The 72,089-nt window shown below is 43.6% G+C and overlaps 1 protein-coding gene across 1 annotated transcript; it reads right to left on the bottom strand.

The window, feature by feature from the left end:
* Nucleotides 1-29,695: 29,695 nt before the first annotated feature.
* LOC106587181 (copine-7) lies at nucleotides 29,696-67,669 on the bottom strand. Its single transcript, XM_014175267.3, has 16 exons — nucleotides 67,567-67,669; nucleotides 65,102-65,743; nucleotides 55,677-55,859; nucleotides 55,340-55,414; nucleotides 50,526-50,600; nucleotides 47,256-47,339; nucleotides 47,071-47,160; nucleotides 46,819-46,917; nucleotides 46,527-46,613; nucleotides 45,658-45,717; nucleotides 44,423-44,556; nucleotides 36,976-37,030; nucleotides 35,683-35,734; nucleotides 35,227-35,360; nucleotides 30,935-31,171; nucleotides 29,696-30,330 (listed from the first exon to the last, which is right to left on the bottom strand). The coding sequence occupies exons 2-16, from the start codon at nucleotides 65,273-65,275 to the stop codon at nucleotides 30,157-30,159; spliced, it is 1,713 nt and encodes a 570-aa protein (XP_014030742.1). The 5' UTR covers nucleotides 65,276-65,743; nucleotides 67,567-67,669; the 3' UTR covers nucleotides 29,696-30,156.
* Between the last annotated feature and the right edge of the window lie 4,420 nt (nucleotides 67,670-72,089).

The following is a 72,089-nucleotide window of genomic DNA, read 5'->3' as shown; positions in this document are numbered from 1 at the left end:
AGACTGATGATGCACCTCTTCCCGAGCCCATGCAACTAGGCAGAGCTAGACTGTCTCCTCTGAACGGCTATACAGGCTTCACACTAAGAGTTTCCTGTATTGCGGGACTACTGGTCATTTCGTCTCCACCTGTCCACCAAAAGACCAGGGTCACCAGTAGGAGCGAGTAGTCTGGTGGGCCATACGGATAACTTTTTCTCTCCCCTTACTCGCATTCCTTTTCATGCCATGTTGCTGTGGAGGAACCAGTCAAAATCTCTCCGGGTACTCGTCGACTCTGGGGCTGATGAGAGCTTTATGGACGCTAACCTGGCTTCCGATCTGGATATCCCCACTCAGCCCCTCTCCATTCCTATGGACGTTAGAGCACTGGACGGGCGCTCTATTGGCCGGGGCACCCACAATACCATCCCCATCAACCTACTTGTGTCAGGGAACCACAGCGAGATGATCCAGTTCCTGCTCATTAAGTCTCCTCGGGTTCCCGTGGTGTTGGGGCTCTCCTGGCTCCAGCGACACAATCGCCTCATTGACTGGTCTGCCAGTGCCATCATGGGCTGGAGCCCGTTATACCACGCCCACTGCCTGAAGTCAGTGCAGCCTTTTCAGGGACGTCTTTCTGGGGCCTTGGAGGTTGCCCCGGACCTCTTCACCATTCCCATGGAGTACCAGGACCTCCGGGAGGTGTTCAGTAAGGCCCGGACCACTTCGCTGCCACCGCACCGACCCTTTGACTTTGGGATTGATCTTCTCCCAGGGACCACTCCGCCCCGGGGACGACTGTACTCTCTGTCAGGTCCAGAGACCAAGGCTATGGAGACCTACACTACCGTTCAAAAGTTTGGGGTCACTTCGAAATGTCCTTGTTTTTAAAGAAAACCACATTTTTGTCCTTTAAAATAACATCAAATTGATCAGAAATACAGTGTAGACATTGTTAATATTGTAAATGACTATTGTAGCTGGAAACGGCTGATTTGTTTATGGAATATCTACATAGGCGTTCAGAGGCCCATTATCAACAACCATCACTCATGTGTTCCAATGGCACATTGTGTTAGCTAATCCAAGTTTATCCTTTTAAAAGGATAATTGATCATTTGAAACCCCTTTTGCAATTATGTTAGCAAATCTGAAAACTGTTGTCCTGATTAAAGAAGCAATACAACTGTCCTTTAGACTAGTTGTGGGTTCGATTACAGGCTCAAAATGGTCAGAAACAAATAACTTTCTTCTGAAACTCATCAGTCTATTCTTGTTCTGAGAAAAGAAGGCTATTCCATGCAAGAAATTGCTAAGAAACTGAAGATCTCGTGCAACGCTGTGTATTACTCCCTTCAAAGAACAGCGCAAACTGGCCCTAACCAGAATAGAAAGAGGAGTGGGAGGCCCCGGTGCACAACTGAGCAAGAGGACAAGTACATTAGAGTGTCAACTGGAGGCTTCATTAAGTAGTACCTGCAAAACACCAGTCTCAACATCAACAGTGAAGAGGCAACTCAGGGATGCTGGCCTTCTAGAGTTGCAAATAAAAAGCCAAATCTCAAACTGGCCAATAAAAAGAAAAGATTAAGATGGGAAAAAGGACACAGACACTGGACAGAGGAAGATTGGAAAAAGTGTTATGGACAGACGAATCTAAGTTTGAGGTGTTCAGATCACAAAGAACATTTGTGAGACACAGAAAAAATGAAAAGATGCTGGAGGAGGGTTTGACGCCACCTGTCAAGCATGGTGGAGGCAATGTGATGGTCTGGGGGTGCTTTGGTGGTGGTAAAGTGGAAGATTTGTACAAGGTAAAATGGATCTTAAAGAAGGAAGGCTGTTATTCCATTTTGCAAAGGCATGCCATACCCTGTGGACGGCCCTTAATTGGAGCCAATTTCCTCCTACAACAGGACAATGACCCAAAGCACAGCTCCAAACTATGCAAGAACTATTTAGGGAAAAAGCAGTCAGCTGGTATTTTGCCTATAATGGAGTGGCCAGCACAGTCACCGGATCTCAACCCTATTGAGCTGTTGTGGGAGCAGCTTGACTGTATGGTACATTAAAAGTGCCCATCAAGCCAATCCAACTTGTGGGAGGTGCTTCAGGAAGCATGGGTTGAAATCGCTTCAGATTACCTCAACAAATTGACAACTAGAATGCCAAAGGTCTGCAAGGCTGTAATTGCTGCAAATGGAGGATTCTTTGACGAAAGCAAAGTTTAAAGGACACAATTATTATTTCAATTAAAAATAATTATTTATAACCTTGTCAACGTCTTGACTATATTTCCTATTCATTTTGCAACTCATTTCATGTATGTTGTCATGGAAAACAAGGACATTTCTAAGTGACCCCAAACTTTTGAACTGTTGTGTACATTGTGGACTCCCTAGCCACCGGGTTCATCCGTGCTTCTGCCTCCCCCGGGGTCAGGGACCATGGTCATCTTTGTGGAGAAGGACAAAACCCTGCGTCCGTGCATCGACTACCGAGGTCTCAATGACATCACGGTGAAGAACCGTTACCCGCTACCTCTCATCTCCTCGGCCTTCGAGCCTGTCCAGGGGGCCACCATGTTCTCCAAGCTGGATCTACGAAACAACTGCCACCTGGTGCAGATACGGGAGGGGGACGAGTGGAAGATGGCCTTCAACACGGCCAGTGGCCACTACGAATACCTGGTCATGCCCTTTGGCCTTACCAACACCCCTGGTGTGTTCCAGGCTCTAGTTAATGATGTTCTCCGTGACATGTTGAACCGGTTTGTCTTCGTCTACCTCGATGACATCCTTGTCTTCTCCCGCTCCACCCAAGAACATGTACTCCATGTCCGATAGGTTCTCCATCTTTTTGTAAAAGCTGAGAAGTGCGAATTCCATCACTCCACCATCCCCTTTCTGGGTTACATCATCATTGCAGGGAGCGTACAGATGGACCCTGGGAAGGTGAGAGAAGTGGTGGATTGGCCCCAGCCCCAGCCCATGTCCAGAATCCAGCTGCAGAGGTTCCTGGGCTTTGCCAACTTTTATCGTCGCTTTATTCGGAGCTACAGCACCCTGGCTTCCCCCCTGTCTGCACTCACCTCTCCCAATGTTCCGTTCACGTGGTCTCCGGCTGCTGATCAGGCGTTCCGGGATCTCAAACACCGCTTCACCACAGCTTCCATCTTGGTTCATCCTGACCCGTCCTGCCAGTTTGTGGTGGAGGCCGATGCTTCTGATGTTGGAGTGGGGGCTGTCCTGTCCCAGCGGTCTGCCCTGGACCTCAAGTTGCATGCCTGCTCCTACTTCTCCCACCGCCTCAATCCCACGGAGAGGAACTACGATGTGGGGAACTGTGAGATGCTCGGGGTGAAGATGGTGTTGGAGGAGTGGAGGCACTGGCTGAAGGGGGCGGAACATCCATTCATTGCATGGAACGACCACAAGAACTTGCTCTGTACCGCCAAGCGCCTCAATTCCAGGCAGGCTAGATGGGCCTTACTGTTCACCCGGTTCAACTTCTCCCTCTCCTACCAGCCGGGATCCAAGAACATCAAGCCAGATGTGCTGTCACGCCGCTGTAGCCCCACGACTACTTACCCAGAACCTGAGACCATCCTTCCCACCTCATGCCTGGTGACGACAATCAGCTAGGGAGTAGGGAAGCAGGTTCGGGAGGCACAGCGTTTCCAGCCGAACCCTGGGGGGTCTAGATAACCGGATGTTCGTGCCTGACGTGGTCCGCTCCGCGGTCCTGGAGTGGGCTCACTCCTCCAGACTTGCCTGCCACCCAGGCTCCCGTCAGACCCTGGCTTTTGTGCGACAATGCTTTTGGTGGCATACCATGGTCCCTGACGTCTCCGCATTCATCGCCATTTGCACAGTTTGTGTACAAAACAAGACACCTCGGAAAGCTCCGGCTGGTCTCCTCCAACCTCTGCCTGTCCCTCACCATCCCTGGTCTCACTTTTCCCTGGACTTTATCACAGGTCTTCCCCCCGTCTGATGGCAACACCGCCATCCTGACTGTGGTGGATCGCTTTTCCAAAGCCGCCCACTTCATTCCTCTCCCCAAGCTACCCACTGCTAAGGAGACGGCCCAGCTCATGGTGCAGCACATCTTTCAGATCCATGGATTTCCCGTGGACATGGTGTCCAACCGGGGTCCTCAGTTCTCGAAGGTGATCTGCACCCTCATTGGGTCATCAGCCAGCCTGTCCTCCAGGTTCCACCCCCAGTCCAACGGCCAGTCAGAGCGAGCCAACCAGGACCTGGTCTCCACCAACCCCACCACCTGGAGCCAGCAGCTTGTGTGGGTGGAATACACCTGCAACACCCTTCCCTGCTCTGCCACGGGCCTATCGCCATTTGAGTGTTCCCTGGGGTATTAACCCCTGCTCTTCCCCGAGCAGGAATAAGAGGTCGGCATACCTTCTGCCCAGATACCTGTTTGACCGCCGCTGTCGTCGTACCTGGAGGAGAGCCCGGTCGGCCCTCCTCAAGACCACCTCCAGGTATCGACGACAAGCGGATCGTCAGTGGACCCCAGCTCCCCGGTATCGTCTCAGGCAGAAGGTATGGCTATCCACCCAGGATCTGCCCCTCCAGGTGGAATCCCACAAACTCTTCCCCTGGTTTATCGGTCTGTTTCCCATCTCCAAAATTATTAGCCCCTCTGCTGTTCGTCTTCTGTTGCCCTGTACCCTTCGTATACATCCCACCTTTCATGTGTCCAGAGTCAAACCCATGTCTCACAGCCCTTTGTCTCCTGTTTCCACCCTGATCTGTTTCACCTGTCTTTGTGATTGTCTCCACCCCACTCCAGGTGTCGCCCATCTTCCCCATTATCCCCTGTGTGTTTATACCTGTGTTCTCCATTTGTCTGTTGCCAGTTCGTTTTGTTTGTAAAACCTACCAACGTTTGTTTCCCTGCTCCTGCCCGTTTTCCTGTTTTCTAGTCTTTCCCGGTTTTGACTGTTCTGCCTGCCGTTTTTGTACCTTACCACACCTAACTAGATTATTGACCCCTGCCTGTCCTGACTCTGAGACTGCCTGCTGTTCTGGTCCCTTTATGCCCTTACTGGATTATTGACCCCTGCCTGCCTTGACCTGTCGTTTGCCTGTCCCTGTTGTTAGGAATACACTTTTGTTTCTTCAACTCTGTCTGTATCTGGGTCATACCTCAAACGTGATAGCGCCATTTGCTTTCCAACCTGGGTTTTCCCATGATTGTATTTGAAATATTGAGAAAGTGTAAGGATTGACGGTGGAGACGAGAAGCAGGTACAGGGAGTGAACATTTAATAAACAATGGACATGAAACAGAACAGGAACAGCCTGGACAGGGGAAAAATAACGACATCAATGCTGACAGAGGGAACACACTGAGGAGCAAGCCTGACGGGCCGCCAAGGCATGGGCGCTGGACAAGCTGGCTGAGGCGTAGAAGCCCAACGAGCCGGCTGAGGTGTGAAAGCCTGATGATCCCGCTGAGACGTGCGAGCCTGACGAACCAGCTGAGTGGTGGGAGCCTGATGGGCCGGCTGAAGCATGATGTGGGGTGGGTGCCTGCCGAGCTTATCGAGGCAAGAAGACCTAAAGAGCCAGCTAAGGTGTGGAAGCCCGAAGAGCTAGCTGAGGCACCCGCTATTCCATAGGTGACGGCACCCGAACCTGACGTCACCAACCAAAACAAAACCCCAAAACTCCCTGATGCTTCCTTTAGTGATTGTCAGCATTCTGTAAGGATTGACACTGGAGACGAGAAGCAAGTACACGTTTAATAAACAACGGACATGAAACAGAACAGGAATAGCGTTTGGACGGGGGAAAAATAACGACATCAATGCTGACACAGGGAACAAACTGAGGAGCAGACAAATAGAGGGGATAATCAACAAAGTAATGGAGTCCAGGTGAGTCCAATATTGCGCAGCTGCGCATAATGATGGTGACAGGTGTGCGTAATGAAGGGCAGCCTGCCATCCTCGAGCTTCAGAGAGGGAGAGCGGGAGCAGGCGTGACAGAAAGGCCTGTTTTGGCTGCATGCTGTTCACTGACAGATTGCCACGCGTTCCCGACTGTAGGCTGTACCTTGTGATTAGGCTACAAACAAACCACAACTTTGCAATTTTTTTATATAAACTATTGATCCTCTGGGGCTAAATTATAGGCCTACTCCGTGGTGTAGCATTCTGAATGATGTACTGTAATTTCAGTGAATCTCACTCGAGTTATGTGAAAGATTCAGGTGCTCTTCTCTCTCTCACCACCGCAATGGCCACATGTTGGTCTCTAGGCTACAATGTTGCGCAAACCATAAACCCGGGCCGGTCCAACACAAATCTATTCTTAGAATATTGGGCACATTTTCACATTTAGTTTTTTAGGGGGCAGGAGTTTTACAGAGGAGGCAACTCAAATGAACATTGATCGCTTTTATTGGCATTTTTACATTGCAAACAGTGAACATTTTTGCTTCATGCCAGAAGTTACCAGATCTGGGAAAACAGGTTCCAGAACAAAACAGTCCTAAACTGAGAGGTTCTGGATCCTGTTCCAGCACTGGTGTTCCTGCTGAGTTCTGTGTGTAGTGGAATAAATTTGGTCTGTTAACAGGCCTGTAATTCCCAATCTCCCCATCAGCCCTGGGCACTCTGTGTTGTTTACTTTACTGTTTGTTTCCGTTTCACTTGAGACTGTGATTCAATATCCCTGTCATCCACGCATCTGCCTGTCTACACTGCTCACCGTTAAGTCCTCCTGGCCATTTGGTTGCTTTACTAACATTTTCAACTTATGCTTGTTTTACAAATAGGAAATTATGCCCTTGATTTTATGAGGAAAATGTCATTTTACTGACAGTTTTAACCTCACTGCTGGAGGGAGAACAGAATGTGCTGTGCGCTGGATAACAATACTACTTTCTCACTACCTATCTGTGATGGAGGGAACACACACACACACGCACAAACACAAACACGCTCATTCGCACACACGCACGCACAAACACAAACGCGTGTACACACAAGCACACATACATACACACATTGTCTGAGCTGACAATAGGACCTGTGAGAGCATCTGTTTTTTTGACCACAGTGAAAACTCTAAACTCCAGACCAATAACTGCCCATATAGTCAGAGACAGCAGCATTACGTAGGCCTACTCAGAGAGAGTACTGAATGGGCCATGGAGGTAGTCCATAGGGAGAGCTAAGAGACTGGGGAACCAGGGGAGACTGATTTGATCAGGCGGGGATGTTGGCAGGGAAATGAGAACTAGTCTAATCTGTGTGCAAACACCTGGCAGAAGTTGATAGTGGTTCTGTCATCCAAACTGTTTTAATCAAAATCCAACGAGCACATTATAGCCAGCAGTCTTCCAGCTACTCTCACTTAAGCCTACTTCCCTCATGGTCTGTTCCAAATGTTTCTTAATCTTTCACACTCTCACACGTTTTAAACAGGAAATAATTATCCGCACACTGAATTAAATACAGGATGGTTTGAATTATTACTTGTCAATGTGGTGTTGCTGAAACCGTTGCAGACTGTTGCATCTGCAGCACATTACTCACGTCTACTAATAGATATGCCAACTGCTGTCTATCAGGGTTGGGGAGTAACGTTTTGTTATTGTTTCATCTGTGGATTTGTCCTTTAAACAGCTGCATGTTGTCAAGATATCAAAGTGTCACCAACAAAAAGGTAAACAATAGGCCTATAGTAAATGCAGCATATGGCATTCATTTTTCACATGTAAATAGCACTTTTCAGTAGTGATCAAAGCATGCCATTCCATGAGCGCAGCATTTATTTTTCAAATCAATGAGCCCAATCATGACAACAAAATCATAAGTAACAGAGTAGGGCTGGCTAATAAGTCCTTAGTTTTTGGGTTATACTCATGTAAACAAATTTGGCTAATCTATACTTCCATATTTTCAAGTCCTATTCTTGAAGATCAACAGGTATAACATTTATTGGAATGACTGGAATACTGACTTTGGTTTTTAATGTAACGCTGGGGCGGCAGGTAGCCTAGTGGTTAGAGCGTTGGGCCAGTTTCCGAAAATTTGCTGGATCAAATCCCTGAGCTGCCAAGGTTAAAATCTGTTGTTTTGCCCTTGATTAAGTCAAGGGCACCGAAGACATGGATGTCGATTATGGCAGCCCCCCGCACCTCTCTGATTCAGAGGGGTTGGGTTAAATGCGGAAGACACATTTCAGTTGAATGCATTCAGTTGTACAACTGACTAGGTATCCCCCTTTCCCTTTCCCTAAAGATATCATTTAATCGTATTATTACATGTAGTAGAAAGCGATGGGTTAGAAAAAGCCTACATAACCAACCCATAAAGTAAAATGTAACATCCATATATGGCCAGCTATGTAAACTTTAACATTGACTTATCCTGCAATAGATGTCATTCAATTGGTGAGATACATTTTTGTCTTCTAATGCTTCTTAAGGGGAAAGTAATCTAAATGTAATCTGTAATCAGATTAGGTTACTGAGTTTGAGTAATCCAAAAGTTACATTACTGATTACAATTTTGGACAGGTAACAAGTAACTGAAATGGATTACATTTATAAAGTAACCCACCCAACCCTGCTGTCTATGAATATCAAATGATACTGCAGCTCTAGTGTAACGCAACCTCAGCTCATGGACCATGGGAGGGAAACTTTCACATAAACTATACGGAGGAGTCTTACTCCAGGGGAGCTGAAGTAGCGAACAAACATAAATAAGAACAAGTTTTCCTGTCGTTTTATAGATCTTCTGGTGGAACTGCAGTGTGATGGAGGTTGACTTGGATGCAGATCTTCAGACTGTAGTCTCAGTTAGGTGTAATCATTCTTTTCAGATTTTGGCTGAATTACAGAGAAATACGTCACGACAGGCAGTCTACACCATAGAGATACGTATGTATACGTATTCCATTAATTGGATGATGCTCCATTGTTGACGCCCACCCAGAATCTCTTGTCTATACTACAATGTAGGCTGTAATTAATGACCATTAATCCTCTACAGGTCCACTGTGGTGTGGAGGAGATCAGATGTGGACCCGGCTCTAACGCCTCTTCCTGCCTGTCTGCGTCATCACTGGTGTCCCTATCGGCCTGCTACATTGACCACAGGCCTGCAGATTGTTTCAAGGTTAGTGGACAAACAGCCTTGAAATTCCTGGCTTCTGTGAAAGTGAGGCAAAACCACAGCCAAATGGAGTTGTCTGGTAAGATATTCTACCATACATTCAGTTAGCTTTGTAATATTGTTCAGATATTTGCAAACATGTCAACAATAGTCTGAAACACAAAATCACAGAATGGGGAGGGGGGGCAATTATCAATGAGCAACAAATGAGAAGCAAAGCATTTACCTTTATTTTCGACACACACAAACACGTTCGTGCGCACATACCCACACGTGCATACATAGACACACAGGCAGAGAATTAGAGCGAATTATGGCTTTTATCATTGGTCATTGGATGGCTTTTCTACACTGTCAGTCTCTAAATACCTTCTGGGCTGCTGGGGGAATATTCAGCACAGGGGTAAAGCGAATGATTGTGACTCCAGTGGACTGGCCTGCAGGTCATACAGCTTCACCACAGTAACAAGACAAAACAAGTGATTTGGAGCAGGAGCATTGTGATTGCTCTGGCAGTAGAACATGATTTCTATGCCAGTGCTTATGTAGCCCAGTTACGTCCACGGTCTCAGTGAGTCGATTGCCTCCCTCCACAGCTCACTGCCTGGGCGTCAATCTTGAAAACAAGGGCCAGCTTGGGACTACGTTCTACACATAGCTTGGGCTTGAAGCCACTTTGTCACACAGAACACAACATAATAACAGTGTTAATTGTTTTGCAGGGTCAAATTGACTCCTGAATAGTTTGCTTGTGTCCCAGTACCTGAGGGCATGTCTGCCGTTTGACAGCAACCACTTGAGGACAATGCAATGATGCGTTAAAGGTGAATCCTGAATCTGATCTGTGTGTATAAGTGTCTGGGGTAAGTCATGAATACTGAACACAAGATAAAGGACCACTGTGTCATCAAAAACAACAATGTAGAACAGTGGCAGAAATACCGCATGTGAATAAACAACTAAAGAAATAAAACATTTATGCACTCAGTACTGTAAGTAACTCTGGATAAGAGCGTCTGCTTAATGACAACCAAAAAATAAACAAACCCGTACCAAGCATTAGAACGTAGTTCTGTTTAGTAGGTGAAGTGGTTAAAACAAGACAGAAAAAAGAGGAATGGTTCAGGGGTAACTGGAGAAGACAGTGTCATAACAAAAAAAGAAGTATTCTTTGGGACGTGAAGCCAGCAGGACTGTTATCTTGTGTGCTCAACTGTATACCTCTGTGCAGTTTGTGTTCTGACAGGTAGCCTGTGTGGCGGTCAAGGAAGGGGTCAGGAGTGACATGGAGGCAGCCAGCTGGGGACTGTTGGGCGATTGTCAAAATATCACAAAATGCTCATACTGTTGCTACCTCCCTCTGTGAATAATAAGGCTTTTCACTTTGGGAAGTTTCTCAAAGACTTTCTTTTTAGACAAAGAGATTTACCATTGAAAGATCTTTAGCACTGTTTTAAATGATATAACAAAGTAAATAGATGTAATATTACTTGATGTTATATTATTCATAACTCCTGTCAGGTGACAATTGAAAGACAGATTGGACACGTCAAGTGTACAGTAGGCACACAAAAGGTGTCCTTGCCTACTGCATGTTGCCATTTATTTGAATCTCTCTATTACTCATAAAAAAACAATAAAGGACATGCAGAATGATACCGTACATCATTTCAATGTAAACCATCATCAACAGTATAGACGGTAATCGGATTTGTGGGGAATGAATATAACACTTGAAAATGGTCTCAATATCAAACAATACAGGAATTGTAACTCCTACAGCATCTGCCTCTGAAATGCTAAGGAATAATTCCCCCTAGCTTCTGAGTGACGTTCTTGCTGTTTACTAAATTCTATTTGTACTTCTCTCCAGTCCACTCTGTCTCCTTTTATGAGAAGCCAGGCCAAGCTTGAGTGTTAAAAGGCAGTTTGATGTCACTCACGGTAGTGAGAATGGCAGCCCCTCAGGCTTATCGCAGCAAGGCTGCCTCCCTCTGGTTCCAACAGACCTCCACCCAAGCGTCTCATGATGTGCCTGACATTTTGGGATATTCGCCTGCCGCTTTTTCACTACCACAGGATCTGTTTTCTGTAATAACTATGACTATTCCCCACTCCTTCCCTTTGCCACAAAGCACATTTGACTCAAAGAAAAAGATCACATTGAATGCTGTCATTTGGACACAATGGATTACCTGCTGGGACTACCTACATTTGCTCAATACTCTCATCACTTGATCATGATAGGATTGTTCAACAAAAAATATGTAATACCTCTTCCCAACTAAGCATAGTGAAACCTTGGCTTATTCTGGGATGCATTACTACACGTACTGCAGCATATTGTAACCAACCAGAAATGCTAATTTAATGTGAGTGCAGTACCTTCATTTAAAATTCTGTCACAGGTCAGGATTGGCCTTCCTTTAGGTCACAGTAAGAGCTGATGGAGGGGGATGAGGCTAGTCTAAGGGCAGAGGTGAGACTGTAATTGGCTCAGGTTATATGGTCATTGATTAATGTTGTCTCTTCAGGGAGGGATCTGCTACTGGACAGGGCTTTTCTGCAATCCAAGGAGACGCACACTGACAATACTGGTCTACACATCACATGTAGCCTTCCACAGCATACTGTAAGTTAACCAATTCCAGCAGGACTATAACCATGCACTGTTTACTCAGCAGGTAGAACGTATATTGCGTAATCATTGTTAATAATTTAAATGTATGTAGTTCTGTTCTTGTCTATTGATTTCTGTATTATGTCATTCTGTATTATGCCATATTTCATGTTTTGTGTGGACCCCAGGAAGAGTAGCTGCTGCTTTTGCAGCAGCGAATAGGGATCCTAATAAAATACCAAAATACAAAACAGTGATGTGACAAGGTGAACATCCATGTATTGAAAACACGTAGCATTGTGCTGCAGTTGCAAATCAATGAATATCAGAGGCATGTTGTGAGTCAACTGAGAGAAAGATGTATCCTATATGTCCATCACACAAGCCAAGCCCAATTACTATAGTTCTAAAAATCAGATCAGTCCAATCATACATACATACAACAAGCCTACATGCATACTATACATACAGTTACTGTAGACTATAAATCCACCTTAAAGTGGCTTTCTTTTTCTGATTGTAAATTGCTTACCATGTAACAAACCTGCAGCAACAGCAACCTTGAATTACATTCATTTATTTGATTGAAAGGTGAGTTTTTCTCCTAATATTTACAACACTATGACAACTGTCTGTGCTGAGGGACCAATAAAAAGCTCAGAACATTGGTTCTCAAGTTACCTATGCGAATACTATTGTTTATTGTTGATTACAACAAATTATTTTTCCAATGCCTGCCCACGTTACGCATCCAGTAGTGTTAGTCATCTGGTGAGGGAATAGGACCAGGACAGACAAAATGAAGCCCATTTATAACCAACAGAGACAGAAAACCATTAGAGGGGAATCTCAATTGGTACCTCAATTAGATTATTTATTCACAAAAAGACAGAATGGCCGCGTTACAACACATTAGTACTTTCTTGTGACCGGTTCATCTCTCTCCCTTATGCACGGTGTGCTGTGGGAAAAGTATACTGTCACGACTTCCGCCGAAGTCGGCTCCTCTCCTTGTTCGGGCGGCGTTCGGCGATCGACGTCACCGGCTTTATAGCCATCGCCGCTCCATTTCTCATATGTCCATTTGTTTTGTCTTGTTCCATACACACCTGGTTTTCATTCCATAATCACACTGCATGTATTTAGTCCTCTGTTCCCCTCCATGTCTTTGTGTGTAATTGTTTCGTGTTACATGGTTATCGTTACGCGCCCGACTGGGTTTTTCATGTTTCCGTGTTTTTTGCACATGGGTTGTTTATTTTGTATTACAATGTCTTGTATTGGACATTTATCGCTTCTTACACTTTTGCTTTGTGGGCAAGAGGTTTTCAAGAAGCTGCGTTCTTCTGTTATTTTCTCTACTGCCATAATAAAGTGTGCGCTTGTTCAATACTCCCTGCTCTCCTGCACCTGACTTCTCCACCAGCAGCGCACAGCCCTGACATATACCCTCCATTTTTCTTCTCAATATCCACTATTTACAGCCACACGAATGCAATAGCTGTAAAGACTAGCCCAAAAAGTTTTTAAAATCCCTCTGTCTAACCCACGACCAGCCCTCAATCCCACCTAACTGCAGACCACAGAAAGGTCTATATTTGCTTCTGAACAAATATACTGAACAAAAATATGAATTCAACATGCAACAATTTCAACTACTTTTACTGAGTTACAGTTCATATAAAGAAATAATTTAATTAAAATAAATAAATTAGGCCCTAATCTATGGATTTCACATGACTGGGCAGAGGTGCAGCCATGAGAGGGCCTGGGAGGGCATAGGCCCACTCATTTGGGAGCCAGACCCACCCACTGGGGAGCCAGGCCCAGCCAATCAGAATGAGTTTTTCCCCACTAAAGGACTTTATTACAGACAGAAATACTCCTCAGTTTCATCAGCTGTCGGGGTGGCTGGTCTTAGACGATTCCATAGGTGAAGAAGCTGGATGTGGAGATCCTGGGCTGGCATGGTTACATGTGGTCTGCAGTTGTGAGTTGGACGTACTTCCAAATTCTCTAAAACGACACTGGAGGTGGCTTATGGTAGAGAAATGAACATTCAATTATCTGGCAACAGCTCTGGTGGACAGTCCTGCAGTCAGCATGCCAATTGCACACTCCTTCAAAACTTGAGACATCTGTGGCATTGTGTTTTGTGACAAAACTTCACATTTTAGAGTGACCTTTTATTGTCTCCAGCACAAGGTTCACCTGTGTAATGATCATTCTGTTTAATCATCTTCTTGATATGCCACACCTGTGTCAGAAGGTGGGTGTAGCTGGTGCATGAAGTCAGGCTCAGGAGAGCAAAATGAGTGAGCAACGTACTTTACTCAAAATAAAGGCACAAGGTAAACAAATACACTTGACCAACAATAAACGGTAATCAATTACGCACGGGTGAAAACAGCACCCGTCGAAAACCAGCCATAACGTACCAAATTAACATAGAAACAATCACACACAAAAACATGGGGGAAACAGAGGGTTAAATACATGAACATGTAATTGAGGAATGAAACCAGGTGTGTAGAAAACAAAGACAAAACAAATGGAAAATGAAAGGTGGATCGGCATTGGCTAGAAGACCGGTGACGTTGACCGCCGAATGCCGCCCGAACAAGGAGAGGGACCGACTTCGGCGGAAGTCGTGACAACCTGTCAGGTAGATGGATTATCTTGGCAAAGGAGAAATGCTCACTAACAGGGATGTAAACAAATTGTGCACAAAATGAAACATTTCAGAGATATTTTATTTCAGCTCATGAAACATGGGACCAGCACTTTACATGTTGTGTTTATATTTTTGTTCAGTACATAATAATAGAATTATATTTTTATTATATTATTATTATTATATATTATTCGTTATTATATTATTATATTATAATACATAATGAGTGCCAGTATTGAGCTGCCGGCAGGAATAAGATCGACGGAGAGAGGTCAGACAAGTGTACTGTATTTACAACATTATGAATTCAGGTTGTGCTTTACTGATTGGAATAGAACCAGTCTTTCTCTCTTTGAACACTGCTATCTAGTGATGGTCTATTAACCAACTTCCACAGCACTGTAGTCATTTCTATTGAAGCCATAGCTGGTTGGCTTGGTTAATAGGGCTAATTATATGTCCCGGGATTCAGCCCCCTGATTAAGAAATGAATACCCTGAACTTTTAAGATGGGAAATAAAATTAACCTTTCAAAGCGCTTATCTAAGACCCCACACTAATATGCCTTTCTATCTTTTCCAGGGCTTATTGCTGCTCTGGCATTTGAAAGGGAAGGTTAAGTCAGTTTAGAAGATAAAGCAACAAAGATGTGCCACCATTTTATTTTTTATGGGCAAATACGCCTGCTCCTGAAATGTCAAATGAGGTTGGTCTTTCAAATATGGATTTAAATTAGTTATAATATTGTGAGTTTACCTTATCAGATTATTTGTTAAACATCCCCAATGACGCAATAGCCAACAGAATACCATTTTCTGATAAGACAAGACATAACCCACAATATTGAAACATGATCCATATCTGAATAATTCCCCAACACATCAGAGATTACAGGAGGAGAATAAGTACACACTCCTGAGGGGCCCCCATGTTGATGGTCAGCATGGCGGATGTGTAGTTGCCTACCCTCAATGCCTGGGGCGGCCCGTCAGGAAGTCTAGGATCCAGAGGGAGGTGTTCAGTCCCAGGGACTATGGTGTTGGATGCTGACCTGTAGTCAATGAACAGCGTTCTTACATACAGAGCATTTGGAAAGTTTTCAGACTGCTTTACTTTTTCCACATTTTGTTACGTTACAGCCTTACTCTAAAATGTATTGAATAGTTTTTTTCCCTCATCAATCAATTTACACACAATACCCCATAATGAACAAAGCAAAAACAGTAAATAAAAAGTGTACTAACATATATAAAAACAATGAAAATATTACATGTACATAAGTATTCAGATCCTTTACTCAGTACTTTGTTGAAGCACCTTTGGCAGTGATTAGAACCTCAAGTGTTCTTGTGTATGATGCTACAAGCTTGGCACACCTGTATTTGGGGAGTTTCTCTCATTCATCTCTGCAGATCCTCTCAAGCTCTGTCAGGTTGGATAAGGAGTGTCACTGCACAGCTATTTTCAGGTCTCTCCAGAGATGTTCAATCAGGTTCAAGTCCAGGCTCTGGCTGGGCCACTCAAGGACATTCAGAGACTTGTCCCAAAGCCACTTCTGCATTGTCTTGGCTGTGTGCTTAGGGTTGTTGCCCTGTTGGAAGGTGAACCTTCGTACCAGCCTGAGGTCCTGAGCGCTCTGGAGCAGGTTTTCATCAAGGATCTCTCTGTACTTTGCTCCGTTAATCTTTCCCTTGATCCTGACTAATCTCCCAGTCCCTACCGCTGAAAAACATCCCCATAGCATGATGCTTCCACCACCATGCTTCACCGTGAGGATGGAGCCAAATTTCCTCCAGAGAGTTTAATCTTAGTTTCATCAGACCAGAGAATCTTGTTTCTCATGGTCAGAGAGTCTTTAGGTGCCTTTTAGCAAACTCCAAGCAGGCTGTCATGTGCCTTATACTGAGGAGTGGCTTCCGTCTAGCAACTCTACAATAAAGGCCTGATTGGTGGAGTGCTGCAGAGATGGTTGTCCTTCTGGAAGGTTCTCCCGTCTCCACAGAGGAACTCTAGAGCTTTGTCAGAGTGACCATTGGGTCCTTGGTCACCTCCCTGACCAAGACCCTTCTCCCCCAATTGCTCAGTTTGGCCGAGCGGCCAGCTATAGGAAGAGTCTTGGTGGTTCCAAACTTCTTCCATTTAAGAATGATGGAGGCCAGTGTGTTCTTGGGGACCTTCAATGCTGCAGAAATGTTTTGGTACCCTTCCCTAGATCTGAGCCTCGACACAATCCTGTCTCCGGAGCTCTACGCACAATTCCTTTGACCTCATGACTTGGTTTTTGCTCTGACATGCACTGTCAACTGTGGGACCTTATATAGACAGGTGTGTGCCTTTCCAAATCACGTCCAATCAATTTAATTTTAAGCTATAAAAATAAAGAGAGTCGCACACTCCATATATAAACTCCCAATAATTTACTGGGTAAACGTTTCGGCATCACTCTGCCTTCTTCAGGGTAGCACCTCTACATAAAAATGTTTTTTTTTCTGCGTGTGCGCCAGCTCATGTTTTTTATTCAATCAATTGAATTTACCACAGATGGACTCCAATCAAGTTGTAGAAATGGAAACAGAATGCACCTGAGCTCAATTTCGAGTCTCATAGCAAAGGGTCTGAATACTTATGTAAATAAGGTATTTCTGTTTTTGATTTTAAATAAATTAGCAAACATTTCTAAAAACCTGTTTACATTTTGTCATTATGTGGTATTGTGTGTGGATTGCCGAGGAAAATGTTTTATTTTATCCATTTTAGAATAAGGCTGTAACGTCACAAAATGTTGAAAAAGTCAAGGGGTCTGAATACTTTCCGAAGGCACTGAGGTATTCCTTTTGCCCAGATGGTTGAGGGAGGTGTAAAGTGCAATAGAGATTGTATCATCTGTAGATCTGTTGAGGCAGTATGTTAATTGGAGTGGGTCCAGGATGATATAATATATGCCGTTCAGCAGACACTTTTATACAAAGAGACTTACAGTCATGCGTCCGTACATTTTACTTATGGGTGGTCCCGGGAATCAAACACACTATCCTGGCGTTACAAGTGCCAAGCTCTACCAACTGAGCTACGAAGGATATGAGCCATGACCAGCCTTTCAAAGCCTTTCATGGCTATAGATGTGAATGCATCAGGGCCATAGTCATTTAGCCAGGTTGCCTTGGCAATCTTGGGCACGGGTCGTGGACTATGGTGGTCTGCTTGAAAAGAGAGTGAGTGAGAGAGAGAATTCAGACAGTATATTTTGACAATGCTTTATATTCCTGTGGGTCTATTTGCCTCAAGTAAAAATACAGATTTCAGACAGTATAGGTTGACAATAATCTATTCCTGTGGGTTTATTTGCCTCAACTAAAAGTCTATGTGGTCAGATAGGAGACAAACTGATGTATCTCTTGTCATCAGGGTTGTTCCCGCGGAGCTGTCTTCACTCTGTAAACTATACTCTCTCATCACTCTACTTTGATGACTGCCAACTGACTCTAACAGAAATTGTCTGCCAAAGACTAGTGGCAGTCAAAGTTATATAGCATGCAATTGCTGCTCCTTTCAGATCACGGATAACGTTTTGGAATACTGCCAGTACCATTTGTCACTAGAATATAAAATAACTACAGTATGCATTGGAAGGAGAAAATAAAACATAGGGCCTACATTACAGAGATGCTGTATATCTTCACTCCCATCATATCCAAACTACTATACCTTTGAGTTGCAATCTCAGCAAGTCTTGATAGCCAAGGGATGTGTGTAAGAGATAGGGAGAGAGTGATGATATAAGTTCTCTGTGAGCTCCAAAAGTATTGGGACAGTGAAAATGTTTTTGTTGTTTTGACTCTGTACTCCAGCCATTTAGATTTTAAATGATACAATGAGTATAAGGTTAAAGTGCAGACTCTCAGCTTGTCAACTTTAATCCATATTGGCTGGACCGTTAATAAATTACAGCACTTTTTGTACATACTGTAGTCCCCCCATTTTAGAGTACCAAAGGTATTGGTACAAATGAATTGATATGTGTATTTAAGTAATCAAAAGTTTAGTATGATTACATCAAGTTTGTGACTCTACAAACTTGTTGGATGCATTTGCTGTTTGTTTCGGTTGTGTTTCAGATTATTTTGTTCCAAATAGAAATTAAGTTTAGTAATGTATTGTGTCATTTTTGGAGTCACTTTCATTGTAAATAATAATAGAATATGTTTCTACATTAATGTGGATGCCACCATGATTACGGATAGTATGATATTTATGCCTCTGTAATTTTCTCACTCATCATTATTCACGATTCATTCAGGATTATCCGTAATCATGGTAGCATCCACATTCATGTAGAAGTGTTTAGAAACATATTATATTCTTATTTAGAATAAAAGTGACTCCAAAATGACAATACATTACTTACCATTCATTTCTATTGAGCACAAAATAATCTGAAATACAACCAAAACAAACAGCAAATGCATTCAACACATTTGCAGAGTCACAAGCTTGATGTCGTCATTGCGTGCTATGAATATGGGACCAAATACTTAACTTTTTACTATCTAAATACAGATGGATAGAATGGCGCTGGAAGGGATAGGCAGCCGTTTTATTGATGCTGGCACTAAGACCGCACTCAGCAAGCTGTATAAAGTCATAAGCAAACAAGAAAATACTAATCCAGAGAATGCGCCCCTTGTGGCTGGGGACTATAATGCAGGAAAACTGAAATAGTTTTACTTCATTTCTACCAGCATGTCACGTGCAACCAGAGGGGAAAAAAACTCTAGATTACCTTTACTCCACACACAGAGACGCGCACAAAGCCATCCATTTGGCAAATCTGACCTTAACTCTATCCTCCTGATTCCTGCTTACAAGCAAAAACTCAAGCAGGAAGTACCAGTGATGCGCTCAATACGGAAGTGGTCCGATGAAGCGGATGCTAAGCTACAGGACTGTTTCGCTAGCACAGACTGATATGTTCTGGGATTCATCTGATGGCATTAAGGAGTATACCAAATGAGTCACCGGCATTGACAATCCCCACAGTGACCGTACATACCAGAAGCCATGGATTACACTCAACATCTGCACTAACATCTGCTAAAAGCTAGAGCTGATGCTTTCAAGGAGGGGAACACTAATACGGATGCTTATATGAAATCCTGCTATGCCTTCCAACGAACCATCAAACAGGCAAAGCATCAATACAGGACTAAGATCGAATCCTACTACACTGGCTCTGATGCCCGTCGGATGTCGCAGGGCTTGCAAACTATCACGGATTACAAAGGGAAACCAAGCCGTGAGCTGCCCAGAAGACATCAACACTATGAAATATCACATATGGAATCATGTAGTAACCAAAAAAGTGTTAAACAAATCAAAATATATTTGAGATTTGAGATTCTTCAATGTAGCCACCCCTTGCTTTGATGACAGCTTTGCACCCTCTTGGCATTCTCTCAACCAGCTTCACTTGGGGCCTGAGCCTGCGGCTGCTTTCCTTCATTCTGTGGTCCAACTCATCCCAAACCATCTCAATTGGGTTGAGATTGGGTGATTGTGGAGGTCAGGTCATCTGATGCAGCACTCTATCACTCTCTTTCTTGGTCAAATAGCCCTTACACAGCCTGGAGGTGTGTTGGGTCATTGTCCTGTTGAAAAACAAATGATAGTCACACTAAGCGCAACAGAGATGGGATGGCGTATCGCTGCAGAATGCTGTGGTAGCCATGCTGGTGAAGTGTGCCTTGAATTCTAAATAAATCACCAACAGTGTCACCAGAAAGGCACCCCCACACCATCACACCTCCTCCTCCATGCTTCAGAGTGGGAATCACGCATGCGGAGATCATCCTTTCACCTACTCTGCGTTTCACAAAGACACCGCGGTTGTAACCAAAAATCTCAAATTTGGACTCATCAGACCAAAGGACAGATTTCCAACAGTCTAATGTCCATTGCTTCTGTTTCTTGGCCCAAGCAAGTCTCTTCAACGTATTGGTGTCCTTCAGTAGAGGTTTCTTTCCAGCAATTCGACCAGGAAGGCCTGATTCACGCAGTCTCCTCTGAACAGTTGATGTTGAGATGTGTCTGTTACTTGAACTCTGTGAAGCATTTATTTGTGCTGCAATTTCTGAGGCTGGTAACTCTAATGAACTTATCCTCTGCAGCAGAGGTAACTCTGGGTCTTTCTTTCCTGTGGCAGTCCTCATGAGAGAAAGCTTTTTCAATTGGACTTGAAGAAACTTTAAAAGTTCTAGATTTTTTTTTAAGTAATGATGGAATGTCATTTATTTTTGATTATTTGAGCTGTTATTGCCATAGTATGGACTTGGTATTTTACCAAATAGGGCTATCTTCTGTATATCACCCTACCTTTTCACAACACAACTAATTGGATCAAACACATTAAGAAGGAAAGAAATTCCTCAAATTAACAAGGCACACCTGTTAATTTAAATGCATTCCAGGTGACTACCTCATGAAGCTGGTTGAGAGAATGCCAAGAGTGTGCAAAGCTGTCATCAAGGCAAAGCCACCTTACTTTGAAGAATCTGAAATCTAAAATATATTTTTATTTGATTAACACTTTCTTGGTTATTTGTGTGTTATTTCATAGTTTTGATGTCTTCACTATTATTCTACAATGTAGAAAAATGTAAAAATAAAGAAAAATGAGTAGGTGTGTCCAAACTTTTGACTGGTACTGTACAGTCGTGGCCAAAAGTTTTGAGAATGATACAAATATTAATTTCCACAAAGTTTGCTGCTTCAGTGTCTTTAGATACTTTTGTCAGATGTTACTATGGAATACTGAAGTATAATTACAAGCATTTCATAAGTGTCAAAGGCTTTTATTGACAATTACATGAAGTTGATGCAAAGACTCAATATTTGCAGTGTTTTCCCTTCTTTTTCAGGACCTCTGCAATCCGCCCTGGCATGCTGTCAATTAACTTCTGGGCCACATTCTGACTGATGGCAGCCCATTCTTGCATAATCAATGCTTGGAGTTTGTCAGAATTTGTGGGTTTTTGTTTGTCCACCTGCCTCTTGAGGATTGACCACAAGTTCTAAATGGGATTAAGGTCTGGGGAGTTTCCTGGCCATGGACCCAAAATATCGATGTTTTGTTCCCCGAGCCACTTAACACTTTTGTATCATGGCAAGGTTCTGCATCATGCTGGAAAAGGCATTGTTCGTCACCAAACTGTTCCTGGATGGTTGGGAGAAGTTGCTCTCGGAGGATGTGTTGGTACCATTCTTTATTCATGGCTGTGTTCTTAGGCAAAATTGTGAGTGAGACCACTCCCTTGGCTGAGAAGCAACCCCACACATGAATGGTCTCAGGATGCTTTACTGTTGGCATGACACAGGACTGACGGTAGCGCTCACCTTGTCTTCTCCGGACATGCTTTTTTCCGGATGCCCCAAACAATCGGAAAGGGGATTCATCAGAGAAAATGACTTTATTGATTCTATTGCCGATGAATGTTTGGCTGTGCTGAGCACTCTTTAACTGTGGCTGTAAATCAGGGCACAAAGGGTCTGTAGAGAGAAGAGAGTGTTTCCCCATTACAGAGGAATGGGTCCATTCAGTTTCATTATCCATGCTAATATAGATAGGAGAACAGTAAGGGAGAGTGGGGTAAGTTAAGCCAAAGGGGTAAGTTCAGCCACCTTTGTTTCTAGGAAGCCATACACAAAATGTATAATTTGACCAGATATTTAGGAAGAGGTCATCATTTCATGGAGTCTGAGATGGTAGAAACCACACGGAAAAGTGGTAAACAAGTTAGGTTAAAAAAAGAAACTGATTTTAACCAAGTCAAATGAATTTATTGTGTTAGAGGTTTCATGATGCTTGTATCTAAACCAAATAGATACTTTTAAGATTGTTCTATACATAAGGTTGGGTCTCTATGAGCTTCAAAATGAGGTCCTAAACTTAGCATGAAAGTGCATTCTAGTAGCTGTCTGAGCTAATATAGTCAAATTGTTTGCCTTGGTGTAAGTTGAGCCAATGGTTGAGCCAATGGCAAGTTGAGCAGATTTAAGTGTTTTCTTCCAGGTGTAATGTAAGGCATTATCGCTGAGATTTGAGGTAAGGTTAAAAGTGTAAAAAAAAAGAAAGTGTTTGTTAGGTAGGCGGCTCAACTTACCCCATACACTCAGTGACTTTCAACGTGGCACCGTCATAGGATGCCACCTTTCCAACAAGTCAGTTTGTCAAATTTCTGCCCTGCTAGAGCCGGTCAATTGTAAGTGTTTTGTTTTTGTGTGTAGATTGATGGGAAAGGGAAAAAATATTTCATCCATTTTAGAATAAGGCTGTAACGTAACAAAATGTGGAAAATATCAAGGGGTCTTGTCACGCTCTGACCTAGAGAGCTGTTTTTTCTCTGTTTAGTTAGGTCAGGGTGTGATAGAGGGTGGACATTCTATGTTTGTATTTCTATGTTTTGGCCGGGTATGGTTTCCAATGATGATCCATGGCAAGAAGCCTGCAGAAACGGTCCCTAGTCCGGAACCTACAATGACGCTCTTCAGTCCGGAGCTTCAGCAGACGCTCCTCAGTCCGGAGCCTCCAGCGACGCTCCTCAGTCCGGAGCCTCCAGCGATGCTCTGCAGCCCGGAGCCTCCAGCGATGCTCTGCAGCCCGGAGCCTCCAGCGGCGGTCTGCAGCCCGGAGTCTTCAACGGCGGTCTGCAGCCCAGAGTCTTCAGCAGCGGTCAGCAGCCCGGAGTCTTCAGCGATGCTCTGCAGCCCGGAGCCTCCAGCGATGCTCTGCAGCCCGGAGCCTCCAGCGGCGGTCTGCAGCCCGGAGTCTTCAGCGGCGGCCTGCAGCCCAGAGTCGTCAGTGGCGGTTGGCGTCCCAAAGCCTCCGGCAATGATCCACGGTCTGGTTCCTCCGAACACACAGAAGCGGGGGGGATCAGTGGGCGGTGGGGGTGCTACGCCCTGAACCAGAGCCGCTGCCAATTATAGATGCCCACCGGGACCCTCCCCTATAGGTTCAGGCTTGCGGCCGGGAGTCCGCAACTTTGGGGGGGTGGGGGGTGGGGGGTACTGTCACGCTCTGACCTAAAGAGCTGTTTTTTCTTTGTTTAGTTAGGTCAGGGTGTGATAGAGGGTGGGCATTCTATGTTTGTATTTCTATGTTTTGGCCGGGTATGGTTTCCAATCGGAGGCAGCTGTCTATCGTTGTCTCTGATCGGAAGCCATACTTAGGCAGCCTTTTTTTCTTTCGTTTTTTGTGGGTAGTTGCTTTGTGTTTAGTTTGTAAACCTGACGGACCTGTTGGCTGTCCTTTTGTTATTTTGTCTAGTGTTCGTTTTCCATTAAAGTATATAACGATGAGCACTCTACACACTGCGCCTTGGTCTCCTCTATACGACGCCTGTGACAGGTCTGAATACTTTCCGAATGCACTGTATTACTTTCTGTATAGGAACACAAGATCCTGAAATATATTTATATATCTTTGTAGGAAAGAATATTATATTTCCCTTGACGGAGTGATGCAGAATATAAAAAATTGCTCAACTTACCCCACTCTTCCCTACAGCCATGCCTGCTGGAGGAATCCAATACCTCTCAAAGTATGGGCAGAGCAGCATCAGGATTGTGGGATATCAGTTTTCCAGGATATCACTTCAACCCCAACATTATGTTTTATAAATGTTACCACCACTTTGACCTGCCGTTGTGAGGTTTAAAAATAAACTTCTTTACAACCATGTGATGGAAGGAGCAGGATTTTTACAGTAAGACTTTAAGAAGCATCTTCATCCAGCAAAGCCTTAGCCTCGAGCATATCGCTCAGCTGGGGTGGCTTGTGGATTCTATCTGGCCTTGTGAGGGCACTGAACAACACAGTCAGTCAAGGCCTCTGTTTAAAAAATAAAAGTCTTTCAAGGAAAACTTCACTCTATTCCGCACCGAGCCCTCTACCACTCCCCCCATCTCTGTCCCTGGTTTTCTCCAAACATAGGTATTCTCACAAATCCCTGTCACCATGGAAACAGCCGCTATGCAGCACTCTCGCACAATAGCCGTTGAATGAAAGGAACTGTCTGAAGGAGCAGTCTTCACCCCCATTAAATGTACTGACGCTGTACAGCCTCATGATCGCAGACCCGGCCACGGTGAGCGTGTGCATGGAGTATCCCGTCCAAAGCTTCCGTCACACCAGGGGAAATCAAACGAGAGCAGAGATTGCGTCTCTCAAAAGACTGCTGCAGTCCTCTCTCAATTGTATTCCTCTTTCCCATTTAAATTGAACCACAAGGCAAAAAAACATGTTATAGGTCACAGAAAATAAACAGGGGATATCACTCCATCTCTCTGGTGGTTTAAAGGCATCAGTAAGTGCTTTGAGTCAGATGTGGGACTCACAGGGGCCGTTGTAATGGAAATCTGTGATAAATTCGTATTGTAGCAACATATTATCCAATATTGTCTTACCACCCCCAAAAGGTACGCTGTAATTTTCCACAACCTGATAACCTGAATCGAATGAGAGAAGAACGATCAAATCAAATGGCAATAAATACTAAATCTTTATTTCGTTTTTCCACTTAAAAACCATGGAAGAAGAATAGAGGCGAATATTTCCACTTTTTTTCACAAGGATGAGACATCACAGAAACTATCATGCAGTCGACTGGATTTATTGGCCTAAATGCAAGATAAAGAGAGCATCCACAACATGAACAGAGGTTTGTGCAAATGCAGGCTTGCCTATCAGCATATCGTACTCCAAAGGAATGTACAACACATCTTAACAACAGAAGTAAGCATGCAATGAATTCTCTTTTTAGAAATAAAATGTATCTATAACCTCAAAATCATCCAGTGTTTTTGGGAATACACAGCAGGGAAATAGACTAGCCTGTATTACCTTCCACCCATAATACTGTAGTGTTTAGAGCCCATGTTTGTCAGTGGTGAATGCAAAATATCTCAGATTATGCACTCTTTGCAGTGCTCATTTAAAAACAGTCATTCTCCCTGCATAAATATTTTAAAGGAGACATCCACCATCGAAATCAATACTGCTAGATACAGTATGTATCAGGGTTAGCAACCCCTGCAACTGACTGTGCATTTGGTCTAGAGGGTTTATTCTTAAAATTAACTAAGCAAAGGATGATTTTAGTTAATGGAGAGTGCTTTGGCTTGTGCCTGAGGGCAACATTAAATAATGAGCCATGTTGTCCAGGGCCATGTTGTCCAGGGCCATGTTGTCCAGGGTGGGAACAACAGTACAGCACAGCAAAGAAACACTAGAAAGGTGCTGATACTTGTGCCTTGAGCATATGATATTCAAATCCCGTTCCCCCTCAGGAACAGGAACACTGATTCATATCAGCATGATATCACTTGCTGTTGCTCGGAGTGTGTAATGTATGTATGGTCTTAGTGTGTGCATATGTTGGGCTGCACACAAGCCAATTTTATGAAAATGCACACTGTTTTAGCTTGTGCAATAAAGATAAGGACCAAGGGGCTGTAACGGATAACAGTGTACCCCATCATCTTGTCAATGATTCATACATTTCTCAATATAGATCTGATAGATAAGGTTTCCTGCCATTGCACAACAGTAATCCTAAAAATGAGATATCCATTCATGTGATGAATAGATCCATGGCAGTATGCCATCTTGAGAAATGGTGTCATCATATTCAAACAAACACATAGTAGATATCCAAACAAAAACAAACAAATCATTAATTTAATAAATATAAAGTCCTTCAGTATATTACCATTGATGTCAGAACTCAGTCCAACAGAAAATTGGCAAATGTTCTACATCCATTTCCCCATCCTACACGTCACACTGCAGAGCCCCAGTGTGGAGATGAAAGTCCATCCAGGGTTATTTACATTCAGCTGATCAAGTAGGACTCCAGATCTGGGTGTCCTGAATCAATAAGCCGAAGTTTGTGGTCCTTAGTGACAGATACACACTCACTGTTCTTCAAAGAAGCCCAGAGCACAGCACACAGGAGCACTGTACCAGGGAGTTTAGCCACAGTTATGTACATAAGACCACATGGGCCATCTGGGAGAGATGCAAGTATTGAGGGAGAAGCCAAAGTGAACTTGATAATTACAAAGTCGCATCAACAAAGGAGACAGAGGCAATGGCACGGACTGGCATCAAAATCTAGAAACCCAGATTATGCTAATTGACCATCTACGGGTTCAATTGAATTCCAGCCTGCATGTGGTTGTCACTGTCCAGAGAAAGGTACTGATAAGGATTAGAGCCAGTTTTACAATATCCCAGACAACTGTGATGTAATTTTCATGGTATTTCTCCATTATGAGCAAACATTTGCAATCTTTATACTGAATGCAACCTGTTTTTAGGTGTTATTCTTAGTGTATGTCAAAATATGGGCAGACAAAATAATACAATTTCAGTGACTAGGTTACCTCTGTTTGCATCATATCTGACCTGATGCACCTAAACTACGTCAGTAGAATTTTTAGCAGAAGTTTATGGAACTATGTGCAAGACTTCTTACCCATGATTTATACAATCAACAAGTCAAAGTGTCAACAGAGAGAACAAAATAGTTCCTAAAGGGAAAAAAATTGTTACAGTACATATTAATCATGGAGGAATGTGGATGTAAAGCTGCTTACCATAAGTCAGCAGCATCTCATCCAAACAAGTCAATATGAATACAAGGCCATGATCCCACTCTCTGGCCTTTTCTCATTAATGTCAAAGTGTACTCCTGTGACATTTGCACTCGTCAAACAATAGAAATCATATCAATTCCACCGTATTTAGATTCTTTACTAGACAGTGCAGTGAGGTCTTTCACATGAGTAATGAGATGCAGGGTTATCTCATTGGAATAAGATTTCTTTTTAAAGACCTACAATATCGTACAGCCTTGTGATACAAACACCATGAAGAGACCCATTTAAAATGTTCCTCATTAATTCAGTTAAGAAAAGTAACTGGCTAAGGCTCCAGATAGGTCAGGGTGAGAAAAAAATAAATCCCTAAGGTATGCTTCATATGGAGGTAATGGGCATGAAAAAGATCTGATTTATCTTGATGTGGAACTTTATCATTCATTTACACTGTACATATATTTGTTTATATTTGTTGACTTATTTATCATGTATACACTTCTGTAACATTTTATTTGAATGCTCTGCCATAATGCCTGCATAAGGTTATTATAAACTGGAGATTGACATAACATGTATGTACGTCACATCTCTTAATCTGTAATAAATCACTAAGCTTTAAAACTGTAACATAATATTAGTGTGAGTCATGTTACAAAATGTCAAGTTTGCATGTACAGTACCCGTCAAAAGTTTGGACACACCTACTCATTCAAGGGTTTTTCTTTATTTTTACTATTTTTTACATTGTAGAATAATAGTGAAGACATCAAAACTATGAAATAACACATATGGAATCATGTAGTAACCCAAAAAGTATTAAACAAATCAAAATATATTTTAGATTTTAGATTCTTCAAAGTAGCCACCCTTTGCCTTGATGACAGCTTTGCTGTCATGAGGAATGCTTTTGAAGGAGTGTCCACATATGCTGAGCACTTGTTGGCTGCTTTTCCTTGACTCTGCGGTCCAACTCATCCCAAACCATCTCAATTGGGTTGAGGTCGGGTGATTGTGGAGGCGAGGTCATCTGATGCAGCACTCAATCACTCTCCTTTGTCAAATAGCCCTTACACAGCCTGGAGGTGTGTGTTGGGTCATTCTCTTGTTGAAAAACAAATGATAGTCACACTAAGCGCAACACAGATGGGATGGCGTATCGCTGCAGAATGCTGTGGTCGCCATGCTGGTTAAGTGTGCCTTGAATACTAAATAATTCACTGCCAGTGTCACCAGCAAAGCACCCCCACTCCATCACACCTCCTCCTCCATGCTTCACGGTGGGAACCACACATGCAGAGATCATCCTTTCACCTACTTCTCACAAATACAGTGGTTGGAAACAAAAATCTCAAATGCCAAATTTCCACCGGTCTGATGTCCATTGCTAGTGTTTCTTGGCCCAAGCAAGTCTCTTCTTAATATTGGTGTCCTTTAGTAGTGGTTTCTTTGCAGCAATTCGACCATGAAGGCCTGATTTACACAGTCTCCTCTGAACAGTGTTTTGTTTTAGATGTCTGTTACTTGAACTCTGTGAAGCATTGATTTGGGCTGCAATCTGAAGTGCAGTTAACTCTTGATGGTTTTTGCGACTGCAATTTTACCGGATTGACTGACCTTCATGTCTTAAAGTAATGATGGACTGTCATTTCTATTTGCTTATTTGAGTTGTTCTTGCAATAATATGGACTTGGTCTGTTACCAAATAGGGCTATCTCCTGTATATCATAAGGTGAATGCACCAACTTGTAAGTCGCTCTGGATAAGAGCGTCTGCTAAATGACGTAAATGTAAATGTATACCACCCTTACCTTGTCACAACACAACTTATTGACTCAAACACATTAAGAAGGAAAGAAATTCCACAAATTAACAAGGCACACCTGTTAATTGAAATGCATTCCAGGTGACTACCTCATGAAGCTGGTTGAGATAAAGCCAAGAGTGTGCTAAGCTATCATCAAGGCAAAGGGTGGCTACTTTGAAGAATATAACATATTAAATATATTTTGATTTGATTTGTTTAATACTTTTTTGGTTATTTCATGATTTCATGTGTTATTTCATAGTTTTGACGTCTTCGCTATTATTCTACAATGTAGAAAATAGTACAAATAAAGAAAAACCCTTGAATGAGTAGGTGTGTGTCACGACTTCCGCCGAAGTCGGTCCCTCTTCTTGTTCGGGGCGGCGGTCGATGTCACCGGCCTTCTAGCCATCGCCGATCCACTTTTCATTTTCTATTTGTTTTGTCTTTGTTTTACATACCTGGTTTCAATTCCCCAATTACATGTTCATTACTTAACCCTCTGGTTTTTTGGGGGGATTGTTTTATTGTAAGTTCGGTCCGATGTTTGTGGGCTTGGTATTACTTCATGTATTTGGATATTTTGAGTAAAGTTCTTTGTGTTACTCATCTCTGCTGTCCTGTGCCTGACTCCTCTGCGCCAGCTACACCCAGAACCTTACAGTGTGTGCAAACCTTTGACTGGTACTGTATGTGATTACCTTTTCTGTGCAGGCATCATGTCGGAAAAGTAAAATAAAGTGTTACCTGAATCTCTTTCCTCCTAATTGAAAGATATGTTTTGATATGTTTAGACCCCCCCCAATCCTTCAGTTGACAGGCTCTTCAGACAATACCAGTGATGGGCAGTAAGACTTAAGAGTGACACAGCAGAGCAAAATGGACACAGAAGAGAAGCAGACTGAAGCCTTGGAGAGCCTTGAAAGTCATTAAAAAAAAATCAGCTGAGGGCCGAGGTGCCAGTATCAGGGAAGAAGGCGACAGAGAGCCTGTGACCATAGTTGATCAACTCTGGGAGGGATTCACCTGCATGCATCCTCCAGCATCATGCTGAACAGGCAGATGGATGCACAGCCAGGCAGAGGGACATGATCCGAACGGAGAGAGAAAACAATCCAAAGGTTTCAGTTTCCAGTCTGTGTGTGAACACTGTACGAATGAAAAAGGAATGATAACAACACTAATATTAATGACCATGGTTCTTGGTCCAGAGCAGCGATCTGCACCCTCTCTCTCTCTCTCTCTGCCGGACTGAGATGTGGTCAGGCCGTGGTCCCCACTGCTGGCAGTGATTCTGTAGGGGTGTTGGCAAGGGAGGTGGGAGAGTCACATGATGGGACAGGCGGCATGGGGCAGATGGCCTTGTGACTGTAGTACTCCACCACCTGGTTGGGCACCTCCGCCAGGACACATTTGGCCAAGGCAGCAGGCGAGGCCTGTAAAAAATAGAACACAGCTTTAGTCTGGACAGTTCTGGCACAAGACCCCAAAGGGTTAAAGCAATCATTTTCAGTGGCACCTAAATCCAATGAAACTCTAGGCAAATTGATTTTTAACCTAACAAAGGAAGAATGGAAAGAGTGATTTGTGTTTTCTGTTGTTTGGGCAGCGGTCAAAAGGAAAGAGGGCTTTGGGGAGCACAGACAAATCATATCAAGGCATTCTTTGCATTTTTCATCATTGCTTTTCTAAATTAATGGATTTTCTTTCCTGGTGACAAAAATGATTTCCTTAGGAGGATTTTCTGAAGCTCCTCCATCTGTAGCACTGGCAAGGCCAGCAGAGGAGAGGCTGCCTGGCTGTTAGCATGTCTTCAAAGCCCCATTGGAGGGTAATGCTATTACTGAAGGGGCTTTGGAGGTCACACTGTGAGACTTAATGGCCGCCAGCATCGCTATTATAAAAAGTACTGCAGTTTGAGACCTTGGAGCCCCTCTGTTCTTTTGGCTTGGTTGGAATATGACTAGCAGAGTAGAGGGAGGTAGGGAAGGTGGAGGGATGGAGGTATAGAATGAGGAAGGGAAGGAAGGCAATACTGACCGTTTTGAAGTCTCTGAAGGGCACAAACTGCACAATGTCCCTGAGGACGGGCTCTCCTTTGGGCGAGCGCAGCACCCCGTCATCCCCATCCAGGATCTGCATGTCTGTGAAGTCTGCATTGCCCACGCCAACGATGATGATGGACAGGGGCTGGTAGGAGGCACGCACGATGGCCTCGCGTGTGTCTGCCATGTCTGTCACCACGCCGTCCGTGAGGATCAGCAGGATGTGGTAACGCTGGAGGTGAGAGGAAAGAGGAGAGGGTTGCGGTTGCGTGCTAACCTTTTGTCACCACACACTTCAGTGCCCTTGGTTTGTCTGTGTGTAACACGTTATCCTCTGAAATCTGACTGAGAAACACTGAGAAAAGTAATTATGTATTCATCTCTAGTCCCATCAACACCTCTCTCTCCCTGCAGGATATCAATATGAATGAGAAAATCCTCAACATCTACAGATATCCTACATTTGCCTAAGAATTTTACATATGAGGTCTATAAGTGTATTTTTTATTTATTTATAATTTTTATTTCACCTTTACTTAACCAGGTAGGCCAGTTGAGAACAAGTTCTCATTTACAACTGCGACCTGGCCAAGATAAAGCATAGCAGTGTGACAAAAACAACAACACAGAGTTACAACCAAACAAACGTACAGTCAATAACACAATAGAAAAAAAATATTAAAAATCTATGTACAGTGTGTGGAAACGTAGAAGAGTAGGGAGGTAGGCAATAAAGGTGAAATAATTACAATTTAGCATTAACACTGGAGTGATAGATGTGCAGATGATGTGCAAGTAGAGATACTGGGGTGCAAAAGAGCAAGAGGGTAAGTAATAATATGGGGATGAGAAAGTTGGGTGTGCTATTTACAGATTGGCTGTGTACAGGTACAGTGATCGGTAAGCTGCTCTGACAGCTGATGCTTAAAGTTAGAGAGGGAGATATAAGACTCCAGCTTCAGTGATTTTTGCAATTCGTTCCAGTCACTGGCAGCAGAGAACTGGAAGGAAAGGTGGCCAAAGTGTTGGCTTTGGGGATGACCAGTGAAATATACCTGCTGGAGCGCGTGCTAAGGGTGGGTGTTGCTATGGTGACCAGTGAGCTGAGATAAGGTGGGGCTTTACCTAGCAAAGACTTATAGATGACCTGGAGCCAGTGGGTTTGGCAAAGAATATGTAGTCAGGGCCAGCCAACGAGAGCATACAGGTCACAGTGGTGGGTAGTATATGGGGCTTTGGTGACAAAATGGATGGCACTGTGATAGACTACATCCAGTTTGCTGAGTAGAGTGTTGGGGGCTATTTTATAAATAACATCGCCCGAAGTCAAGGATCGGTAGGATAGTCAGTTTTACGAGGGTATGTTTGGCAGCATGAGTGAAGGAGGCTTTGTTGCAAAATAGGAAGCCAATTCTAGATTTAAATTTGGATTGGAGATGCTTAATGTGAGTCTGGAAGGAGAGTTTACAGTCTAACCAGACACCTAGGTATTTGTAGTTGTCCACATATTCTAGGTCAGAACAGTCCAGAGGGTGCGGGCAGCAATCGGTTGAAGAGCATGCACTTAGTTTTACTAGCATTTAAAAGCAGTTGGAGGCCCCGGAAGGAGTGTTGCTTGGCATTGAAGCTCGTTTGGAGGTTTGTTAGCACAGTGTCCAAAGAAGGGCCAGATGTATACAGAATGGTGTCGACTGCGTAGAGGTAGGTCAGAGAATCACCAGCAGCAAGAGTGACATCATTGATATATTCAGAGAAAAGAGTCGGCCCGAGAATTGAACCCTGTGTCACCCCCATAGAGACGGACAACAGGCCCTCCGATTTGACACACTGAACTCTATCTGAGAAGTAATTGGTGAACCAGGTAAGGCAGTCATTTGAGAAGCCAAGGCTGTTGAGTCTGCCGATAAAAATGCGATGATTGACAGAGTCGAAACCCTTGGCCAGGTCGATGAAGACGGCTGCACAGTACTGTCTTTCATCGATGGCGGTTATGATATCGTTTAGGACCTTGAGCGTGTCTGAGGTGCACCTATGACCAGCTTGGAAACCATATTGGATAGTGGAGAAGATACGGTGGGATTCTTGACCGTGGCAGCTTTCCAATCTTTGGGGATCTCAGACAATATGAAAGAATGGTTGAATAGGCTAGTAATAGGGGTTGCAACAATTTCGGCTGATCATTTTAGAAACAGAGGGTCTAGATTGTCTAGCCCAGCTGATTTGTAGGGATCCAGATTTTGCAGCTCTTTCAGAACATCAGCTGTCTGGATTTGGGTGAAGGAGAAGCGGGGGGGGGGGGGGGGGGGGGGGGGGGCTTGGGCAAGTTGCTGTAGGGGGTGCTGAGATGTTGGCCGGGGTAGGGGTAGCCAGATGGAAAGCATGGCCAGCCGTAGAAAAATGCTTATTGAAATTATCGATTACCGTAGATTTATCGGTGGTGACAGTGTTTCCTATCCTCAATGCAGTGGGCAGCTGGGAGGAGGTGCTCTTATTCTCCATGGACTTTACAGTGTCCCAAAACTTTTTGGAATTAGTGCTATAGGAAGCAAATTTCTTTTTGAAAAAGCTAGCCTTAGCTTTCCTAACTGACTGGGTATCATCCTATTCCTATGTATTCTCCTCTCAGATGCCCCATGAGTCCTTAGGGATTAAAGTGCCCCGGCTGCAGTTTTAACTCATGCCCTGAATTATTTTTGCATCGATCCTTTGGTCTCATTTACTGATCAGAAGAAGAAGGGATGATTGAATAATAAATGAAGATCAGTACAAGGACAAAGGAGAAGAAACGGCCAGAATGATGGAAAAGTTTCAAATGTAATGGGAATAGCCAGAGGGCAAACTAATGTAGGAACACATTGATATTAAAAGGCCTTGGGCATTCTTGTTAACTCAATCCTTACCGCGCTTCATTGAGAGATATTAAAAAGGTGCTTATGCAGAACCTCAATAAATTATAATAGATTTATACAATGGGTTGGTCTAATCCTGGATGCTGATTGGTTAAAATCGAGTTCCTGCCGGTGTCTATTTCACAAGTTACCACCGGCTAAATCTATGAAATGCCTATTTACTGTTCCATCTCACCGCGCAATCCACTGTCTCATCAGCCCAGCCAAGCAATTTATAAACTTAATCTCCACTGTAAAAAGCATCTAGACATTATCTCCCATTTCTTTTAGACTAGTATTTGGTTTTCAACAGCAGAGATTTGTATAAACCTTGCTGTCTGTGGTCACCAGGCTGCTCGTTACGGCGCACACCTGTCACCAGTGTTATGCGCATCAACGCATAATGACACTCACCTGGACTCCATCACCTCCCTGATTACCTGCCCTACATATGTCACTCCCTTTGGTTTCTTCCCCAGTCGTCATTGTTCCTGTTCCATGTCGGTGCGCTGTATTGTCATTTATTAAATGTATTCACTCCCTGAACTTGCTTCCCGACTCTCAGCGTACATCGTTTACATTTGTCTTTCCAGTTTCAGTTTGAAGTAATTGTGCTAGCTGTGTTGTTAGCTAGCTCCTCCAAACAGTGTACTGGTGAGAGAGCAAATGTTCTATGCCAGGCGAAATCGCTCATTGGTATGGCTGTATCCAAATGTCACTAGAAAACAGTTTAAATAAACAAATGCAGCTACTTTTGTCATTCTGGCTGCACTGTTTGTGACTGTTAGCCCAAGTTGGCTAGCCAGCAATAAGGGGATAAGAACGTTGCCAGTCAGCATGACAACGGAACATTTAGAACAAATGTCAATAGACTAAAGACTGGGTCGTGTCTCCGGCAACTGAGCCAGCCGGCTTGGGTAGCAATCCTAGATTTGTGTCGGGACTATCTTGTGAAAGGACGAAATAGTATGAATAAATTTTACAAAATTATGGAAATATGTCTCATTATTTGAAATTGTTGGTATCCCATTGTACAAAAGTTATAATTCCCTCAAATACGGTGTTTGGCGGATATATTGGCACCGTTTGCAGGCCCGAGACTAACACCCGTGCCAATATCCTCCAAACACGGCTTCTAGGGAATTATCACTTAATTAGACAAAAACATTTAATAGTGAATGACATCACTATCATGTTATTAATTTCTACACAATCATACACCTACATGGTCTGTCTTGGCAGACTGGTATTAATTGTGTAAAAGCTGAGCTGAGCCTGGGACAGCTCATCCAAGGAGGCTCAATGGGTGGGATATCAGTTATGGACATTTTTATTTTTCTACATATCATACAGGCCTGTACTGTACATCACTCCATTACAGCAGTAAAGGGACACTTACTGAGGCATCTTTGATGGTCTCCTCTCCTGCTGACAGCTTGGCTATCCTGCTGATGATGGGAGAGACATTGGTGGGGCCATACAGCTGGATCTTAGGCAGGCAGTTCTGGTAGGCCTCCACCACCCCCTGAATCTCTGATCACACACACAAACACAGACGTTCGACTGTGGGTACACACCTTTAAAGTAGCACATTGAGGAAGGAAAGGAGGGAGACAGGTGGGCTGGAGCAAAATAACTAAGGGACAAAGTATTACTGAAATGTACATTTGTAGTGCTCTGTGTCCATTAAAGATGGATTCTGAGAGCGGGGAAAACACTCTCAAGCTCCACATGCTATCCAGTATGCACATTTTTCATCGTAAAATGTCAGCGGTAGAGATTGATGGAGGGTCGGGCAGAGCTGCTGAGATGTTCAGAAGTATAAGGTACCCAGAGGAGGCTTCATCTCTGTTACCTTCACATTCATCGTCCTCTGGGTTGAAATTGATGGCAAAGTCATGGGACACCTGTTTGTTGGGAAATAAAACAAGGTCAGACACTGTTGTACTGGAAATTAGTGTAGACACAAAATCCCTATGCCTCATTCGAAATACAACTGGGGTCTTCAAGGACACTCATTTATTTCAGTCCACATTTTATGATCTTTTGAATGTCTGGAGTAGCGGTGGAATAAATGAAAATATAGGACCATAAGTCCACATAAAGCTTACTTTGAGTATGAGAATGACCCTGTTCCTGATACTAAGTGGTCCAGTTACCTAACTGAACAAAGCCATAGCCACACAGCCTTTTGAGAGCTTTTACTATTTTCGGTAAATACAACAGCTTTGGGCTCTTGGACTATTCTACAGCAACAATACAGAATTTACAGATTTGGTTTTGGAGCATTTTAGCAGCCTGGGGTACAGAAAGTGTTCAGATGTGGCATTTTTCTATCCTATCAAAACAACAGTCTTTTTGGTCCAGTGTATGTACCTTTGACAAGACAGATGTCATTAAGCCATAATTACAGAACTTACAGTAGGCAAGACTATTTATAAGCCAACGCACAGAACAGAACAGAACAGAACAGAACAGAACAGAACAGAACAGAAGCAGACCCTGATAGCCTTATTTGATCTTTTCTCTGTCTGTTGACCTGCCAGTACTTCAGTGTGCCTGTGACTCTCCATCTCTGGAAGCAGTCTGTGTCTGAAAGCGATGTGTGTGTGTGTGTGTGTGTGTGTGTGTGTCGATGGAAGTGGTGTATGTGTCTCTGAAAGCGTTGTGTGTGTGTGTGTGTGTGTGTGTGTGTGTGTGTGTGTGTGTGGTGTGTGTGTGTGTGTGGGGGCACTTCAAACCCTCTCCCCAGGGTGCTAGTTAAAACAGCCAGATCTCTGTTCTCCATGCCAAATCTGCTAAAACAACGCCCCTCTCTCGCTCCTGAAACCTTCTGACAAGTGGCCATCAACACCAAGGAGCCTTGCTCCACACTGCCTGCTTGCCATTATTCTAATTCCCCAGAACATGTTATTTTCTCAGGGACAGGTTGGTATTTCCAGAGAAGGGGCTTGTGAATAAAAATAAACTCAATTATAAATTTGAAATGTGAGATTTTGACAGAGTGACGAATGGTGTCAGGATATAGGGCAATCAGCCCGTTCAATATATAGACTCAGGGCATGGGCAAATACCAAGAGGAGAGAGGATGGAGTGAAAATAAGCAGTGGGGGGAAATATTATAACAACTAAACAAGATAATACTCACCTCATAATTGGGTGGAATTCTGGCACCAAATCCCAAGGCGGAAAATCTTTTGTCACTAAAATGTAAAGTAAATCAATCATACAATAATACTGTTGTCACTGTTACAATAGAGAATACACTGTCACTGATCAAATGGAAGATACTTGTTGAGAACATTACTGTAATTTATCTCTTTCACACAGAAAAAAATACACTGCAAATCCCTCCTTTTAAGACTTGTTTACAATTTAACCAGTTAGGACACTAAAATGGCAATTTAAGAACTGCTTCTATGTTCCAGCTGTCAGTTTGCACCTATGGGGTGAGATTCTGTTACTCTCTGCCACTAAGTGGTAATTGTGTGGTCACAATTGCTGTATTCACCACATCATTATCGGTATCATTCTAATATGATGAGCTGATGTAGTAGAATATGCTCTGCCATACTGAATGCATTACTCTTTGTCAGGAGGGCACTGCACTACAGGAATGAAAGCAGGAACTGTGGGGGAGAATGAGAGTGTAAGACACAGTAGGACAGAAGCAATGCTTGCTGGGAAATACCACTAGACATACAGTAGATCTCATCACACGGTGAGCTGTGGGGCTCACTGAGCAGTATGCGAGCCGAGACAAGAAACAAAAAACGAGTTCTCTTAGTGCAACGGCAAAAAGAGAGGGTTGAAGAAAGGATTCAAATATGAGATTGAATGATTAGTGAGTTACAGCTCTCTCTCTCTGACAGGGAATGTGTGTATCTATCACTCTCCAATCCATGGCACTGTGAACATGTGTGCTGGGCTGTGTTAGCTTCTTTTCCATCACATTAGTAATACTGCCTAAATACATGATTTTGTCTCTGCTATCAGGACATTGCGTTCATGTAGAAAAAAAAGTGGATTCTCGAGCACCGTGGCAATCTGAATGAACGTCTCCATAATAACATCTTGGTTTCAGTCATCAGCATTTGAAAGGAGCTGTTTTAATGTATTTACTGCAGCAGGAAGGGGAGAGAGTGATGACATGGGCTGGGAACACTAAAGCAGGAAGTAATAAGCATTCAATTGAAGATTTGCCTGTAAGCCCTCATTAGAGACAACTAAAGGGTTCCCTTTACTCTAAACTTTAATATCCCATCTCTGGCTGATTGATACGTTTTCCAGCATATAAAAAAATAATGGAAAAACAGATGATAAAACCCTTCTGGTCTCATCATCCACCCTTGGGAATTAAGAATGATCATCTCTGTGCTAAACATGGTCATCTTCAATTGGGCTTCCTCTGTCTCAGGAGATGGTATACTCTCTCAGGATGCCGCTCTCTCATGAGAAAGAGAGAAGCTGTCCGCACAACCAAGGCCCCTACAAAGGCAACTGGTTGCCAAATGCGCAAAGGTTGCTGCCATCCCCGATATTCACAGTTTTCTTACAGCTGCTCATTCTTTTCTCTCTAAAGACTGACAGTGGAGCATCTAACAAGCAAGCCAATCAAAATTATATTTATTTTTTAAATCAAATTGGGCTTGGTGGATGTACAGTACAACACATTTGGAACGTCATCCCCAAAACCATAGTCCTTTGCTCTAGCAGGCCTAGTAATACACGAGGGCACGCACAGACACACGCACAGGCACAGACAGACACACAGACTCCGTTCTGTCCATTAGAGGAAGATGCTCAGACTGCCCTCTAAGCACAGAAACTCAAAGCCCCATCTCTCTGATTCAGAGGGGTTGGTTTAAAGACAAGACACATTTCAGTTGAATGCATTCAGTTGTACAACTGACTAGGTATCCCCCTTTCCCTTTCCCTTTCTATCAACCCAGGGAAAAGAGAGCTGGTAAAACATCTTGGATCCATGAAGGAAAGCAGCAGATGTGATTTCTCTCTCTGCCCCCAGTTGAATTATAGAAATGCTCTCTTTTTTGTTCCCTCCATCAACACTTTGGTCCTTAATTAATCCTCAACTCCTTAAAAAAAGGGGAAAGTGGACCTCCTCTCTCCCACCACCCTCCATGGGGAGATTTACGCAGATTCTGTCAATGGCTAATCCTGCTTTTAATGAATCCCACAGGACAGCGCTATCCAGGAGAAAGGACAGGAATAACCTGCAGGAGCAATGGAGGTGTACGAGAACAAAATTGGCTGCAACACAACGTGCCGAAAACACATTTTCTCTGACAGCAAATCATGACAAATGAGTGAATAAACTGCATGCAGGGTCACGTTGGGCGGATAGTTTTCTTAATTATTGTCTGTAATGCAAGGGAGATCCATCACAATGGGCGAATGAGAAATGGGCCTACAACATACTCTCTGCTCGGCGGTGGCAAAGCCAGTTTCAAGTTCTATAATACAATTCAAACTACTCAACCACTGATGTCTGATATCGCTGCCTTGAATAGCTATCTTTGACATACTGATGTTGTTTGTCTTGTATCTTTCTATTCTATCTAGTCCGTGGTGTTTTGTCCAAACAGAAAGCTCATTACTGTCACGTCCTGACCAGTATAAGGGGTTATTGGTTATTGTAGTTTGGTCAGGACGTGGCAGGGGGTATTTGTTTTATGTGGTTGCATAGCTGTGTGTTTTAGCCTGCAATCCTGTTCGTTCGATCGTTTTCTTGTTTTGTTTTTGTTTGTGTTCAATAAAAGTCATTATGAGCACTCAACCCGCTGTGCCTTGGTCCACTACGTACGACAACCGTTACAGAACTTCCCACCACCAACGGACCAAGCAGCGGGCCCAGGAAGAGGAAGGATCCTGGGCCAGGGAGAGAAGGGAGTGGAGGACATTTTGGACATGGGAGGAGGTAATGGCAGGGGACAAGACCCTGCCATGGAAACAGGTGGAGACAGCGAGGGAGGAACGGCAAAAGTGGAGCGAAGAGCGGGCCCAACGTAGGATGCATGAGAGGCAGCCCCCCCCCAAAAAAAATGGGGGGGGGGGGGGGGCACACGGGTAGTTTGGCTGGGCCAGGGTTAAGCCCCAAGCCAACTCCCCGTGCTGATCGGAGGCAGCTTGTTACTGGTCAGGCCCCGTGCTATGGGGTGATGCGCACGGCGTCGAGGCCGAGCATTCACAGGCCGGTGTGCGCGGTGCCAGCGCCCCGCATTTGCCAGGGGGAAGCGGGCATCCAGCCAGTAAGGTTGGTGCCAGTACTGCGCTCAAGACCGCCAGTGCGCCTTCACGGCCCAGTGTATCCTATTCCCGCTCCTCGCACTAGCCCTGAGGTGCGTGTATCCAGTCTGGCGTCTCCTAAGCCAGCACCACGCACCAGGCCTCCAGTGCGTCAGCTCAGTCCAACTCGTCCTGTTCCTCCTCGCACTAGCCCTGAGGTGCGTGTATCCAGTCTGGCGTCTCCTAAGCCAGCACCACGCACCAGGCCTCCAGTGCGTCAGCTCAGTCCAACTCGTCCTGTTCCTCCTCGCACTAGCCTTGGGGTGCGTGTATCCAGTCTGGCATCTCCAGTACCAGCCCCACGCACCAGGCCTCCAGTGCGTCAGCCCAGTCCAACTCGTCCTGTTCCTCCTCGCACTAGCCTTGGGGTGAGTGTCTCCAGTCTGGTATCTCCACTACCAGCCCCACGCACCAGGCTTTCAGTGCGCAGTCCCCGTCCAGAGCTTCCGACGACAGTACCTCGTCCAGAGCTTCCGACGACAGTACCCCGTCCAGAGCTTCCGACGACAGTACCTCGTCCAGAGCTTCCGACGACAGTACCCCGTCCAGAGCTTCCGGCGACAGTGCCCTGTCCAGAGTGTCCGGCGACAGTGCCCCGTCCAGAGTGTCCGGCGACAGTGCCCCGTCCAGAGTGTCCGGCGACAGTGCCCCGTCTAGAGATGGCCCAAAGTCCGGAACCAAGAGAGACGGCCCACAGTCCGGAACCGAGTGAGACGGCCCACAGTCCGGAACCGAGTGAGACGGCCCACAGCCCGGAACTGAGTGAGACGGCCCACAGTCCGGAACCGAGTGAGTCGGCCTACAGTCCGGAACCGAGTGAGTCGGCCTACAGTCCGGAACCGAGTGAGTCGCCCTACAGTCCGGAGCTCCCAGAGTCGCCCTACAGTCCGGAGCTCCCAGAGTCGCCCTACAGTCCGGAGCTCCCAGAGTCGCCCTACAGTCCGGAGCTCCCAGAGTCGCCCTACAGTCCGGAGCTCCCAGAGTCGCCCTACAGTCCGGAGCTCCCAGAATCGTCCTTCTGCCTGAGGTCTACAGCGAAGTGCTTCAGCCCGAGGTCTACAGCGACGCACCTCAGCCAGAGGTATTCAGCGAGGGTGGACAGGTTAGGTGGTGGACTAAGGCCAGAGCCACCTCCACAGTAGGAGGAATGGGGAGGGGGGGTGTAGCACGGGAACCGTCGGTGACGGCAGCCACCCTCCCTTTTGTTTGGGGGGTTTCTTTTTGTGTGAGGTGCATCCAGGGTCTGCACCTTTGGGGGGGGGGGGGGGTACTGTCACATCCTGACCAGTATAAGGGATTATTGGTTATTGTAGTTTGGTCAGGACGTGGCAGGGGGTATTTGTTTTATGTGGTTGCATAGCTGTGTGTTTTAGCCTGCAATCCTGTTCGTTCGATCGTTTTCTTGTTTTGTTTTTGTTTGTGTTCAATAAAAGTCATTATGAGCACTCAACCCGCTGTGCCTTGGTCCTCTACGTACGACGACCATTACAATTACAATACATCAGACTTATCATTTTAATATAACGGCGAGATCGACCTGAAACAACTTCTCAAAGTTGCCTCAGCGATTTATTGTACTTTTCTTCTCTGACGCAAATGTAGTCAATATGTTTCAAAGCTCCTGTAGTATCAAGAGAAGAGGCTGTACAAATACTTCCACTGGAGCCACTGCTACTTAGTTCTGATGCTTGGTGCTTCTCTGTTCTATCAGTCAGTTTAATACTTTGTGGGAATAGAACCTGGTGTTTGAGAAAATGTAGAGGTGCCACAAGTTCCCGAGCACAGACAGAGAGTGAAAGAAACTGGCTTTCATGTCTGACTATGGTTTCCCCAGATAAAATAGACATTCTCTGGGAAGTAGCCTTTCTGTGTAGTGGTATACATATTCCCTTTGATTGTGCTCAACGTTTTAGGATTCTTATGCCTTTTCCAATTGAGCCTGGAATAAACATCACAACCTACAGGTTGGTTCAGTGTGTGTGGAGTAGTGGTCTGCCTCTGTGTCGAGTTTCCTCAAGTCTTTTCTTAAGTAGCACATGCCTGTACTAAGTGATAAGTCCCAAGTAGAGAACTAATTATGTTTCACAGACTGCTATGCTGTGGAGGACTACCACCCTGGTAGACAGCCATATTTCCACGTGACACCAATAAGAAGAGTGGGAGAGCCAAATGTAAGGCTGTTCACAGGCCTGTTAATGAGGATGGCACCAATGTGTGGGCTCCATGTTGGCGCCTCTTTTTCACTTCCACGTGACATGGTGTGAGAGCGGATCTTGCAGGCGGGTGTCTTCACTGAACCCTGTTCCCCTCTCAGTAGGATAACCAGCCACTTCCCACTCAGAGCAAAAGGTGCCCGGCTCCTAATCCAGCTCCTACTGTGTAAATGTGATCACACATCACCTGATGTTCCCCACAAGAGGCCCGCATGCCCACGTTGTGCACCTGAATAACAGCCTGATGTGGGAGGAGATAACCCACAATATGTAATGTAGGCGCAACACCTAAAGGCATGTTTGTGACACCCAACATCAAACTGAGTTAGCTACCTACACATCTCTTTTCCAGGTAGTTAGAGTTTGTGTCTCTCCAACAGGTCTTCTGCTGTTCTAGAGTCATTTCTTGTATTCTTTAATTAGATAGCCAACGTTCTCCACACATTCAAGAGGAGCCAACACTGGCATGACTCACAGTGTAATTCGTCATTTGGCTATGTGCCGACAGACAAGAGGATCTTTCCTTTAAAATAGACCAAATTCGAAATCATTTGTTTCTAATTAACCAGTGTCTGACAAGACTGCTTCCGATAGCCCTGGTGTATATTGAATAAATATTGAATTAGTCATTTATAAATGAGGAGTGTAACAATAATATAATAACCAGTCAATGACATATCCTTAACAAATACAGTATACAGAAAGTCATGTGACCACACACACAAATTAAAATATACAGTCTGTCTCTCCAACTCTCCCCAGCCATTGAAACCATTATCTCCACAAACCCTTGAGAGGCCTGTGCATCCTTCTTCTGCCATCTCTCCACTTCTGCCTATGGCTCTGCTGTTGCCTCTCCTCTGCCCCATCCTGCTACTGTCCCTCCCTGCCTCTGCTAATCCTGCTGTGCCACTGCGCCAGGTTGGGTGTCCTCTCCTCTGGATCGGGGTAATGATCCCCTGCCAGCCGTGGAGGGGGATTTGGCCGCTCCGCCAGGCACAGGCAGTCTTTGCCAGGCTGAGACAGAATAGGATATCACAGGGTGCAGTGAGCACCACAGGACAGAGGAAATGCTGCATCCGCCACCACGGACGGAACAAGACCTGCTGTCTACTGCACTTGGAACCATCTCGCTTTGTGCCCATTCCAACAACAGCAGCAGAAACAGCAGAGGCAGCAGTAAATCTAAGCAGTCCAGCCTCATCTCAAACACTGATTCTGCCTCCAAGCAACTTCATCTGAGATTTCCCCAGGGCCTCCTCATGCATTGCTAATGTCTGTGTAAAGGCAATTTGTTTGCTCTAATTTCCTCCTAGTAAGGTGGAACTATAGGGATTTAATGAAAGTATTAGCAGTGGGCATGAGAATTGCAGGTGGACCTTAATTTAATTAATGCGTGAAAATTACTTTTTTTTGTTTGTTGCCGGTGTCAAATCCACAAGCGGCTCCTTGCGTTAAAGCACAACCACACCCGACTTTATATGGGACAAATCCCATGCAGCCGTGTTAGAAGTTCATGCAGTCACATTACAAGTTCAGACACTCGAATGTGTGATGTTATATTGGCTACACCTCGATTAGACTGATAGCCTATCCCCATCCAAATTAACATGAAAACATGCACACTTTCTATCGCAGTTTTGAACTTCTAACGCGGTAGGGATAATAGGAAGGGATTGATTTGTAACACACAAGAACAGCCACTCACCGATTTGCGGGCTCATACCGCAGTTACACCTTCAACACCGGCAAAACAACGTGAGTTATCACTCGATCTGACTGAATCGAAGCCTTATCATTGTAATAATTGTTCAACTCTGTCATTCATTTTCCAACTCATGCTTCAGTGAGTAGTAGAAATAATCCTCTGAATTCTATTCTATTTCAGCGTTCCATGATTTTCATTACCTCCTCACAGCTGGGAATTAGATGGAGTAGAACCACTGGCTCGGTACATTACCAGACATCTACCAAATGGAATGTAAAAAGTTACATTTCCCATTGATAGACATACAGAGAGCAGCCCCACAGAGAGATCAGACTGAGGCTGGGCAGAGAGGCATGGTGCTGACTAACCTGTCATAATCCTGACAGATCTCCCCCACTGCTATCAAAGCCTTCAGATACTCGTTGGGCTGGTACGGGTTGATGTAGTGTAGGGAGCAGCTGTTCCGTGGGTCTCCGTTGGAGGCTGTGAAGTCAATTGCCACCTAGAGCAATGACAGATTCATAGAAGACTGTAAACAAACCAAACACCATAAACACTAGACCTAGGGTCTACCTGTCTATGCAGGTTGTGTTGAAGCAGGCTATTCTGTACAGTGCTCTGTCAAACTTGTGTTTCTGTAGAGGAAGATTATGACAAATCAACTGACTTCCATTGTGTAAGTGTCTGAAACCTGCGTCACTCAGTGACTTTTCAACCCGGGAGCGGCCTCACAAAGTCTTAAATACTGTAACATCATCGCAATCATGTCCTCAAGCAGACTTGCAAAACTGCTTACGCAAATGAATCTGTATAATATATGGTGAAAACATAAATATCTAAGATACGTAAATGAACATTGCTGAAGCCGTCTGTTAAATTTCAATTTTTATGTCCAGTCATTGCGCAGATGTTCTCAGAGCAATTTATACCACCAACATATGTGCAGGATGCGTTGAGGGCATGTAAAAAGGAGTGACAAAGGACATAGATATTTCACGTCTTTGACGTCAGCAGTGCTAAAGATACGAGCACAGGGAGAACTGCAGCTTCTCAACAAGGGAAATGATCATACAAATATTCTGCAGGTATTTTCTTTCATCATTAGTGCATTATCAAAGGACTTCTTAATCTGTGGAAAGTGATACCTAAGGCTGTCTATGCAACAATGAAGCAGTGCTCCTAACATAGCAGTTGCCCTAAATTAATATTCATTATTGCCTCAGTTATCCTTCTAAGGAGCTAGCCTTCAGTGAGAAAAGCATCCGGGCACACCGGAAAGTGCCAGTCAGCAGGGTAATGTTTAATTAGTTAAAAAATGCAGAATGTAATGTTTCACACTTAGAGAATGTAGCATTTCATCAAAACAATGGCCTTGATGACAGCACTTAGCCTGGAAATGGAACACTGGTTTAAATTTCACAGGCAGGTTAAAATACTACACCTATTGTCTATTCCAACACCTTAACTAAGGCAAGCAACCACTAACATGTATAGAATGTGTAAGCAGTCAGTGGATCGTACACGTTTGAAGGTTAGCATAGCATTGTACCATGCTGCTAAGTGATGATGACATGCTAGTGCATGCATTGGCTGCTCAACTTACTGTAAAGTGGATTTGGCATCCTCCCATGATGTAGTCGAGGAAGGAATACACTCTGTGAAGCTGCAGAACAGAGAGGAAGCTTTTAAACTAATCCCCAGAGGGTGGGGGTTCGGACTTGGTAGAGTACTCATCAATGTTTTTAGATGAGTTCCAGTTTTAACCAATGGCTGTTCCATTTACAAAAGAACAAGTATGTATTTTAAAACTATTATTAAACCACTACTCAGTAGCAATCACTGTTTCGAAAACGAGTATTATGTAGTAAGCATGAACATGGAGAATGGTGATTTCATTTAGTCTGAAGGCGGGAAGAAAAAAAATTTATGAAATGTATGCATTCACTACTGTAAGTCGCTCTGGATAAGAGTGTCTGCTAAATGACTAAAATGTAAATGTAAATGAAGGCAGCAGCTCTGTGATGTGCAGTGTGTTCTCTCCATGCCAGTTAGAGATCACACACCCAGTGGGGGCGGCAGAGGATTCAATCATATGAGCTGGGGCGCAGTAAACTAATGAATCCAAATAAAATTATCCAAACGATAGGCTGCCTAAACAATAGGCCTGAGAGACACCAAAACAATTATAGCAATTTAAAAAACTTTTCATTTTTAAAAGACCTCCGAACTAAAAACATAGGGGGAAAGCACAGTGACAGCCACCCACAGATGTAGTCATTTACAGAATTGGGTAGCGGGGGTGGACAGTGAACTGAGTTTGATCGCATTTCTGAAACCAGCAGTACTAATTCATCACCACTATGTGTACATGTTCTGAGAGAGTAGAACCGTAGAGCAAAGAGACGGGGATGATTCTCGATGTATTCAATAGTGGAGAGTTGCTGAGCAGGAGCTGTAACGGTTGGCTCTAACCTTCAGATCACTGAGGATGACCACCCCAGAGTTTTTGTAGTTCTTTTTCTTCAGTTTGTACTTTGGATTTATGCAATCCCATGTGACCTTCAACACAAGAGGTAGACAATACATACAGAAACACAGTTATGAGTCGTGACTTCTGCTACAGACCTGCGGTATGACTTTCAGAACACAGAACAGCAGCGCGACATTTCTTTCATCTATTTCTGTCTTTGTCAGAGATAAGTGACACATCAGTGACACACATTCAACAGTGACTGACACCACTCTCTCTCTCCTTTCGACTGACCTTGTTTCCACCGCCAATTTTCTGCATTTCTCGGAAGGTGGCATAAAACTCTCCGATGAAGTCGTGTTTTCCCCTGGAGTCGGAATCCCAGACTAGGCACTGTGACACAACCACACAGTGACAGACAGAACCCTCTGATATTGACTGTTCATTCACCAGTAAGTTACTTCATTCACCAGTTCCGTTCCTTCATTCATCAATACCACAGCAGCAATGTTAAACCATCCCACTATGACTTCCTGTGTTTCTTACCTTGAGCTTCCTGTCCTCATCACAGCTACACAGAGAGATGAGAGACACTTTAAAGGGCTCCCACACGGGGTTCAGGTTGTTTTTGATTACCTGCAACAGCAAGAGCACATTAGACATGAATAACTTTCACCACACATGGAGAAGGAGAGGTAGATACAGAGAGGAGGAATGAATGTGTCTATTACCTCAGTTCTGTGAACGAGCTGTTCCGTCCCATCATCGTTGATTCGATATATTTCCAAAAAGGGGTCTGACTTACTGAAGAGATCCTGCCAAATATACAAACCAATCAAACATAAAACACTAATTCTGGTTGGGCCATTAATGTAGTCATTTATCTCAGACAATCAAATAACAAACAAGTTGTTGAAATCACACACACACACACACAGATGTCATCATGTTAACTTTGACACAGCTTGTCCCCTGCCTGTGCATGTGGTGTATTGTTCACTGCTGTGACAAATCAAATCAGGAAAATGGCGTGAAAGAGTCATTTGACATTGAGTCTCAAGGTAAGGCTGAGAGCAACTACAGCTTGTTTGGGTCAATTGATTGTTTAGGGCCCAACAGACAGTATTTCTGTACATTGTGTAGTGTATGTGTGTGAGAGTGTTAGAGAAAGGAATGGAGGGAGAAAGAACGAGTGTGTGAGAGAGTGAGAGGGGGGCACAAAACAAGATATTTAATGTCACCATTTCTCGCTGCATTAGCCTGATACAGCTCCACAGGGACAGCCAGAGAGGAAAGAGAGGGAGGTAGCCCCCAATATCGTTGTCACGGCAACCCCTTGCCGTGACAACGATGGACTGACGTGCATTACAAGTGCATTTGTCTGTCAACATTGAATCACTGTCCAGCAATAACAGCTCTCACCAATTATATAATCAGCACCATTAATTAAGTTACCTATACCTTTGACCAGCTCGGTCTACTGAGTTCCATAATGTCCCCCAGCAGTTCGTTCAGTACCTTGGACAGCATTTCAGGCAGCATTACAGTATTAGAAATAAATGGGGGATATTTCATTGCCTGATCCATGTTGGTCATACTGTTGTTGTCACAGCAACTCTTTCCATCTACAATTATATAGATTTTCTACGTATCTCACTTCTCCAGTACCTTGAAAACAAAAGGTTAAACATTCAAGAAGTTTAAATTCAAACCTTTGAGAAGGTACTTTGTCCGAGCCATCAACCATTGTGCTGGTAAATCAACTGCAATATTAAAGTGCCTCATCACATCTGATCACCATTGTGACGCAGGCAGTATTTATAGCCTGTGTGTATAGATCATGTGCATAGTCTATTAGAGTAATATTTCTCAGTGTAATGGGATCCTCAAAGTCATTGGGATGGAGAGATTCCATACAAAGATAGTAGCCTGGCAATTAATCTGCCTGAGCATGTGGCCATCCCACCACGTCCCCCCCTCCCACTTTCCATCTCCCGCTCTCTGACTATCTTTCTCCCCTCCCTAAAAGGGTTATTCGGCTGTCCCCATAGGAGAACCCTTTGAATAACCCTTTTTGGTTCCAGGTAGAATCATTTTTGTTACAAATAGAACTGTTTGGGGTTTCATGTAGAACCCTTTACACAGAGGGTTCTACATAAAACCAAAAATGGTTCCAACGGGAACCAAAAAGTGCTTTTACCTGGAACCCAAAAAGGGTTCTCCTATGTGGACAGCCGAATAACCTTTTTGGAACCCTTTTTCTAAGAGTTAAAGTAGTTTGCTGACAGGGTTGGGCAACTGAAATGTAATTATGTCAATAAGAAAAGGAAAGAGAATGTTTTAAAGCACACCATACCACACTTGATGGATTTCCCTGCCTCCAATGTACACTGAAGATTTGATTAGCCTTTATTGCTTGTGTCTAAATCACAAACAGTGCAATTGGAAATCTGTTTTTATTTCCACATGGAATTGCTCATCATGACCCTATTTCTACTGGGTTAGGTCCAATCAGCCAATCAAAAAGACGGTACATTGCTAACTCTAATAAATGCATTACAAAGGAGCCTGGGCTCTGCTCTGATGAATACACACTAAGCAGAGCTTTACTTCCACTCCCTGTTAACTTTCTGTTAACTTTCCAACACTGCTTAGATTCAGAGGCCAATTGCACCCTTTGCTTAGTAGCATTCTGAGAGCATAGAGAGGCAGGAAGAAGATTTCTGCTATAATCATTGATGTCAGAGAGTTATTCCAGTCTTGTTGACTGAGATATGAACCTTCTGCCTTGAGCCTTGTGTGGGTGTGCCAGCTCTACTGTAGGTGCCTCAGTGCTCCAGCTCCCAAAATCTGCTGCCAAATATCTTTCGTAACCCTCCTAAATGCTCTACCGACAACAAACTCCCTCTTTCTGAGCTCCATGCATTTTCCATAGCTTTTCTCCGTCAAGCCATTTATTGAAAAACTACTGCTGTCTGTGCTGTCTTTGCACAGAGAGCCCCATGTTGGATTGATTTCCTCATCTTGTGTTAGGGCGCAGGAATTTAGAGTTGAAAAGGACAGGTCGATCATGTCCTTTGGATATTGCAAGGCAGCCTTTCAGAGCCAGGATACTTGAAATGTATAAATTCCTAAATTGCAGACAAAAAGGGAATGGTAGGAAAAAAGGGGGGGAAAACAGTATTTTTCAGATAATCACTAAGAGTATGTTTTAGCCTGAGGCAGAGAAAGTGAGGGAGGAAGACCCTGAGAGATATGCAGAGAAAAGGAGGAAGACCCTGAGAGATATGCTGAGTAAAGGAGGAAGACCCTGAGATATATGCTGAGTAAAGGAGGAAGAGAAGGAGAAAGGCGGAGATATTAGTTGAGAGATAAGGAGAGAGAGGGATAGAGAGAGGATAAGTGTGGAGGCGTTCGGGTACGGCTTTTTGCTGCTGTAGGAAGAACAGACACCTGCAGAGCTTCAGGGCCAGTGGTCCATTGTGGGATGCTTTGTGTGGAGGGGCTGTTTGCAAACAGAGAACCACACCGTAACAACACTTTAGCACACACACACACACACACACACACACCAACACACAAACAAACACGCACACATTGATCTCACACTGATCTCCGCCCTCATCTTCCTCTGGCTATCTGTCAAAGGTCCATGACACACCATTCTCACAATGCCTGTCTCAACGGGGAACCAGCATTTACAGAAAGCCAAGTTCAATTCAGACTTAATAGAACAAATGCTGAAATGTATGTTGTATGCCTTTGTCATATCCTCCAGTAAATATTAGTGTAAAGCATATGGATCTAAATAAATGTTACATTTATAAGTGTAGAAAATCCGTATCATCATTGTATATCTTTCTTGTCTTGTTAATGACTGATTATGTCAAAAAGAGAGAGATCCAATTCACAGGAGAGAGGTTCAACAGCCAGCAATAAGCACAAATTCACCCATGAACTATATTGACATTTCCATCAGGAGAAGGCCCCTAATCCCTTACCTTATCATCCAGTTTCTTGGCACAGAAGAACAGTTCAACATATCCATTGTTGCCAGAAATTTCTTCAGCGTTTACCTGAAAAAAGAAAAACGTTTTTTTGAGTAAGTCACATTTTTGCCAATGAGAATATTTTATTTTCCTCAGGCAGACAGCCTGTTGTATGACATGGGGATGGGACCATGAGTGTTATTACTTCAAAACTTCAACAGAAAGCTCACTCAAGCCCAGAAACGGATGTGGTTCCATTACTGTAATGCAGAGCTGGCCAAACGACTGCATGGGAGCTGGGTCCAAAGTTAGTCCACAAGACTGTTTGCTTGGCCCCCAAAAGGAATGCACTAATAGCTAAAAAGTTTATTATTCTGCATATTTAGAGGAATATTACAGACAGGCTAAGTTTTGTGAAAAAGCAGGTGAGAGAGAGAGAGAGAGAGAGAGAGTATAAAATCCATGTACACAAACAACAAGTGTGCAGTTGAAAATTGGCAATAAACACACAGATTTCCTTCCTCAGGGCCGTGGGGTGAGACAGGAATGCAGCTTGAGCCCCACCCTATTCAACATATACACTGAGTGTACAAAACATTAGGAATGCCTTCCTAATATTGAGTTGCACCCCATTTTACCTTCAGAACAGTCTCAATTCATTGGGACATGGACTCTACAAGGTGTTGAAAGCATTCCACAGGGATGCTGGCCCATGTTGACTGCAATGCTTCCCACAGCTGTGTCAAGTTGGCTGAACCATTCTTGATACACAGAGGAAACTTTTGAGCATGACAAACCCATCAGTGTTGTAGTTCTTGACTACACTCAAACCGGTGCGCCTGGCACTTACTACCATATCCCTTTCTAAGGCACTTAAACATTTTGTCTTTCCCATTTACCCTATATATGGCACACATACACAGTCAATGTCTTAATTGTCTCAAGGCTTAAAAATCCTTCTTTAGCCCGTCTCCTGTCCTTCATCTACACTGATTGGAGAGGACTTAACAAGTGACATCAATAAGTGATCATACCTTTCACCTGGATTCACCTGGTCAGTCTATGTCCTGGAAATGTTTTGTACAATCAGTGTACAATAAATATATCAATGAATTGGCGAGGGCAGTGGAACAGTCTGCAGCATCCAGCCTCACCCTTCTGGACTGAGCAATCAAAATGTCTACTGTTTGCAGATGATCTGGTTCTTATGTCCCCAACCAAGCAGGGCCTACAGCAGCACCTAGATATTCTGCACAGATTCTGTGAAACTTGGGCCCAATGAATCTCAGTAAAGAGAAAAATAATGGTGTTCCAAAAAAGCTCCTGTTACCAGGACAACAAATACAAATGAAATCTAGACACCGTTGCCCTAGAGCACACAAAGAACTATACCTACCTCGGCCTAAACATCAACACGACAGTTACCTTTCACAAGGCAGTGAAGGATCTAACACCATCAAAATGAATATACAACCGGTCATCCCAGTTACGATCTAGCAAAAAATACTTCAATCAGTTATAGAAGCCATTACTCTCTATGGTTGTGAGGTCTGGGGTCAACTCACCAAACAAGAATTCACAAAACGGGACAAACACCCAATTGAGACTCTACATACAGAATTCTGCCAAAAAATATACTTAGTGTACAACGCAAAGCCCCAAACAATGCATGCAGTGCTGTTAAAATCTATAACCACCTAAAAGGAAGCTATGACACACATTCCACCACAAAGCCCTCACCTACAGAGAGATGAACCTAGAGAAGTGTCCTCTCATCTAGCTGGTTCTGGGGTTCTGTTCACAAACACAAACAGACCCCACAGAGCCCCAGGACAGCAACACAATCAGACCCAACCAAATCATGAGAAAACACTTCGAGAACTATTTGACACACTGTAAATTATCAACCAAAAAACAGAGCAACTGTAGCTCAGTTGGTAGAGCATGGTGTTTGCAACGCATGGTGTTTGCAACGCCAGGGTTGTGGGTTCGATTCCCACGGGGGGCCAGCACAGAAGAAAAAAAAATGTATGAAATGTATGCATTCACTACTGTAAGTCACTCTGGATAAGAGCGTCTGCTAAATGACTAAAATGTAAAAATGTAATGCTATCTGTCCCTAAACAGTGAGTACACAGCAGCAAAATACCTGACCACTGTGACTGACCCAAAATTAAGAAAATCCTTGACAATGTAAAGACTCAGTGAGCATAGCCTTGCTTTTGAGAGAGGCCGCCATAAGGCAGACCTGGCTCTCGAGAGAAGACAGGCTATGTTCCCATTACCCACAAAATGAAGTGGAAACTGAGCTGCACTTCCCAACATTCTGCCAAACATATGACCACATTAGAAATACATATTTCCCACATATCACACAGACCCACAAATAATTTGAAAACAAATCAAACATTGATAAAGTCCCATATCTGTTAAGTGAAATACTACAGTGTGCAGTCACATCAGCAAGATTTGTGGACCGTTGCCATGAAAACAGGGCAACCAGTGGAGCACAAACAACATGGTAAATACCACCAATACTTATCTGTTTATTTCTCTTCCCCTACTATTCATACTACAACTATTTGCACATTGCTAAAACACTGTACATAACACTTTAAATGTCTATCTTTTTTAAACCTTTTTGAGTTCAATATTTTCAGTTAAATTCTAATTGTTTTTGGTTAATGTTGTTTTGTGTCTTCTCACTTTTGTTTATTGTTTATTTCACTTGCTTTGGCAATGTAAACACGTTTCCCATGCCAATGAAGCCCCTTTGAATTGAATAGAGGTAGAGGGGAGAGGGGAGAGGGGAGAGGGGGAGGGGGGAGGGGGGAGGGTAGAGGGGGAGAGGGGAGAGGGGGCGGGGGAGGGGGGAGGGGGGAGGGGAGAGGGGGAGGGGGAGGGGGGAGGGGAGAGGGGAGAGGGGAGAGGGGGAGGGGGGAGGGGGGAGGGGGAGGGGGAGGGGGAGGGAGGAGAGGGGGAGAGGGGGAGAGGGGAGAGGGGGAGGGGGAGGGGGAGGGGGGAGGGGGAGGGGGGAGGGTAGAGGGGGAGAGGGGAGAGGGGGCGGGGGGAGAGGGGGCGGGGGGAGAGGGGGAGGGGGGAGCACTCTAAAAGTAGACACTAAAAGCAGACACAGTGTTGCATAGCTAATGGTGTGGTCAGAGCCCAAAGAGTTCCAGATACACTACAATGAGCCCATTACAGAGAGTGCTGCTCACCTTCAGAACCACTCCTGACAAACAGTTAGAAGGTTACAAGTCATCTCAGCACATTAGGACAAATTGTATTGGCCCTTTACTGCCCCTCACCTCCTAAATAAGTTTCATTACACACCGGTAAGCCAGTGAATCAAGTGCGGTCTATCTAACAGGACTTTATCTGCGCTCAAATGCACAACTACTACAATAATGAACAACATCTGTTGACTCAAAACAACAAGAACATTTCTACAGTAAAGTGTATGGTTTCTGTAATTCAAACAGAAGTGTAGCAATGGTCCAGTAAACTCTATGGGTCTCTCAGCTTCTCATTAATACAACACAGCAAAGCTATAACACTTGGTGCATGTGTCGTATCAGCAGATTGTCAAGCTTTCTGTACGTACAGTATGCATCTTGGATTAATATGATTTATTGTATCTCATATCATGGTGCCATTGTCCTGGTGAGTGTTGTGTAGGCATAATGTGTATTGGATTGTGGCCCGGCTATGAACGTTCCAGTTAGAAGACCATGGTAATGTGACGCTTGCCAGTGGGAGCCACAGTAACTGCATACAACGGTACCTTAATCCCTACCATTTGACCAACTGTTCTCCACATCCCATGTCCCCATATGCATGATGGACATCTGAGAGATGTGTTACAAAGACTGGGGAGGGATTTTTCACACAAAATAAAAACAGTTGACTGTTGTTCTGCCACCTTCCAGAATAGCCCGCAGGCACATTACAGGCAGACGCCATGTCATTCGGATCCATCTCACGGACAGACCTGACAAAGCCCAGGCCCATTATCATATCAGGAAAAGCCATTTTCAGAAACACCATGACACAGGTTAGCACTAATTCACTAGAATGCATTAAGCCCACACTGCTACAGGACTGTGCTTAAACAAACCCATTATATCCCCCATAACCGCCTCACAGCAAGCTGCCGTCATGTGATCGCATCCAATCAATGGTCATAATGGCAACACCAGCCAAAGGGAAGGATCCTTAAATGCCATCTTTACTTTGGCCAATTCCATCACAAGCAAGTCATTCTCAGCCCTTCTCTCCAAGGGCAATTTATGCGTAGTTTGTTAGGGTAAAATCAATAAAGATAGGTCTCAATAAGGCAAAAGGTCTGTTGTTGACGTTATCGGATTCACTCCTTGGTTAAAACCCCTTCTCTTTTCATCTCTGCAGTAGAAGAAGGCACTGAGAGATCAGAGACTCTGCACCTCTGACTTAACAGGAGCAGTGAGGAACACTGACTTTTCCTCCCACTCCACTAAAGGTCAGATTTGCAGGCTTGTTAAACACAGCTTCTCTGTGTTGTTCCCTTTTGTATGGCAATCTAATGTTGCCCTGGCAGATGGTGTTGAGACCATCCAACAGAATCAACACTCTGTGCTTTAACGTCCCCCTCTCTTTGTCATGATAGATATTGTGTATGAGTCATGATTCTTTGTACAGAGAAGCATCCCTACATCACAGGATTCACATAAGCTATTTGCTTGAATTGATTTAACAAGTCATTGCATTTGATTTTGCTTGCCACTGTTATTGCAACAGTGAGGCAATGGTGAGCGAGATCAATAGGATGATGAATAGGGGAAACCTACCGTGATGGTGGATTTCCCAGCGTACTTCGCATACTTTAGGAATAAAGGTTTCACCATCTTCTTCTGGGCTACAATCTGTGGAACACAGGAAAACTATGAATGACTGGTGACTAGTGAAGCAGTGAGAAGTATTACAGGACAATTAGTACGAAAGCAGTTTGAGAGCAGTATGACGAGGACTGGTGACCTCTAACCTTAACCCTCTGACCTCTGTTGTTGGTGAGCAGCAACTCGGCACACTGTTCCATTCAGTTTATGTGTGGTGAGTGATTTGATTAGACATAAGAAATGGTACATTGGATAACTGAGTGGAAGGGTCAGACATTCAGTACAGGACCTGGCCGAGCGTACACTCCACCCCACCCAGGAAGTCGTCATCGCGGGTGCCAATACTGTGGGTGCCATGGATGTCGTAGACCTCGAACCGCAGCTTCTGCACTTCCTCAAAGTAGTAGTCCAGGGTGAAGACCTTGGCAAAGACCGGGTGCAGGTTGCTCTTGATCACCTCTGTCCTGTCAAGCTGAAGCGACAAGAATGGAGAAAAAGGCACAGCATTAGAATGTGGACACGTTGTTGGATATTACTGGAGAAACTCGGACCTCCAACTCAACTCTCTAATGAGAGCTTCCTACCAATTAAACATAAAAAGTGCAGTTTTATATGCAATGTACATTGTATCAGTTCATTTGCGATGCTAATTAATGTATGGGACATGGTGATGCATTCATGGGCACATGGGAATGCAGGAACTACAGCCAAAGACCCATCTGCACCTGGATCACTGTTACAGCCACTGTTGGCATTCTTGTTTGTTTTCCTGTTGATTAGACCAAAATGGAAATCTTGTGAAGATTTTGTTCAGACAGTGACAGCAGAGAGGATTTTAGTGGACTGAGGGCTGAGAGCTCAGCAGACACACAGCTCATCCATTGCCATGCTTGAACATTCATACACCTGTTTATCTAATACACCTGGTTCATGCCTAAACTCTCCACATTGCCACCTGCTTTCAGTGTAGCACAGAGGCTGCGTTTACGCAGGCAGCCCGACTCTGATCTTTGACCAATCAGATCAGCTCTTTTGCCAATAATTGGGCAAAATATCAGAATTGGGCTGCCTATGTAAACCCAGCCAGAGTGTACCCATCTAGCACCCAGACAAATGATGTCCCGTTCAGTAGCATCCAGCATCCAATTATGTCCAGTACCAGATAAATGATTGTTAATTTAACTCCAAGCTAGGTATTCTGAGGGGAGTCAACTCATCATCAAAAGCATATGTGTCCCCTAAAGATGCTATCAGTAAATTAAGTGACCTAAAAAGCTGTGTTTGAACCATGGTTTAAGTGTTTCACGGTTTAAGTGAATCAATGGATTTCAAACTGGTTATTGAAAAGGCATATTAAAAAATAATTCAAGCCTAAGGCATCTGTCAATCTAAATCTGGTAGAAACTTAAAATGCCATAAATATTTTACTCATTTCCATTTATTTTAATTTGAGGAAAAGGTTGTGATGGTAAAACAGAAGATAAAGTCAGAAAGTCATCAAACACAGGTAGTTAAATATGAAAGGCAAATTGACATAATCTCCATAGTTTGACCTAAAAAAGAAATACTCTAGAGATTGCCATCAATCTCAATACAGGCCTAGACATCAATCTCACTAACAACCTTACCATAGCAAAGCCAAATCCCACCTGTCCATCAAGAATAAAGCTCCCTGATCAGCAGCTCTGTCAAAACTCTCTAAAGTCAGAGTCAACATGGGCCCCACACACCAAACGCCATGAACATACATGGCACACTATAGTACACACATGCACGTCCACGTTAACATTCAGATATTCAGGAGTTAATCCTACTGCTTTACCTCATGCTGTTTGCCTTGAGCTGACGAGAACACGCACAGACACACACACGCACATACACACACACTCACAATGGTTGATGAGAAGCAACAGAGAAAGCATGTACCTTTTCTCACTGACAATCACTGTGGAGTAAAGAGTCTAGTCTGCCAGTCCTAATTAGTGACACCTCAGGAGTGTTAAAGACAATGTTATTAAGTATACTGATACAGGTGACCTGAGGAATGGGGGTGGGTTGTCTTGTTATTCATTATTGACCTTGCAAACAGTACAAAGAGTGGTTAATTTCTCAGGAGATAACAGCCAAGACTCTCCAGCCCTCCTCCTCTCGCTGTTTCTCTCATTCTCTCTCTCAGTCTTTCTCTCTCTCGATCTCTTCCTGTGCTATCTGGTTGGACATATTTGTGAACACGGATAAGTTTGTTTCCGTGTGTGAAGAAAGCTACCCAGAGCCACAGAGGAAGGGCTGTGCCTGTGTGATGCCTACCCCTGTGATGCCCATTCATCTGGGGTGGTAGGGAGAGTCTACAGAGAGGTGACTGTCTGACGTATGATCTCTGAGATCCCAGGGAGTCAGCTCCCTCTCTCCTCACTCTCTCCTGCTTGCCAGCAGTCGGTCCTGAATGGGAGACCAGATGCTGCTGGAAGTGAGGTTGGAGGGTCAGTAGGGGGCACTCTGGCCAAAGGAGCTCCTAATAGAGTACCACAGTATGCGTCGTAAAACCTAGCGGACAAACAAGAAAATGGTTCCAATCGTTTTTCTCATAGGTGATTTTAGAAATACTTAAAATAAGGGCTGTGTTTGGTGTAGGATTACCCTAGCGAGAAGTTTTGATAACCGTGTAAATGGACAAGGTGACTTTTATCAATATATTTGCCTGTATTTACCCCCCCAAAATGAAATGCTATTTAGCTGCTAATGTAGCTATCAAAAAATACTACAAACGCAATGATGATCTGGACGAGACTGCCTAATCGAGGTAGATGTAACAATCATTTGGGGTGGTGCAGTGGACTAAGACATTGCATCGCAGTGCTAGAGGTGTCACTACAGACCCGGGGTCAATCCCGGGCTGTATCACAACCGGCCGTGATCGGAAGTCCCATAAGGTGACGCACAATTGGCCCAGTGTCGTGAGGGTTTGGCCGGGGTAGGTTGTCATTGTAAATAAACATGTGTTCTTAACTGACTTGCCTGGTTAAATAAGAAACAAATATCTAATGTTAGCTACATTTAGGAATTAATAACTTGGCAAAATGTCTTTAAATGAACAATTCTGTGAACTGTCTTGTGCAAGTTTTAAATTGACACAATACCTGTTAGCAAAGGTGTCAGCTAGAGATGACGTGCAGGAGCTTGGATATGTAGTCTTGCATTACCTTTCATGCTAATTAGGATTTCGAATCTGAGCGTAAATAGAGACTAATATATTGATAAATTGTCCAAGAGAGATTTACATGGTTATCAAAAAGTCACGCCAGAGTAAGCCTACACGAAACACAACCCTTATTTTAAATGTTTCTAAAATTCCCTATGGGAAAAATGTATGGTGGAAAAACGATTGGAACCATTTCCCTGTTTGACCGCTAGGTTTTATGGGTATGATGACACCCTCACTGTAGGGCTCTATGCCCCAGGGCAGTGAAGGGGACATTGCACTGAGTAGGGTCTTTCAGATGGGATTTTAAAATGGGTGTCCTGACTCTCTGTGGGCATAAAAAAATTCCATGCCACTTATCGTAAGAGTAGGGGTGTAATGCCGCGTTCAAAAAAACTGGGAACTCTAGAAAACAACTAGCTCCAACTGCGATAAATCTTTTTGAACGGTCATCCAACTCGGAATTCCAAGTCGGAAACTTGGGCATCTTTCTAGAGCTACGACTTCCCGACCTGAAGATAACTGATGTCATGATTTGACCATGTTTTTTACCCAACAGAGAACAGAGGAATCTCATTAAGTCATTTTCATACAGGGAAGGTGGTATCAGTGACAAACACTAGAATGCAAAACTGCTACAGGTGGAGGGGGATACAGAGAGGAAAAATGTGAATCGATTTCTTGATACCTAACTTTTATAAAATAAGTCTAATCACATCTTCAACTAAAAAATGTAGGCGTTTTTTTTGTTCCCTTGTGTCCATGGAAGCACCGCTGCAACGCGTTATATTTTACAGTGAAGGCTGCAGAAGCCTTCCTTTGACGGCAAGTCTTTCGTCTGCACACCCGCCACATGTGCGTGATTGGCTGGGGAACGACGGCTGGCTGGTGGCAGAATATTGTATATACATTCGTTCATATGGGCAGAATATTGAATAAAAGTCATAAATAATGTGCTGCATTCGTTCGGCAGGAGAGAGAGAAGCGAGATCTGTGTGGATTTAGCTACCCGCTCTCTCTCAGCCTTCGGCAGGATGAGCAAATTATTTGCATGACAATGTTGCTTCCCTGTTCAGATGGATGAGAGCAAAGGAGTTGGCCACCAAAGACTCAAATACAGAGTAGTACAAGACATCATATCCCAAGGGAGTGTTCATTCAAAGGCCTCTTCCCCAGCCCAACTATCTTGACACAGCTCTCTGTTTTGCTGAATTCTATCTTTAGTAAAACCATGAAGTGGCTTCTACATCGACAAACATGCTCCAGACACTGTATATCAACACCACTGGTATCGTTAAGATCAGTGGCATGTATTGATGGATGCTAAGGGAAGCCAGGCTTTCCCAAATCATTTACCAAGAAAAAAACATAAAATGATATATCTTTCATTTCTCTGTGTTTTCATAATTGACCTTCAATTCACAAGAGGCTGAATGTGTCTCACCGGAGAAAGCATCAGATCGAGAGAAACAGCGCCCCTCTGTCTCTGTAGGCCATCTATTTGATGCGGTCTGGTCATAAAGAGTACGATATTGCTGCCACCCGTAGCATTGAACGCAAGGGAAACCAGCAAGCGTTTGGTCTAAAAGTATAAATTATAAAATAATAGCCAGTCAGCATTGAGCTCAACTGTGAATGGTCCTGGCGTACCAAAATAAAGTGTCAAGGGAAGCCAGTTTGGATTTGGCTTCAGTCCTATCATAGATCTCGTTTTGTTGTTGTCCTCCGGTAGCTAGCTAGCTAGCTAGCTAAAATTGGCCCTTTCCTAAATTAGATGGAGTTAGGGATTTGGACTTGTGGTTTTACTTAGTTCTCTGTACAGGCCAATGATTATAAAGGCAATTTTGATCCAACCATAAACTACATTGTGCCCCTGGACTGAGAGGATGGAGGTTCAATATGTAGCTAAATGTAGAAGGCTAAAATTGCCCATGAAAGGAAGTTGGGCTAGCAGCAATCATTTTAGCCAGGTAGCCTAGGACAACAAAGAAATAAGAGTGTACTGTATGACAGTCATAGACAACTCAGTCAACATGAAATACTTTCACCAACACACACACACACACACACTCACACACACACACACACACACACACACACACACAAATCAGAACCATGGACAGCCACATCATATGTACCTTACATGGATTGGACTAAATAGTTTTTGGTATCTTTTAGTTGTCACTGTATTAGACTAAGCATAGGTGATTTGGTGATGTTGAAATGGTGCTGTAATAGTGGCGGCAGCTCCTGTTTTCTTTGCGACTTGCAGTATCTCTCTGTGGTTCTAAATTGTAGTTGTTTAGTAGTCTGAAAATGTCAGAAACATGAACTTTCTTGACCATGCTGTAGGTCATGTAACTGTTTGTTACATGCAATATGCTTTGTGGACTACACCGGACAACGGCTGCTCTCTGGTTTTGTGATGAAACAAAGGGGTGGTTGAATTTGTCCTGCCACTGTGTTTGATTATTGTCTCTGCCTTAGGCCTATATATCACAGTAGCAAGGCAAACAAACTAACAGGTTATAGAGCAAACAACACAATTATCACAACAGAGGTTGTAATATGGCTTTTTTTCTGTCTTGGCTTCCCCAGTGATTTTACCCACGCACCGCTTCTGGTTAACATACATTTGGTCATGCAGTGTATGTGGACACCTGCTCATTGAACATCTCATTCCAAAATCATGGGCATTAATATGGAGTTGGTCCCCCCTCTGCTGCTATAACAGCCTACACTCTTCTGGGATGGCTTTCCACTAGATGCTGGAACATTTCTGCAGGGACTTGCTTCCATTCAGCCACAAGAGCATTAGTGAGGTCAGGTACTGATGTTGAGCGATCAGGCCTGGCTCGCAGTGGGCATTCCAATTCATCCCAAAGGTGTTCGATGGGGTTGAGGTCAGGGCTCTGTGCAGGCTAGTCAAGTTCTTCCCCATCTATCTCGACAAACCATTTCTGTGTGGACCTCGCTTTGTGCATGGGGGTATTGTCATGCTGAAACAGGAAAGGGCCTTCCCCAAACTGTTGCCACAAAGTTAGACGCATAGAATCGTCTAGAATGTAATTGTATGCTGAAGCATTAAGATTTCCCTTCACTGGAACTAAAGAGCCTAGCCTGAACCATGAAAAACAGACCATCATTCCTCCTCCACCAAACTTTACAGTTGGCACTATGCATTCGGTCAGGTAGCTTGCTCCTGGCATCTGCCAAATCCAGATTTGTCCATCGGACTGCCAGATGGTGAAGCGTGATTCATCACTCCAGGGAACACGTTTCCACTGCTCTAGAGTCCAATGACGACGAGCTTTACACCACCCCAGCCTACGCTGGCATTGCACATGGTGATCTTAGGCTTGTGTGCAGCTGCTCAGCCATGGAAACCCATTTCATGAAGCTCCCAAAGAACAGTTATTGTGCTGACGTTACTTCCAGAGGCAGTTTGAAACTTGGTAGTGAGTGTGTCAACCGAGGACAGACGATCTTTACACGCTTCAGCACTCGGTGGTCCCGTTCTGTGAGCTTGTGTGGCCTACCAAATCGTGGCTGAGCTGTTGTTGCTCCTAGAAGTTTCCACTTCACAATAACAGCACTTACAGTTGACCAGGACAGCTCTAGCAGGGCAGAAATTTGACGAACTGACTTGTTGGAAAGGTGGCATCCTATGACTGTGCCATGTTGAATGTCACTGAGCTCTTCCATGGAGATTGCATGGCTGTGTGCATGATTTTATACCTCTGAAATAGCCGAATTCACTAATTTGAAGTCCGCTATATATGACTGATATTCTGTATATCTATAAGGCAGTTTGAATTATAGATGGTTACCAAAGAAATCCATCTTTGTTCCTTCAGCCCACCTTCAGCCCATTGCGTTCTCATTTGAGAAGCATTCTCCACTGACATGGATGATATGGTTATTCGGAGCATTAGGTTGTATCAATTATATCACCTCCTAATGCTCGAGCTGAATTTAGGGGAGTTATGTAAACTACTCAAATGCTCAGCTTGCAGAGAACCCAGGTTAATCTCCTCATGAAATGTTGTTTTATTGCATTACCACAGCGACAAATTGATTAGTGTGTGCTCAACACTATCAGCCAAGCTTCATTATTGCCAAAGCCTCGGAACACATTTCTCATTCATAACCATTAACTGGGCCTCAATAAATGCTTCCCATCTCAACACACTACGATTTGGCATTGTCACTGTTAATCATTATCTGGCAATGCCTGGAGGAGAGGCAAAAACATTGGGGCATAATTGCAACAAACACTGAGTGTACAAAAAAATGTGGAACATTAGGAACCCCTTGCTAATATTGAGTTGCACCCCCTTTTGCCCTCAGAACAGCCTCAATTCGTCAGGGCATGGACTCTACAAAGTTTCTCAGGGACGGTTTACTCTTGAAATGTCTTTGGTCTCTACTGACTTAGCTAAATCAGCTTTTAGTTTTCTTGCACCTTATTTGTGGAACAATCTTCAAAATGTTGTTAAATGTGATGTGATGCCTCTAGGACCATTCAGAAAGATGATTGAGGACCTTATTACTGATGTATGTGTTTTTTTTTTATGACCGGGTTTTTCTTTCTGCTTGCATTTTGTCTTTATATTGATGTCTATTTTCTGTAATTTATGTCATTCAGGGCTCATCTTTAAAAGAGACCTTGGTTAAATAAGGATAAATTAATACAATTCACAGGGATGTTGGCCCATGTTGACTCCAATGCTTCCCAAAGTTGTGTTAAGTTGGCTGGATGTCCTTTGGGGTGGTGGACCATTTTTGATACACACGGGAAACTGTTGAGCGTTAAAAAAAAACAGCAGCATTGCAGTACCATACCCCGTTCAAAGGCACTTAAATATTTTGTCTTGCCCATTCACCCTCTGAATGGCACACATACACAATCCATGTCTCAATTGTCTTTAACCTGTCTCCTCCTCTTCATCTACACTGATTGAAGTGGATTTAACGAGTGACATCAATAAGGGATCATAGCTTTCACCTGGATTCACCTGGTCAGTCTATGTCATGGAAGAGCAGGGATTCCCTCTTAAGGTTTGGACCCTTTTTTAAAAATTTTCACCTAAAATGACATACCCAAATGTAACTGCTCAGGACCTGAAGCAAGGATATGCATATTCTTAATACCATTTCAAAGGAAACACTTTGAAATTTGTGGAAATGTGAAAATAATGTAGGAGAATATAACACATTAGATCTGGTCAAATATAATACAAAGACGTGTTAAAAACGTGTTATTTTTCTTTTTTTTCTTTTCTTTTTTTTCATCTTTGAAATGCAAGAGAAATGCCAATATATGACTTAGGAATCTAGGCGCAATTTAGATTCTGGCCACTAGATGGCAGCAGTGTATGACTGAGTTTTAGACTGAGATGGCAACGTTTTAGACTAATCCAATGAACCATTGCATTTCTGTTCAAAATAGTACCAGGCTGGAACAGTGCCAGGCTGGAATCCCATCTCAAATCATCCAATCGCAAATCATCCCATCTCAAATGGGAACGCAATGGGCTGAAGGAACAAAGATGGATGGATTTCTTTGGCAACCACCTTTAATTCGAACTGCCTTATAGATATACAGAATATCAGTCATATATAGTGGACTACTGCATCATGGGAAATATGCTATTCATAGCTCACACACCCCCAGCTCATATTACAGATAGTGTACTAGTGTAATTCCAAGGCAGACAAGAAACTATGACCAGCAACTTAGAATGAGATAGTGAGAAAGAGATACGGAGAGTAGAGGAAGAAGCATGAAAAGGAAAATAAGATTTCCTGTCCACATCCCTCCTCCTGTGAACAATGTTCTCGGTGATCTGTTTGAGAATTTCAATTCAGTTTCAGGTAGCTACTCTATAAATCAGAATCCATTTCAAAAGAAAAGAAGATGGCAGCAATACCACCAAGCCAGCACCAGATACGTCACTTCTCCCTGGCTCTACTTTGTTCTCTGTGATCTGGTGCACTGCCCAGCTGTTGGGATAATGGGAGCAGGATTAAGATTTCATCCTCAGTCTGACACGTTCACACAAACAGCTCACTCCTGTCTTCAAGCCACCACTGCCGTTCCAGATAATACTTGTTTTCTCGAAATGTGGCTCAGCTTTGATATGGAGAAATGGAGGGCGGGGAGATGGCTGCCCCTCCCACTGTGCCGTCCATATCCTGCTAGGTGACAATGCCCTCCATTCAGTAGAAATAAGCACTCACTCTGGTTCACCTCATGCTATCCAACTCTGTCAGACACGGAATCATTGTTATTTTAATAAACTGGGGTCATACTACCCAATGTTACATGTCAACATCATAGAGATACTTATGCAGCTCATTACTGGCGTTTGTGCTGCACAGGCTTAGTTGTTTTAGCATCAACATCCATTGCTTATTGTTCATACAATCAGTACATTATGGAGCGAACAAAGTTAGTTAAGACTTTACCAGGCCAGTAGGTTGGGGACATACAGGGGATGGGGGGTACTCACCTCTGTCCACTGTCCCTGGTTCTGCACCATGAGTATGACACATGGGTCAGACTTGTTCAGTGTGTCTCGGTCCAGCAGGGCCTTGCAGGCGACGCGCAGCTCCACTTTGGAGACGCATGCGACAGGGCCACCGAGGGCGGCCCCTGGGGAGGTAGCATCCTGGATGTCATTCATCCTGGCTCAGGACCCGAGGTGTCAACCAGTAAGGAGCAAGAGATGGTGGGTGCTGCCGAGAGCTCAGAGTAATGGGAACTACTAGGGATGGCAAAGGGATTCAAGCCAAGCGAGGCACTGAAATCTCACAGAGTTAGATACATAGAAGAGAAGAATGGATAGTTGGACTTGGTAGTGAATGTTACAAAAGGGCAAAGAGTTCTCTCAGAGGTCTGTATTTGAGAGGAAGACAGGTGTCCTTTAATGTCTGCAGAGATAACAGACAGGGTGGGCCGAGCTGGATGGAGGTTGGGGAGTCTTGATTAGATGATCAGAAAGCTGTGGAGAGTCATTTACGATTCAGGATCAGCCAAAGTGTGTTTTCATGTGTTCTTCATGAAAAAGTTGTCCATGAGCATAACAACTGGGTTAAAAAAAAGAGTATGCTCCCAATCATCCTTCTCTTCAAAGTCCACACAGGTACCGTACCTATGTAAAGAAAACACAAATGAAAGGTCCAATGCAGCTGTTTTTATCTTAATATCAAATAATTTCTGAATAACAATAAAGTACCTTACTGTGATTGTTTTCAATTAAAATGGCCAAAAATACTTTCTTAGCAAAGAGCAATTTCTCAAGCAATGATTTTGCTAGGACTGTCTGTGAGTGGTCTGAAAACTAGATTATCATTGGCAAAGAGGTTTGGAACTGTCTTTCTTATTGGACTAATTACCGCCTGGTGATGTCACCAGGCAGGCCAAAACTCAATCCCAACAAAACAGGTTGAAATTTCAGGTGGTCTTGTCAAACAACTCTTGTACTAAAATGGCATAATAATTTTCAAAATGTCACAGTATTATTCCAAAATAGTTTGAATATATATATATATATACACAACACAGAAAAATCACGTTTTTGACTGCACTGGGCCTTTAAGTATCTGCAAAATAGCATATATCCACAAACAAAATGTTATTGAACCATTATCATCATCTTAAAGGAGCAATTTACAGATACCCAAATAAATATTATTGTAAAGTGGTTGTTCCACTGGATATCATAAGGTGAATGCACCATTTTGTAAGTCGCTCTGGATAAGAGCGTCTGCTAAATGACTTAAATGTAAATGTAAATGTAAATATTAGCACAATCCCAGTTCAGACCGGAAGAAGTTTGCATATGAGGTAGGCTATGAAGGTGGTTGAATAATAACAGGTGAATTGCTACTCAGTAAAAAAATATAATATTGACAAAGCCTGCCCAGGCGCAAGAATCCACATTGCCCTATTTCAGCACCACCGCCAGTGGACAGCGACCTTCAGTCACTCGGCTGCTGCTCTCCAGTGGGGTGAGGCTTGAAGCAATTATGTTACATTAGATCAGGCGCCCTTGGCAGCAATCATGTGTTTGACGAGGTAGTTAGAAACAATAAGAACAAATGACAAGGGCTCATATGACTCTTAAAATAGAACACATATTGAGATCATTGGCTACTATAAAACAACCAATAACCGAGAGTTGTAATTAGATCGAAATAATCTGCCCAACACTTGTAACGTTCAGTTGGTTTCATGTTCTTATAATAATTGTTAATATATTGCAATCACATATAATATGATGGTGGAACATAAATGCAAAAAATAAGAGTACTGATCTATAAATGTTACAGATTAAAAAATAAAATGTGGAGATGAGATTCTCATAGCCTATTATTGGTCAGCAATATGTCTACAACCTGTTGTCCGACAAATGAACCAACAGCTGCATGGGCACACACCTCTCCCTGGTCGTGTTAAACCGGGCGTAGCACGTGCATTTCATATATACTGTGTCTATATAGGATATATGTGTTATATCTGGTAGAAAGTCAGTTATAGACAGCTAAGCTTGATAACTGACTACTCAAGACTTGTACAATTGTAATTGACATGACTTCCATCCAACTAAGCAACTCATACAGATTTTTTTCTCAACTTTGGTCTCAACCTAAATGATTTCCTACGATAACTATAGCATGATTTGTTGAGGGTGACAGAGAGAAGCGCGACTGCCTTATTCATTCAATTATCGTCACATAATATATATAATCTGATCTACATTACTGGCTAAACTGGTCGTTTATCAATGCACCTCCACAACCTCTGAATGAATCCAAGCATTTCACAATGACTGATATAACAATACCACATGGACGTATACTATTCCAAAAATACTCTGCAATAACATTATTTTGTTCGATTACCTCAATCATTCAGAAACTTGCATCACATGCTTCAAAATAATACATCCAAACTCTTGCTGCTTGTTCCTACCTGTCGTGGTCCCCTGAACTTACACTTGTTGTTACCTTTCCTTCAACACACTGCTTGATTTTCCGAAACTCAGGAACAGTGGAGGGAAAGTGGTAGAAGCAAGGGGTGTGTGATAGCAGAGCGAGGGAGTGGATCTGCCAAACCACACCGATAAAGCTCGCAATGTCACCAGAATCCGCTAGAGGGAGACGTAGAGGTGCGACAGCGGTTCACAATAGCGATACAAGAGCACTCTCTTGGCGGCTGTTCCACACTAATCATCTCACCTTTCTGCTCATTTTCACATGAGCCTTATCTAAAGTTGACCACCAGAGCATTTATGCATTTGTTGATTAGCCTTTTGATTTAATCTGCTATAGATCAAATAAAATACAGTGACCAACAGACAATTAAAAGCATACAGATTACAAATATACAACTACAAATGTTGTTTACCTCAACACTAATGGGCTACATATTATACTGTCCACATACAATGTGAGGCTTTCCCCCCCCCTCCACAAGAAATTCCAATGGCTTGCATTTGTATTACTGGCTTGTCTCTGCATATCAAACACTGCAACATAGTACCTTGTTGCCAGATCATACCTGCTCAGCTCAAAGGCAAAATAAGTGTCTGCAATCCACCCAGAAATATTCACTCAGTTACATCAAGTAAGAGATACATAGTCTCTCCCTTCAGTAATAGGCCTATTAGTATGACACAATGTATTTATGCTGCAGTAGTTTATGTGTCGGGGGGCTAGGGTCAGTCTGTTACATCTGGAGTATTTCTCTTGTCTTATCCGGTGTCCTGTGTGAATTTAAATATGCTCTCTCTAATTCTCTCTTTCTCTCTTTCTGTCTTTCTCTCGGAGGACCTGAGCCCTAGGACCATGCCTCAGGACTACCTGGTATGATGACTCCTTGCTGTCCCCAGTCCACCTGGCCGTGCTGCTGCTCCAGTTTCAACTGTTCTGCCTGCGGCTATGGAACCCTGACCTGTTCACCGGACGTGCTTGTTGCACCCTCGACAACTACTATGATTATTATTATTTGACCATGCTGGTCATTTATGAACATTTTAACATCTTGACCATGTTCTGTTATAATATCCACCCTGCACAGCCAGAAGAGGACTGGCCACCCCTCATAGCCTGGTTCCTCTCTAGGTTTCTTCCTAGGTTTTTGGCCTTTCTAGGGAGTTTTTCCTAGGGAGTTTTTCCTAGCCACTGTGCTTCTTTCACATGCATTGCTTGCTGTTTGGGGTTTTAGGCTGGGTTTCTGTACAGCACTTTGAGATATCAGCTGATGTACGAAGGGCTATATAAATAAATTTGATTTGATTTGAATGTAACTATATTATTCCCAGTGGCTAGATATGACTTTTAGTATCATTGAAAGGGACTGCTGTCTTTCACGGAGGTCAATAATTACAACCCCAGGAAACACAGGAGGAGACACTTGACAGTCAGACAGCAGATATTGAATTAGACAGATCCTCAGGTGATGGCACAACAAGTTGTGTGTGAGCGCCCTGATGTGGCTGGCCAGACAGCTAAGGATCCTAAGTGACACTGAGCTCTAATGGAGAAACAATGGAGATTAATCACAGTCAGTGCTACTCTTGTAAATATCAGGAAATACTCTCTCTCTCTCTCTCACCCTTCCGCTACCTCCGCCCCCCCTCTCTTGCACTCTCACACACACACACACACACACACACACACACACACACACACACACACACACACACACACACACACACACACACACACACACACACACACACACACACACACACACACACACACACACACACGTTTTAGACTATTTAATACCAATAAAAGGGCTATAGCTAAAGCTATAATGATCTGAATATCAACAAGTGTTGGGCAGGTTTTAAAATCATTTGACACACACACATACACTCCGTTCTCTTCATATGAAGCCTTTTTCAGCCCACCCACAAGGCCCATATAATTTTTGTGAACTTGCTAAAACTAGCTAAAGATTATATAACATGATAGCTTTCCAGCTGACAATGAAGTGTATTCAGAGTTGTACATTTTCCTCTCAAAGCACTTAACTGTAGCAATTATAAATGGTGGGGGTCCCACCTACAGCACATATCCTTTCTGCCTTCCCACTTTGATGACAATAGGCTGGGTGAATGAATTAAAGTGCACTATATGCCTGCTCCCATTGCTTCAGGGCGAAGCCTATTCTGGGATGCAGAGAAAATGTCTGACTTAGCAATTCCTCTCTAAATGTTCTCTAAAGAGGATACAACATCATTGGTGGTAATACATCCTCTGGGCTCTGTTGTTGATTTCACTCCACAGGTACGCATTTGGGGTCTTGCTCCTTATAAAAGTTAGGCCTCCCTAAAGACTATTGGCAGCGAATGGGGAGGCTAATCAGTATTGGGCCGAGAGGTATTTATTCAAACAGCACTCGACTAAACGTTTGGCTCTATTTTAATTATTCGCTTTACTGGGCTGTTTGTCCCTCATCATGATCACATCAACAAACCCTGCAGCAGGAAACATCCTCCCCTCCAAGGCTTTCTGCCTCTTTAAAACGGAGATAGTGCTGTTTTATTGACCTATGACCCTCTGATGGTGATCAACTGATTTCCTTTATGTTATAATTCTTATAAGTAAATGTGCATAAGCTCACGAGTACAATAATTAACATGGCAACAACAGGGGTTTGATGCCACGGTAGCAAGAGGGTTAATTGCAGTTGTAGCCTAAAGAATGGTTAGTTACCCTATCGTCTTAGATTCTCACCTCCTGTGCCTCGAACTCGATGGGAATTCATTGCGAGTAGGAATCAACAGTGCCCTGGGCCATACACCTGAGCTCCATTATGCTGTAGCTCTTAACCAGAACCATCTGTTGCCGCTGTGCCAACACTAAAGCCTCTCCCTCTGGACTTCCTGTGTATTTATGCATATATTTATCAAGAGTCCTCTCGCTATCTAGCTGTTTATACCACTCCAGCTCCCAGGCAGACATTATGCTGTTGTCTAGCTCAAATGTTTTCCCGTAAAAATTGCTTGCTTGCTTTCAACATAACAGAAAACAATTTTGATAATGAGAGCTACATACCAACCAACTTTAATGATTTCTGCCATTGAGGTAACAAAAATAATGGAAAACATGAGAATGGAATTTGTGCAGGCACTGGTGAGGAGTTTATGTAACTTCATATGTAATCCTCCACCCAGCAGGTCCCCTGTGTTAAGATATTCTTAGACACATTGACTTACATGTAGGTTTTTGGGCAAACTCCCAATACTTCATTGATTCTAGAGGCTCCCATACCGGCTATGGTTGCTATAATTTCCACTTAATCTATTTGGTGTGCTTTTGTTTTAACATGATCTAGTTGATCTAAATATGGCTCAGTGAAATGGAAACGAAGTCTATCCTCTTACACTATTCATTGAGTGACCTAATATGAAAGCTGTCAGTCATAAACCTATCAATCAATTCCTGTTGGATCCTAAGGCTATGATACAGGCCTAGGGGAGAATATTCAAGAAATAAACACTAGTAAATTATGTTTTGGGAAAGATGCAGTCAAAGCTACATTGAACAGATTGTATCATCTTACAGTTTAAACACTCAACAAGTCAGTCAGAACATGAATAAACAACCAGCAGCACAATCTGAAGTAAATGATCAGAACAGAAGACATTAAAGAAGCACACCTGGCAGAGACAGAATCTTGTGCGGTTCTCACCGGATCTTTTATTCTGCTCAGGTCAGAGGTTGTCATGGCTGACAGAGTGTGCAGGAGCAGAGGAAATGGGACGTTTGCGTAATACTCCCACTGCCCTCCACGCCTCCACCCATGAACACTGCTGAGCAAATCAAGAGACATGACATCATACAAAGCCCGAACACACTCAATTTGATATCAAATCAAATGTATAAAGCCCTTCTTACATCAGCTGATGCCACAAAGTGCTATACAGAAACCCAGCCTAAAACCCCAAACAGCAAGCAATGCAGGTTTAGAAGCGCGATACTGCATTCATTCATTTTTAAGGTATAGCCCACACATCTCAAGGCTGCCTTTACATAGTCAAAGCTACAGTGTATTGGTTGTATAATTGCTATTATAGCATACATTGCTACAGTTTACATTCAAGTAACCTTAAGACATCATGCTGTGGCAGTCATTCTATCAGAGGGGCATAGGAACAATGCTGTCAGACTTCATCACCCGAATGATTTTTACCTTGAAGAAGTCGTATGACCTGCACTGTCCTTATGTTACCACAGATTCTGCCTTGTCTGTGGTGATAATCTCATCCCCAGAATATTACTCACAGTGCAGGTATCAGGTGCATGAGAATAACATAGTGGTGGTAGAATGTCAATGTACAGTGCCTTCGGAAAGTATTCAGACCACTTGACTTTTTCCACATTTTGTTAGGTTACAGCCTAATTGTAAAATTGATTCAATTGTTTGTTCCCCTCAATCTACACACAGTACCACATAATGACAAAGCAAAAACAGGTTTAGAC

Source organism: Salmo salar, chromosome 26 (assembly GCF_965601325.2).
Source record: "Salmo salar chromosome 26, fSalSal1, whole genome shotgun sequence".
NCBI classification, from domain to species: Eukaryota; Metazoa; Chordata; class Actinopteri; order Salmoniformes; family Salmonidae; genus Salmo; species Salmo salar.
Note: the sequence above shows the minus strand (reverse complement) of the source record. Positions and strands in the feature narration are given on the sequence as shown.

Excerpts from the sequence above, each read along its gene's own strand:
- LOC106587181 (XM_014175267.3), bottom strand. The coding sequence starts at position 65,275 with ATGAATGACATCCAGGATGCTACCTCCCCAGGGGCCGCCCTCGGTGGC. Across the intron at positions 46,614-46,818 it reads AAATTGGCGGTGGAAACAAG|GTCACATGGGATTGCATAAA; the intron begins GTCAGTCGAAAG and ends CTTGTGTTGAAG. Across the intron at positions 37,031-44,422 it reads ATCTGTCAGGATTATGACAG|TGACAAAAGATTTTCCGCCT; the intron begins GTTAGTCAGCAC and ends TTTACATTTTAG.